General features: G+C 39.4%; 1 protein-coding gene across 1 annotated transcript; it reads right to left on the bottom strand.

Moving 5' to 3' along the window:
- Positions 1–19,069: 19,069 nt before the first annotated feature.
- Positions 19,070–64,166, bottom strand: LOC124146809 (neuronal acetylcholine receptor subunit alpha-10-like). The gene is made up of 6 exons (XM_046517274.2): positions 63,584–64,166; positions 31,800–31,951; positions 29,168–29,212; positions 27,465–27,574; positions 26,176–26,711; positions 19,070–21,030 (listed from the first exon to the last, which is right to left on the bottom strand). Exons 1-6 carry the CDS (start codon positions 63,657–63,659, stop codon positions 20,447–20,449), a joined length of 1,503 nt encoding a protein of 500 aa, XP_046373230.1. The 5' UTR covers positions 63,660–64,166; the 3' UTR covers positions 19,070–20,446.
- Between the last annotated feature and the right edge of the window lie 7,923 nt (positions 64,167–72,089).

The raw sequence follows: 72,089 nt of genomic DNA, 5'->3' as shown, positions 1-72,089 counted from the left end.
TTAAAAGCGGCGTTAATCCCGCTGTCTACCGATGTTTTCCGGCATGATTTAAAATCATCCACTACGGTGTAAAATGAATAGCTCACGTCAAATGTTCTTCAATATGGACTGTTGGAATGTGTTTTCCTGATATTGTAGGCATCAACTATTGACAAGCAACTATTGACAATAAACTGCTGTGTGAAAATAGTGGCATCATACACTATGAAATCTTACATCGCGGTCAGCAATATGCCACCGATCTTTCATCTGCCTTGTATAAATTCGCGCCAGGAAAACCAGTAGTTGATATATGAAATCAATCAGGTGACGATGCTGAATAAAACAGACACACATTGTAATTCTCCGATTCTCTTAGGAGCATCATACTCAGAATTCTCAAGCAATTTGGTATAACTGTTATTATCAGATACAGATACATGACATGATGGTGCCGAACAGCATTATGTTGATAGAAATGGCAGCTGGGTCCACATATATGACAGATATATGAGATGTAGTGATAAAATGACATTTTACTCGAAAAAAGTAATCTAAAAGCTAGACGGTACACACGCAGGGCATCAAAACTAGGAATTATCGAAGGAAGTAACATTATAGTCAGCCTCTCATATCTGTCGACAACGATAGAGTGGTACAAGTTCACCTACATCGCCCGAGTGACGACTCCAACACAGCAACTTTCTATATTTGGAAAGTAATTTTAGTGGAATTAACACTGATCTTGGTTCAAATGATATTGAGCCACCAAAGTTTGTGCTGTGGTCGTTAACAGTGGTGTGGTTTGTATTGGGGGTAGGACATAACGTTGTCATGTTTGTTTTACTTTGAATCTGTGTATGTATCATTTCATATTTATTCATATTTGTTTGTTTGCTGTTTAAAGCTGCAACCAGCAAATTCAGCTTTATTACAGCGGTCTGTCAATAAGCGAGCCCTGGCTAACCAGTATTGTGTGCAATGTCTCACGCCATCAGTGAACGATGATAATCATTCAAACAGCCAAACCATGGCGTCTGACCACCCGATTAAATTTGACGCCTTTTACGACAAGCAGAGGTTGCATTGGGCGAATTTAACCCGCTATTACCACGGGTCAGTTTTAGTTATGGATTTGTAGCAAGCAGGGATATCGTATTTTATGTCTCACACTAACTCCAAGCCTTGTAATGTTGTGGTGAGATACCCAAGGTAATATTTGCTTCGTTTTAAGAACATAGTTATATTTACTTTGTTTGTTAATGTCCAGGTCATCAACATCCCAGCTGCATAACGGCAATACAGTAAACTACGGTTATAACGAACTCAAAGGTACTACTTATTTTAGTTCGTTATAACCGTAGTTCGTTATAAGCATATATACAGCATAACTACAGCAAATAGTCGGGACCAAAAAAGTAAGTTCGTTATATCCGTCAGTTCGTTATAAGCGTGTTCATTATAACCATAGTCTACTGTATGTACATTATCAGTACTTGCCAATCAATGATATTATATGCAATGTTCCACGTCGTCGGGGTCCTATGACACGCAATCGGCAGATTCACTGAACATGAACAACTGACCCACTTAGCTGCCACGACAAACATGTTGCTCGGGACCTATTCTAACCGAACAGGGGCGGTCGGGTAGCCTAGTGGTTAAAGCGTTCGCTCGTCACGCCGAAGACCCGGGTTCGATTCCCGACATGGGTACAATGTGTGAAGCCCATTTCTGGTGTCCCCCGCCGTGATATTGCTGGAATATTGCTAAAAGCGGCGTAAAACCATACTCACTCACTCACTCACTCTAACCGAACATCCCATGGGAGAACATCGTTATTTTCAGATTACGAGAAAGAGAACAATTGCTTGGTCTGATATTTATTTTATTTCGACCTAATTATTCACACTGCAATCTACATTCGTATACTCTCCCATAATATCTGATCAGAATATTTGTGACCTTTTGCAAAAACATTTATATCGACATTTCAAATTTGACACATCTTGGACCAATATGATGTCAGATGCAATTGTCCATTTGGACTTATACCATGTTCCCGTGTTGTATTTTCAGGTGAACAATGCAACTAACTTACCTTTAATTTGCATGTGGGCAGAATACGCGAACAACTTGATTACACCAGGGTTACAACTTTCAAGGCCTCCGTAAGGGTTACAAAAAGCTTTGTGGTAGACATGTGTACCACATTTCAAAATTTGGCATGTATTGGACATTGAGTTGGCTTTGCATGTGTTTGCGACGGGTGCCGAACAATGGACGTTGCTTTTAGCAGATATTTCTTATGATGAAGGTTCCAACATTCCAGGTCTCTGTGAAGCTTTATACTTTTTTATGGTAGACATGTGGAGGACATTTCCGTATTTGACGCATTGGTGACAAAAATGATGTCCGATGCAAGCCCCTTTTTTTACTTGTACCTTATATTCCCGTGTTTTTCAGGTGAACAATTGACTTGCCTTTGCATGTATTTGTGACGGGTGCCACCGTTTGGACAGGATACGCTCATTCTTTCGCGAACACCTGGTATCATTACTATTTGACAGTGATTCATAAACACATGCTCAGATGCTCTGCTTTGTGCAGAGATTAATTGTGGATATGAATAGGGTTTTGCCGCTTTACTATTATGATTATGGAAAGTATTATGTCACTTTTATCTATGTTTATGAAGCGAATCTAGGTATCTCGAAAGTTTCCGTTTTGCTCGGACAATTTCAATGAGAGACTGATATTAGGTGTCAAGTATCCCTAATGATTATTGATTTAGGAGATAAACCTACTGTCTCGTATATTTAAAATCTAAGTACAACGCTGAATACTTTCTCCACCATGATTAATTAATATCGGCAGGGATTGTTGATACAATACAATTATTCTTCTTGGCAATAAAAATATAATATATTTAGAGCGTATTCAGCGATGTGTTGTGATCTACATGTTAAATATATTGGACTGTACACTTGAATTGTAAGTACTTATAAATAATGTCCATTTTTCTTTGATGAGCACGTAATAAATAGAAAAAATAACTAGATGTCAAAATAATCAGCTTTCTTTGTATGCGATGTACATTCTCTGCTTCGGTTCATCAGCGCATAGCTGTTTCAATGTAGTGTATAGTCGAAGTTACTTAACAATATATGTGATGGAATAATTTGAACTTTGAAATATATATATATTATAATACTATAGATATCATATATGCTTCATGTGATATAGTAAGCGTATAGGGTTCGCCTCTTAAAACTTTGTGCAAATTGTTTGGAGTGATTCGATTGGGAATTGTTTAATTAGGCGGCACATGCCATAAACGTTAACCAGCCATTGCGGATGTGTTCCAGCAGTGTCCATCACAGCTCTCTTGTATGTAACACATGATAACAGTTTCATTAACGACTATAGTCCCAGTGGACGACTTCCGTGATAGTTTACTTAGAAGCTACTGTACCGTCTATGAATTCATCGTATAGCAATTATTACAACCAGTAGATGGTTCATAGCTATGTCTCCATTGTATGATATAGTCTGACCTTTGATGTAATTACTGTCGTATCAAAATTTATGAATACAGATTTCGAAGTAGCTCATCAAAGGGAAATTATAAAGCAAGTACGATAAACGCCTCTACGTTCCCTTCTCTGTGTTATAAAGTACCCTATAAAAAGGTCGGGTGAACTTGTTCTGCGAGATAACAAAATAATATTTGGTGATTTGCCTGATTTATTACATTAATCGAACGGCCCGCATCATAAACTCGTTCATAATCTGTAGCAGGCTGTCAAATTTGAGGACGAAGTGAAATTGAATGTGTCTTTGGCACTGGTTCAATTAAAAGCTGAAGACCATCGGGGAAATAAATTACAGAGATGGAGAAGAAATTCAAACGATTAACTTCCCCGTTCATTATACTTCAGTTCTGTACGGAAGGAAGGGGGGGAGTCATAGGGAGGGACCGGCGACGGGCGAGTTTAAATCGATAGAATGTAGCAGCGTAGTAATTTCTCTTAACACATTGCAAATGGGTGCACATTTGGAATTCGGTAGTTTTTGTCCCATTCCTTAAGAGTTCATTCCCTTGATGTCTCTTCAGCGTTGGAGATAAAATCACAACACAACAGAGAGGGACCCGGATGTTGTTATGGTCGGCCATTATGGGATTAGAAGAGGAAAATCAATGGCGAAATTTTATCTCGGAATTTCCATAACACAAAACTGAATATGTTGTAAGAAATAGCATAATGAAGAAAATAGAATGTTGCAACAAGTCGTTAGATAAATGGCAACACTGAAAAGGTCAATTACTGTTGAGGAAAACCATTTACACCTTATAACCATGGGAAAGAGTTATTATTTATACTTTCATCACAGTGCTTGCAGTTATTAGGGAAGCAAATAGCATGCCAGTTGCATAAACACGCTTTTCAAAGCACGACTGTCACCTATAAATGTGTCGGGGCAAAGAAAAAGCAAACTATTTTTCAGCTTGTCTTGCACTTTGGAAATGTTGAGTTTAAATGATAAATTGCACTGCTAAACATAAGTGGCATTCCAGCGTTTCAATGTGCATGTGCTTTAACGGAATTGTGAGTGACATTTTTTATTAGTATCTAATCCCTAAAACTGAGGCACAGACTGAAATAATGTTGTAAGTTGTAGAGTTGTAGATTCTAATGATATTTCAATAAATAGAACTGATGTCTCCCCAGGTTGTTTTTGACAGTAATTGTCGCATCGTCGGACTGATCGACAGGGCTTTGTCCAATCGTTCAAATGATGTGATATAAGCTCAGATCATACTGGGGAAAATGAATTTTGTTTCCCGTTTTGCAACCATTTCTTATCTATGATTTGTGTCTCCAAAAGAACTTTTCTTAAAGCAATGACAGAAAAAGCCAACAGCAAAATACATGAAAGCTTAAATGAAAAGGCATTAGAGCACTAACAACCATTCCAAAGCCGCATATTTGTGGGGATAAAATGTTTTTTGTGATATGTGTCATCTATCAAAGCTTATGTAAGGTACCCACTTGGGTACGTGTGAAGCCCGTTTCTGATGTCTCCCGCCGTGATATGGAATATGGATAAAAGCGGCGAAAACACACATTCTTTCTCACCTATATCTATTCATATAGTGTTAAATGGTGGTACTTAAAAGTGAGACTTATTTCAGATCAAGGATGTTTGCCTCTACAATAAAGGCATGCATTTCAATGAGTTTGTCCACTGAAACCGTCCACATAATTCCGATTCCGTGTACGTTGAAACCCGTTGAGGGTATTTCTTAATGAACACGCTATATGGATCTGCTGGTGAACCAACTTGTGTTTCTTGAATGATGCGCCGTAACGTAATGTGCACACGGCTCAGGGCGTTTTCAAATGGCCCTCCCATCAAACTTCCGTGTTCCGGGTTCTCTAGTTTTAGAGTACAAGCTTCAGTGATGTAGGTATATTTACAGACATTCAACAACTCTACCTCCACTGTGATTTATCTTTTCAAAGAGGAAGAAGACACTTACCAATCCTGGTGGACTATTTCAATGATAATCCATCTACAAAGTCCCGCAGGACTAGCCCTAGCGGTGAAAGTAATTGACGAATGAAGTGACAAAATAGGGTTTGAATGAAGCAATTGGCGATGGTTAGTTGCAACCCCTTTCAAGGAAATCACACTTGTGGCGGCCTCTATTGTTAAAGGACTTGGCAAGACTTATTCAATGCGCTGTTTGAAGCGATGCAGGGTCTGTTGTTGGGCGAGTCTGGACCTATGCCAGTTGGACTGATTGATCCGATCTGTCATTAATATTCTCCCAAGAGAAGGCACCATTGGTGTACGTAACGACTTCTTTATAACACGCATTGTGTCATTCGCGGCTGTCTAAACACCTGCTAACGGGTCTTGATGAGCTATTCAATCGAGAAATTGAGAATTGAGTCTTTCATTATGGTCCTTGTGTGCGATGGACACACGGCGGCCAGCTAATGACCGTATGAAATAAACGGCCGTATGAAGTAGATGTGTCAACAGCCGGACAAGTAGGCTCAATTGACTGACAATGTGGCCTATGTAATATTATGACGTTTACAGATAGAGAAGTGCTTAAGAGGCACTTTATGTGACTCTAAATGATTATTACTGGAGAGAATTACCTTTCTGTTTCATGGAGAAACATCTTGGCTGCTTACAAGTCCATGGTCGAAAGATGATGTTCATCTCTTTTATTTTGGATAATGTATTTGCAGTTGTCTTGCGAAAGATTTTCAAACTTGTACAGTCATATAACTGCAAGACAACGAGCCTGTGAGGTAACGCTGTTTAAGTAAATGTATACATAAACGCCCGTCAATTATTTTGAAACTGCTTGAACTGAAGCAAGTCATAATTGTAATCTTAATTTGATTATGATGATCCTGTGTTTGTTAGGATCTACCCGTGCTCGTTGATTTAACAAAAGTGGTAATCGTCCAATAGTTGCACCTCTGCAGTCACGTCGTGTTACAATTAGAGATTCTGTTCAAAGGGGCGTACCCAACAACCCACTCGTTTAATTGTTATTAATAATGTACTTTTAGTCTAAAATAATGTTCAATGCAGGATTAAATTGAACTCATCCAATTAATCATTTTATCTAGAACTTGGATTCCCTCGGAACTATTTGCTAATCACGACCATTCTAATAAATATTCATCTACTTCAAAAATAAATTATGTATATGCCTGTATTACTTCATCTGTATCTTTGTTTTGGGAATACAAACATTTACAAGAAATTATCGCCCAAGTTCACAACTATTTTGAACAATAACTTTACATGCCGCTGAATTTTAGTATTCATGTGAATCAAAGTGACACGGTACAACCCGGAGTCGACTTTCATATTATGCTTTGTAAATTGTTTTTGTCAATGCATCTTTAAATAGTGTGTCCTCTCTTACACCAGCTAGAGCCATTTGGTAACAATTATTCACCAGCTGTTAATCACCCACTGGCCTGTTCCGGACAGTGGATTGCCCTACTGGTGAGTTCAAACAAAACCGACCTGCTCACTTTTGAGCTATTGTTTTCCCTGTTCCCCATAGAAATTATTCAAATCATGTCGCCTGGACAATAAGTTTCTGTCAACGTATCTCCAGGAAAATATTACCACATTGGATATTTTTATTATAATAAATATTTTACATATTCGTGAAATGTGCACAATGTTATTATTGCTGTGTTAACAGCAAACTACTTGTCAGTACAGAACATGGTGGTATGGTGTCCTTTTTATGGAAGAGAAATGCGGTCATGAATTTCAAAATTACTCGGTTCTGATTGATTAATCAAGTATCAAATCAAAATAACCACCTCTGATTGACACAGGCGAATTGACGGCTGCATCACCGCCAACTGTGTGTTAGCTTCCGAAGTAGTTATGCTACACACCTTTACTGACTGTTATAAATGTGAGTAAAGTAGAATGATCCAAGACAACAATGTTTGAGCATATACAGCACCATACTTTGTTAATAGGCCAGAGAAATTGTCTCCTTACTTCAGCGCGAAAACACACGCGAAACACTGAACTCAGCCGAACACTGAACACCACACAGTTCGAGTTTAATTTTGTCATGGTAGAATGGAGGTAAACATACCGTGTTTCTCTAAATTTAATATTTGAAACATCACGCTGAGCGTTCGGTTCAAAATTCAATTTAGCGCGGTTAAATCTACAAATAACCTAGCTCCATATTGAAAACACAGTATGTCCATCTCCTAACTCAAACCTCAAACTGTCACAATCACGATCTCTAGTTTAGCACTAATGGGATATGAAATTAACCAGACGTTTCAACATAACCTGTGTAACAGACGCAAACAGAATTTGACACAGAAAATGTGGAAATTTGGATTTAAAGACTGAAACATGTTTGGAGAGCATACGGGTTCCATCCACAGCCCCAAACAAACATCTGCTTCAGATCATTAAGCACAAATAGAGAATGTTTTTTTAGCCATGCGCTACTAAATCTCGCCATATCATAAATTAGAGCACGATCATAGTTATGTTTACCTATGTATATACAGTCATATCAGTTTGACAAGCATATGTTATCTAACCTGTATCCAATTAAAGCTGAATACTGAAATGTAAGCCTCATTATTTCGTTAAGCTACTATATGTGGACGTAAAAAGTCTCAATTAGTGGGGGGCACGGGTGACCTTGTCTTTCAGAAACCTATGATTGTGGGTTCGAATCCCTGTTTGCCACGATTATATTTGTCCGTGCTCATGGGTTTTAACAAAGTGTAAACGTCAAAGACTTGTATCACGTCGGGCTTTCCTCCAACGTCGAGCTGACATGACGTGATATAAATGAAATACTAACTAACTCACAAAACGGAGACGCGGATGATCCATGAGTGCTCTAAGAAGCCGCGTGTGGTTGTCTTCCTTGTAGTTGCCAGGGTACGCCCAGATCCACCCCAATCAGGATTGTCAGCGCCTGGATCCTTGAGCAGCTCGTGCTTTTTACTCAACTCACTCACTCACTCTCAGTTATTAATATTTGGATCTTGTTCATTATAATTCACATCATCAGACCTATAATGACGATGTTAATACATATCTATGATTCGTGTTTTCAAGAGACGATGGAGTAGCATATTGTTGAAGCTAGGGTTTGAACGTCATGCGAAACGTCTCGGGTTCGTTTCCTTGATAGGTGCAATGTGTGAGGGAACACTGTCCTACTGCTAAAGGTGGCTTTGGTGAGGCTCTGTTCTATGGATGATCGCGTGACGTGGTAAACCGAATGGCGTGGAACGTTGCTAAAACTTCCCGGCCCTGTCGTGTGTGGCCGAGGACGATGGGCTGATGTTAAGTTAACCACATTATTTAGTCACATCATGACGTGTCCGCTTGATATGGGAGGAAGGACAAACCGCAGAGGTCGTTGACGTTTGCCATGATGATGAAAACAACGTGAACTGGTGCTAACTTCCTAACCTGCAGGGAAAAAGAAAGTATACGCTTGGAAATTAGATTTGACCAAAAAAGTGAAAACGTTATCAAAACGTTACTAGGATGAAAACAGTCGCCGAAACATTGTAAACCTAAGGTCCAAAACGCAACTCTAATACCCATATCAAATACATCACCATAGAATAACCATTTCTTGGTTTTTATTCATATTTAGCCCATTCAAACATACACGTATACTGTCTTTTGTCAGGGCTAACACTCACAGTACCTTAAACCATAGTCCTGCACCATGACCGTGGAATATATTTATTTTATGAAAAAATAATAATCTAGAAATGCATACAAAAGCAAGTCTAGCCAGTTCATGCTAGCTCTATTGAAATCAGCATAGGGAATTTATTTTATTTTTAGAGTCAAGAAGGATATTGTGTAATATAAGATTTCAGAGACTAAATGTTAGTCTACTTAAACCACTGTGGCAGTCGTTCTATCCTATAGGAAAGACAAACTGAATGTCTGATAGTAAAATGCGGTGGGGTCTCACTTGCCAGGATTTTCTGTGATTCGGACTCTCAATACGGTCAATGGTATAACGTGACTCCAGTCAGGATGACTTCAATCCAATTCAAATAGCAATTTCTCTCACTCCGCGCCACTATTGACACGGACAAATGTATATCTGAGTCCCTTTTCCTCCGAAACGAAGAATATATTTTGATAAAATTCAGAATATATGATGACTACCTCTCTGTAACTAAATGCAATTAATTTTGAACAAAACACAACTGTTTACATTCACGTGTACCATCGCCCATATCATACCGTGAATATCGTATATTGTGAATCTGTAACTAAAGTCATGGAACCCCTTGACTTAAAAACAGAATAAACAAAGCGAAATGAAATAGCTGGGGCTTGTGTGTACCTATCGCCTTTCTCTTGGGACCAGACAAAACGTTCTAAGATGATTGCATCAAGATATCAAAACCAGGATTCGAGCGCTTTCATTTCCTCCCAAGAATACTATTTCTCTCACATACACAGAATTGAGGGTCGTCAAAAGCAAACGGAGGTCTCTAAGAAAACTCCGCGTGATCAGCGAGCGCGTGCCTGTAGACTAACTGGGGGCTTTGCCCCGGATGTCATCGCAAAATGGCTGCTAGGGAACGTAAAGAATACACACAGTACCACCGACAATTCCGAGCGGTGGACCTGGATCGATGGGATCACTCACTCAGAGACTATCAAATATAAGTCCTGTGACAGGGAAAACCAATGTTGAAATGATGAGCTGAGCGATGATAGGCATTCTATAGAAATATCGAATGCCAACTCTATGAATAACTTTAGTAAATGATATTGGAGGGTCGCGTTTGTTGAAGGGACACAGTAATTTGTGGCGTCTCAAATTGGCAGGGACCTTATGTTATAGAAATTTGTTTTGGTCACTAGACGTGCTCCAGCCAATCCCAATAAAAGAGTGAAAATTAAATTTTTTCGCAAAGTATATCAATAAAAAGTATCTTGGAACAATGGTACACTTTGATCCTTCCCGTCATTGATCTGGGAAACCGCCGTGCCAAGATGGCAAGGGTTACCCCCCTTGATACAGTCTTCAAGTTACCAGGAATAGCGGCACTGTGCTAAATGTCGATGCATACATATTACTGTGGAAATTTCAAGGACAAATGTTGAACAGCCATGTTTCACAACTCTTGAAGCTCTAATCTAAACTGCAACAGGTTTCACTAGAAAGAGAGGTACCGACGTGACTTCATCTGCAGTGCATTAAGCTGGTTAAGTTGTATAGTCCCAGAATATTCAACCCAAGGTGTGAAAGAGGCATTTTAACCATTGGGTTGCACATGTGTTTAACTACACAAGAACAAATTAGACTCTGTCCCCGTTAATGTGTATTTACTCCCTATATATGCCATTCTACTAATACTGCGTCTGGCAAAGATACGGTGTCAAAGTTGTCAGGTTTGGCAACCAATAGAAAATGGGCCCTCCCGACAAGACAATGCCCATTGTAAGAAGATATGCTGGTGTTAATTGCTGGTAATTTGCAAGAAGCCTTTCCTTAACAAGTACGAAATGTCCCATCCCTACTGATAGGCTGTAATTTACTTCCAGCCAGGGAAAAGGGTGAAATTTCACATTGACACAATCGATTTGTAGATTGCTTTAATCGATGATTCAGCTGTGTTTTACGCTTCGAGTCTTTTATAGCCATGACTGCTGAAATGAAAAAGGATGCTGTAATCCCATCTGAATCAGAGATATAACAGAAATTCGATCACAGAATTTAATGGATTAGAGAGTCCCAAGAGCAGGAAGACCCCTTGTGATGGCTGTCGAAATGTGAGGACTTCAATACGTGGACTGGGTATTGGTACCGTATTTTATGACACATTTGCCCTGAACATACCGGCATCGTGAGGGATCCATTTCAAGAGTAATTGCTGATATATATATATTAAAACCACAAAGTTCCACGGCGTTGTTGTATCATACCCTCTAAAGGATGAGTATTTATATTTGCTTAATGAGATTTCTCTATGTGATCCTTGATGAATTCATAAAACGTAGGGTGTGGTGGAGGTAATCTGGTGGTTGAAGCGTTCCCTCGACTCACCGAAGGCTCGTGTTCGATACCAGTGTAGCCCATTTCTGGTGTCCCCCCGCCGTGACATTGATGGAATACTGCTAAAAGCGTCGTAAAAGCATACTCACTCACATGGGTATTTGTGAAGCATGTTCCTGGTGTCAGTGATATTGCTTAAATATTGCGTGAAGCGGCATAAAACATAACCAAACCACTCACTCATAGTACTTATCGAATGTTTGATCTGAAGAATAACCTAAAGGATGGAAGTTTGCGCGACGAGGGGCTGAAATCCAGCTGGGATCACAAAATTATGCAGATTCACTATGGCTTTTTTCACGGCGGCCTATGGGCCCGTGAAGATCCGGGGTAGAATAGGTCTTCAGCAACCCATGCTTGTCGTAAGAGGCGACTAACGGGTCGGGGGTCAGACTCGCTGACTTTATTGATGCATGTCGTCGTATCCTAATTGGAGGGATCGATTCCAATGATAGCAATCACTGAATAGTCTGGCCCAGACTCGATTATTTACAGACCGCCGTCATTATGGCTAGAATATTGCTGAATCCGGCGTTAAACAACAAACAAACAAACAAACACAGCGGCTTATGGGTAATTTACGGCGGGCTGTAAGTAATCGAGTCTGGAGTAGACCGACCCGTGACTAAAGCGGTTCTCATGCTCAACATGTAGTATTCATTTACTGTCATTCGCCCTTTAGAGACATACGCCTTTCATATCGACCAAAGAAGATCTTCTTAACACAGAACTGAACGGTTTGTCTGTCATACTGTGCATGTGATCAATGGATGTGTTGTGTTGTTGTCACCTGTCTCATTGCGTGTCATCAGGGTTGACCGAGAGACACTGTTCTGGTTCATCTTTTCAGATATAAACACCTGGTGTCATCACAATGCGATAGCGCTTCAAAACACGTGCGTGGCATATGGCCTTCAAACTTGTTTACTATTTCCGTGTTTTTTCATGATGAATATTTCGACCAAACCCCTGTGGACAAAGAGAACCATTTCAAAAGCTATCCATACATCTGAAGCCCCCTTTCTAACAATTCCATAAAAAACATAGCCTCTACCATGAGTTCGCCGATAAATCGCATATTCCATAAAAAATATTACACTGGATATTGGCGGTTCAAGTATTCTAAACCACACTGGTCTGGGTTGTATTTCTTTAGAGACCAAACCATAAAACTTGCCCTTGAAGGCTTCAAAGCTTCACCCAGTCACTTTACTTTGCGTCGAAGAAGGCCCTGCGACGAATATGGATATGTAGATAGCTGTCGGCACCACGCATGAAAAAACTAATCGGGAAAAGAGGATTAATTGCTGGAGGCATTACTCAATACAAGCGATTAGACCTAATCCATCAGCTGACTTTCTTCCTATTAGTGGGTCTCGTGCATCTTAGGTAAGCTCGTGTATAAATATCACATTGTTGATAAACTAATGCATCCTATGTATACATTTATGCATGTAAAAGGTCACACATGTAGCATACCCTGTCGTTGGAGTCAGTCATATGTACTATGTGTATGGAAAAATGTCAGGGATACATTGCGTCATGCCTCATGAATGAATTCTGAATGCCAATAAGAAAGTGGTCAAATGTAACAAATGCTATATTTGAGATAACACTTTCGTAGTAAAATACAGATTCTTGTACTTTTGGGGGTTGAGTCCCGTCCGGGGTTCGAACCCACCCTGCAAGAGTAAGTTACCTAATCGCCAGCACGCAAAGTCAGCGATTAACCACTCAGCCACCGAGACTTCAACAACTGGTGGCTGAGTGGGTCAGATCGCTGACTTTGAGTGCTGGCGATATCTTAGAGACACGTATACTGTGATGTGTACATGTATTGACTTGTTTTGTATTTGTTTCGGCAGGGAAATCGAGACTGACTATTCTCCGGCTTATATTTACTTAGACTAGGTGGATGTTTCTGCTGGTGGACTGACGTGCCCCAGTTTCATCATAAGCTCAGCAGTTCTTATCAATTATACCGAGTCAACTACAACAGTAATGTGAAGGCCAAACCTGGTCATCACTGTCATGCAACTAAAAGTAACAAAACTATTTCCATATTCATAAGAAATCTCTGCTAAAAGTAGTGTCGATTGCACGATTCCGACTACATCATGAGCACATAGTGATGGTGCCGGGTGATGGACAAGGTGAGATTATCCTGACCCTCCAGTGGTACCCGTCACAAACACAGTCAAAGGCAATTCAATTGTTCACCTGAAAACAAACACGGGCCATACGGTACAATTCAAAGTAGAAAATTGCATCCAACATAATGTTGTCACCGTTGCGATAACCAATGTATTTCTGAAAAGTTTCTTGACGTGTGATAAGGGTGATACTGGTTGGGCAGAACATGCTTACCCTTTTCGCGAACAAAGGGTCTCATCACTGAGTTTGAGTCATCCATTCACCGAAAATTTTACCTTTTACTATCAATGGTCGTGCTTTAGCCTTGTGGTTGAAGCGTTCGCTCGTCATGCAAAAAACCTGGTTCGATTACTTCCACAATGTGCGACGCCCTTTTCTCGTGTCCACTGCGTGATATTGCTGGAATATTGTGGGAAGCGGCGTAAAACCATACTTAAGCACTGATTATTATCCAGCGTTGACGTTGGATATTTATGTGTAAGGAAACGTAATATGTCAGGGTCACGCTGTGATAGAAGTAAGCTTGTAACTGATATATATATAAGGCTACGTCTTGTGTGTCCAATCCTGGTCATTAACTAATGCCAAAATGATTAGAGGCATACGTGTATGTTCTAGGAACCTGTAGCATTATGTCAACATACATAACATGATACACAGTACGTGTCCATGAATTAGTGAACAGTTACAGTCTCAGTTATATCAAGGTGGCACCCTAAGGTGAACCGGAAATAACACAAAATATGTGTGGTGCTGACAAACTTAGAATCATAATTGAGGACAAGCTGCGACTGAAACCATTCCGCGGATCCTGACACGACTAAGTAGCGCAACTCAGCGTTGCATTAAAACCACTGTTCAACCGTGTCCTCTCATGCATCAGCGATAGGTGAAGAATTCTCGAACGGACTGATATAATACAGCGAGTAACGAACACATCAACATATTCCCATTAAAATGACAGGACTAAGGTATCACCTACTTACAATGGCTACACCCACAGCTTTACTCTTTTTCACTCTGAAGAATTTTCAAAAACACCACCTGTGTCTAGTGTAATCTAGTTTAAGTAATTCGATGAGGGTTAAAAGGATATAGCAGTTTGAAACCTTCACCACAAGCTTTAAGGTGATCCTTACACACGGCAGGAGTAGGTCTTCCTTGGCGATCATTAGCACGGAGATAATCTCACATTAAAAAATCTCATATCATACGGATAATAAAGAAGCAGTGAAAATGTACGTCCACATAGGGTACTATGAACGTACTGATTATTGCCTTGATAATTTCCTTTGGTTCTGCTTCACTTCCTGTAATAGAAGAATGTCCACGTCCTTGCACATCACACATCTGAAAGACACCGAAATGTCTCTCTCATCTCGAATGGAATTAAACGTCTTTGGGGGAAAACAATCACCATCCATTCCAACTCTCCCTGCTGATTCCATTTGATGCTGTTTATTTCAATATATTCATTTCAATTAAACCCTGCTTAAGTCTCTAATTTCTCCTTACTGAAAGTTTGATCCCTGTATCAAAGAAAGTTGCCTCCCCGAGCGCGATCAATGATTGTGGCTGGGAAGAGAGTTCGGTCCTATTCCACACACGATTAGGCCACGTAGGCAATTTTGCAGTTCAACGGTGTTAGCCGATCTTGAAATCAATGTTCCTCATTACTCAAGAAAAAAGAAGCTTTGTAAAGGCTTGTGTATGCTTGGGTTGCCGCCTTCCCTTATCGGTGATTGCGCATCGTGGACTGGAAGATGCTGTACCATTGATAGGGGCAGCCTACTATTCTATTGGGGTGAAAACAAATTGAGATTAGTCCAAGCTTGTGAAAAAGGGTGTTGTATAAAATAGCTAGCGAGAGTAAATCAGGATTCATGTCATTTCCCATGTATCAACTTGTTTAAGCACAAACAGGTCTGTGGAGCTGGAAATGTCATCTGTTAAGTTCAGTCTAGCGGCACTTACTTAAAATGATGACTATTGACTGACCACAGCTTAGCGTGGTGCCTTAGCCTCCTCGAGTGTTAATATGTTTTCTTACAGACATATCGAACCATTGGATTTCGGGGATGTGAGAAAATCGCTACTGCTTGTTGCACATGTGAATGGACAATGTTTATTTAGTTAATGAGCAAGATTACCGAATTGTTTGCACGCGTGAAAAGATGAACATGTAACGGACATGATCAGATGATACCGCAGACATGTAGGCACCTGCGGCAGTTTGCACTGAATTGCAAGTATATGCATGTAACTGTCGTATAAAGTGCTCGTCAGAAGATTGCATTCACTTATCCTAACTCAAAACGATGACATAATTCTAGAATGTTGCATTGTTTAGCACCAGTGTTTGACATCAAACCTAACCTTGAACATATGCGTATGATTTGTTCAATGCTATGGATGTATACAGTTTGTGAGGTTGTGTGTGCGTTATGCGTGTGCGTGCGTGCGTGCGTGCGTGCGTGCGTGCGTGCAGTATCAATGTACTGTATAACTTAGCATGTGTTACTATTCTTAACTGTGCAGTGCATAAAGGACATACTTCATAAATAGTTTTATGCTCAGTCATTTGGCGTTTCCATACGCCTCATCAGGTCCATGATTGTGACGTCATAAGGACAGTACTTAACGTTGCATGATGTTAACGTCTAATCCCTATGAGCAGGCAGTGCTTACACAGTGTTGCACCACGTTAGCTTCAACCTGTATCTCGACTACAGGTTGCATACAATGTAACAGAAAGATCAATACGGCTTCTTTAAGGAAATAGCTTCACATCAGGACAGGTTTTACAATTTAGTACACATGACATAATGGCTCTTTTCCTTCCTTGTCTGAATATTTTCAAAAAAATCAATTATACTTAATAAAAGTAAAGTATCTCAAGTGCACATACCGATCTACATATGTATGAGAAAATGGAAATGAAAAACAGGCACAATTAATAAGGCCAGCATACCTTCGAGGAAACCGGCTTTGGGATAAGCGTAGTCCCAGTGCTCATAACACGGGGATTCTAAACAAATGACGAATTCCTCATTTTGATGAACTCGACGGTTCTTGTAGTGTTGCATATTGATCTGCAGATGACGCTTAAGTTTACGACCTGAATCCCGTACAACAGATAGGCGGGTTAAGGAATGATGGAATGTATTGATGTATCTTGATTGAATGTATTGATGTAGCTTGATTGAAAGCCATTTCTACCATTGGTACGCAGCGATGGCCACGTTGTTGGACCACTACCAACACGATCTGTTAACGAATAGGTAACATTATAAAATTGTACATTACCGGGTGAAATATCCGTCCCTTAATGCAAACGATTAATATTATTAATGTATTCTAGTAGGTGACTTTGGTAACTTGCGTGTAACTTTTGATGTGAATATAATGTGATTACAGCCTAAATTCCCGTCAAGTATCTGCGCCAATTAATATTTTTGTGTCCATTGAGTGGAGCGTATTTAGAGAATAAAGAACAGGCAGGCGGAACTGCTTCGGAATAATTATGGTCTTGAGATTGGTCCAGGGGAGCAAATACTTGCATGTGCCGAATGCTATTGACACCGGGAAGCGGCCTTCCAATCACTACTGGTAGGCCTGATCAACTAACGATGGATGTTAACATGTTAAGCATAGTGGTGTACATCCTTCTAGAGCATAATAAGATATTTTAACGAATAACGTGTAGCTATGATATTAAACAAGATGTTTTAGGAGCTGTCAATGTTCAAAACTTGCTAATTCTTGTGTATACAATCTGAAAAAACGTATGTATATACCACACAAAGATGTTCCAAGTAAGGTCATGATATCCCCTATTTAATCTCATATTTGTGTGATTAGCATTCAATAAACATGATCTAATGCATCAACTTATTTGAAGTGTGTACTACATTAATACTCCTTCACTCGTAATATTATTTTCAAACTTTAACGACAAAATGATACTCCAGTGTATGTTTATTCACACGTACAAATGTACCTTGAGGCTTAGGTGTCAACTCAGTACACGATCAGAGCGTTTAAGTTAAATGTATTGAGTGAGTGAGTGAGTTGGGTTTAACGCCGCTTCTAACAGTATTCCAGTTATATCGCGGCGTGTCAGCTTAATGTGGGAGGAAGGCCCAAAGTGATGCAGGTCTCAGACGTTTACCACTTCGGTGAAACCCACAAGCACGGGTATGGTGCTGACAAACCTAGAAACATAATCGGGGCGAACCGGGATTCGAACCCACGATCATAGGTTTCTGGCGTGCCCAAGGGACGCAACTCTGCACACCGAATCGCGGCGCCTTAGACGTCTGGGCCACCCGTATAATTGGGTAATTATATCTATTATAAGGTCGTGTACGTATGTACAATTGTTACATATATCTGTAAACAGATAAAACGTCAAAGCCAGGGAAACATCTATTTTTTATTCCGAAATTTACTATATTGAACTTCATGCAGAAAAGCATGATTTTGTTCTTTTGAAAAAAGTAGCTATATTAATTCCATGTTCAGGCAGAGCATGGGCAAAAATCTATTTCATCACGGTGATTTATTTGCTTTTTGTATCTATTGAGTCACGTTATATATTCGTTTTAAACGTTAGACGATTAAGGAAATAATTTAGTTCCTTTTCCGGCGTAAAAAAATCTCAGCTTTTGTTTTTTTAAAACATGGATTTGCTAAGTCGACGTCTGTACATAAGCGATAAGGCGGTATGATATATAGCCGACATAGGGCACAATGCTAATCAATGTTCTGTCTCCAGAATTCATGTTCTAATTTAGACGTCATTGTGGAATATCTATCAGTATCCCTATAATGATCAATACCAGACAGTACCATCATACCACGACAACGATTGCGTTGCAAAACATAAATTGGGATGGTGTTCTGAGAATAAAAGACAATAGTTATGGTTTAATGCTTTCGAATAGTTGTCTGAGGATTGGCAGATCTCCCGACAATTGGTTATCTCAAGCCACTTCCTAAATACAGTGTTTTCACATCCACTTGTTAAGTGGGTGCAGCTCCAGACCGATCTGAACCCGTTTGATGTACAACCATTGTATTGGCTTTTTCCAACAGATAATATGCGTCATCTATGAATGCAGCAATGGGCAAACGACTGCGTGGTTGACGACCAAGAACCACTGAACACTCAGCAATATGACAGCCCAAACAAGCACCGTCCTAGAAAGAGTGAGTGAGTTTGGTTTTACACCGCTCTTAGCAATATTCCATCACTATCACGGCAGGTCTTTGAAAGAACATTTGAACAATATACAATTATCTTTGTCAAAATATATACATTTATTTCACTTTCTATTAATGACATATCTACCCATGTGTAAATAATGAGCGTTTATATAAAACATGTGTTATGCTGAATGATTAATGCTGTTATTCATTGAAGCCTGTGTGATACAAGCAAATAGCTTTGCATGAGAAACAATGTTTTAGTACAAGACGTCATACCAGAATAATAGTACAGTCATGGATACATGATCGTGCAGATGTTATGATACCAATACCCTTGGACAAATAATACCAAGCAAAGCCATATTAACAAAACAGTTTAGTAGAATACAAAAGGTACATTTATGAACTGGTGTCCCGTCTCATCCTCCTGGTGAGAAATAAGGGACCGACTATTTGACATTCTAAACAATGAGCCTGAAATGTTTTGTTAGAAAAACAACAATGTATTTTTTGTGGCAAACAAATTTCTTTCAACAGTCTGAAATACGACTATTTCTTTCAAGAATTTTCGGGGACATTTTTTCCCCCATAAAATCCCAGAACCCCTCAGAATATCAAATGGTCGGTCTCTTGGCAAGATGAAACAAATTAAAGCACATATTGAGCACATATAAAACATACATAAATCTAAAGTGTTCACCTGATGATACCAATAATACGCCAGCACATTACATACATAATAGCCCGGACAGGTTCTAGCAGTGGTTTTGTTTGTTTCTTGTTTAACGACGCCCTCAGCAATATTCCAGCTATATGACGCCGGCTAGACGATCCAGTGATGATGAACATCGGTCTCCGCAATTGACATGCATCAACCAAGTCAGCAAGCCTCCCAATCCCATTTGTCACCTCTTACGACAAGCACGGGTGGCTGAGAACCAATTCTAACCCGGATCTTCACGGGGATCATGTGAACTAAGTTCTCTTGTATAACACACGAATAGGCAAAAGAATGAAGCTTATGAAGCAGTATTACAATTGCCTTTGCGAATTCGTGTAAAAACAATTTCCTGGCCTATTTGTTTGAGCACAAAAATTACCCTTTTTTTGCTTCAAAACGATCAACTTTCAAATATCACAGAAAGAATAATAACAAACAATAAATCAGCAAGAATATATCATATACAATGTACATGATAATAGATGTATGTGTTTTCCGTCTGTATTAGTACAATGAGTTTGTCAAAATTCTTAGTTAAGAATTAACATACCATTCCTTTCTATATTGTGTAGAATACACTAAATATAATATCTTTTCTCAACTTGATTCATCTGGTTCATGCAACAGAAATACATTCATGTCCAACCATCCTCTTTTGGTGTTTCGGCATGAATGGTCGTACATCATTCTGTTCAAAAGAGCAAGGCGACTGTCGAAATTCAGTTGATCCCACCACTCATAGATCACGGGCTGTAGTCACTAATGGCTGTCGTTTTAGTCATAGGGCTGATGATAAGAAGCACAAACGTTGACACCAAGGTTATTGTCAAGAAGATGGAGAAGAAGAACTTATCCATCACTCGAGCAATTTCTTGCCATTCATTCACTGCCACTCGTTCTGCGCGGCCCCTTTCATATGCTTCCATAAGAAGTCTCAAATATCGAACTATTTCTTTCTCCATAGTAGCTACAGGATTAGAACTTGGGACACCACCATTAGACGGTGTACCGCCTGCTCTCGGTCTTTGTCCCGACTCCACGAGGCCGTTCATGTGCAGGTCCAGCCTATGAGGATCATTCTGATAGTCTGTCCTTACATCTGCTGACGGGTCTTCGTGAACCTCTTGGAAACTTGGTCTACTGGGCCTCTCACGCCTGCCGAGATAGTTGAGTCGCATACAGAGAATCTTGCCCACAATGTTTGCTATGAACTTGATACAGACGGGAGGACGGTTGAGCAGGCCCCCCTTGTGGTGACAGTTGAGTACAAATACTGACAAGGCAACAGAAATGGCACTCATAGCCATTATGACGGTCAGGTAGATACCTGCAATGTCAAAGGGGACGATGAAAGAATTTGAATGACTATAGTCTTGGAAAATCATTTTTGACAAATTATTCATTTAGTTTAAGATACAACTTACATATACGAGGTAAGTGTGTGTGTGTGTGTTTCAGTTTGTTTGATATTTAACGCCGATTTCAGCAATGTTCCAGCTATATGACGACGGCCTGTATATAATCGAATCTGGACCAGACAATCCAGGGATTGATATTACGAACAACGTTCCAAGCCGCCAGGGTACGTTGCCACACCATCAACAAAATCACCGAGTATACCCACCAACCATTATGTCACCACGCGGGTTCTCAATTTAGTCACCCTTATGACCAGCAATGGGTGCTGGTCATATTCTGCCCTCGGTCCCCATCGGGTAACACTGGATCAACACCGATAATTAATGTTAGTTGAATATAATATTGCATTGAGGCAACAAACTGACCAGTATCCAATTACACAATTCCCACATAAGCCGGTTTTGCAGGTCAAAGACATCCGATCAAATACGATCAACCCTATACTGCCCATAATATTATTAGCCATAACCACTGTTCTTTGGAACACGGAAACCTGAACTAGGGATTACAATTCATGAACTATTTCACAAGATAACATAGAGATTTCCCTACTAGCAACAGCAAACTACTTGAAACCATCTTCGCGCTGTATGCGTGACATATTCAGCAAATATATTGATCAATTTGTCATGCTCCTGCTTAGTAGCACTTCCTTAAAAATCAATGATGAAAACGTGCCGGTTTTTGTTTGTAGAACTAAGTCTTATGAGACATAACTTGAGAGGACGCATATGTTAGGATCTGTCGCATACATGTATTCATTTGTGTTGGTCTTATTTAAATAGTCTCATTTGAATAGGATGTAAAATGAATAACAATATTTATTCATATTCTTGTAAATACGGCAAGTCATAATACAGGTTATCAAGGTAAGCTCAGCATTGTCATATTGTTTCACCCTCCGCAGCCTTAACGATGGCACGAAATCGCCATTGTCATCAAATCTGTAAATATCGTTATACGCAACTCACTTACCCATTGTAAAGTTAAACCCTTAACACTACCCATCATTACATTCCATTCTAAATTCAATCCTAATAGACCCTTCCATCGTCTAGGAAAGATTCATCCAGACACGGACATCTTTGATAATACCATCTGAGGACACCAATTTCACCCTGCTATAATTGGTCCGTATTTCAGGCTGTTACTTCATAACATGGGAATGTCTATTCAAGCAGCAACCATGATAACCCAGTTATCAATAGCCCTCATGTCGATGTTTCGATACCTTTTGAAAAAGCGACCCTATCAACCCTGGCTACCATTCGTTAAGTACATTCATTAGTCCTGGTGCTGAAACCACAAGGGGGCATTCTATGAGTGAGGACTAATAGAATTGCGACTGATCTATACTGTGGCACTTCAGCAGAAGACAGGACAATAAATCTCAAGAGGAGACTCGATGCAGCTGACTTTGAAGCCACTACGACAATCTCCTTATGAGACATTACAAGATTAAGACATCTTGAGAAGAAAGTGCCACCACACTTCATCCTTTACTAATAACTGACACTTTTGGAGGTAACAAGATGTAATTTTGAAACACTTTGATAAAATGTAACCCTCCCATTTGACAATTTCTCTAGCATCGCCTTTGATTCAATTGAATCTTCCGCGGTAGTTTGTTTAACGAATGGCCAATATGAACCTTGAGGTCACAATAAAGCTTTTTCGGTTGTCCATGTTCGACACCAATTACATTACGTGAAAAATTTAATTTATGTTTAACATCGATATGTTTGATCCCGAAACGTACATTATGTTGATGGACCGAAATATCCTGGCAACAATTCCTGAAAAAATTACCGACAAAGACATCTAAATGGCATCTCCTACTCTGCAAGGCTCCGATATCTTATAGTGTTTGTATAAAACAACGTATACGCTGTCATGAGATCCGCCGGACGGTAGCATTTGTCTGCGGCAAAATTGTCTGATCTAAGATTCAATCGGAGACGATGCAGTATAACTTGATCAGTGTTTCCCCGATTACGCACGATTTATAAGTTTTTTTTAGTATCATAAAATCGTATATACGTTGTGTGGCAAAGGCTGCCAATCGATACGCGTGTCATTAGCAGGAGCATGGTAGGAAGCATGACTTGCCATGTCGTGGGGGCCATGATCGGAACATTGTAGACACCATGGTTACCACTGAACAGACACTTTCATATTCTTATCAAAATACATTTTGTGACAATTGCCACTGTTACTTTAACTGTATGTTTCACAAGCCTACAGTGCATGTATAAAGAAACATTCTATACATCTATCTGTATTTTATATTTAGAACCTCCTCTATCTATATTTTCCATTTTATATTCTAGAATATATAGTTTTTAAACTTTATTCAATATTAACATTGGTACTATATTCAGGTTGGTCATACGCCATTGATTTATACACAATTTTACCATTAATGCATAAATATATTTTTTTAAATAACGTCGATATTGCAAGTACTCAAAAACACAGCTGAACTGAAGAGCCATTTCAAAGGTTAGATAAGGTGTTTTAAGTGTATCCCGCGTGCACTGACATTTAAGAGACGGATTCTTCCAGGTTAAAGGGATAGTCACAAAGTCTGTCTGTAATTACCAGTAACTAGCAATCAGGATCGCTGATAGAATCTCTAAAACTACAGTGAATAGACTCGATGGTTCGTTTACCATTTCCGACAAAGACTGCTTAAAGGGGCCAGTTTCAATTACATGTTAAATTACACGTGTCGTAATGATACTAAAGATAAAGGGGGATAAATGTCATCTGGACGCGTCCTCATTCTAGAAGTGTATCTGATCTGTTCAAAATATCTTATTCTAAATGTGGCAATTGTTAATGAGTTTAATTCTGTGTAAATGTAATGCACAAAAAGTCTGATACCGGAAGGAAGAATGATTAGATTTTCAAGACGAGTTTGATCAATGGCATTTTGATGCAATCGTTCGTGCCTAAGGTGTTTTACAAAGAAGCCTCTTACGCTACCCACAGTATATGCAAGATTCTTTGTCCCTGTAACCTTTCGCAACCGTTCTCTGTAGCGTAATTGCGATGCAATTTTTGGAAGTGGTGTAAGGAGTTTCTGTTCCAAAAGCTCCGCGTGCCTTCAAGAATGCAATAAAAGTGCTTTATTGAAGCATATGCGCTATTATATTCTAGAATTCAGAAGTTTGAAGAGGTAATATAGAAATCGATGGATCTCGTAATGTTTGTTTGGAAGATTTTGTAAGATAATATTCATCTGTTGGACTGGAATCCTATTTTCAAATATATTATAACTGTCGATTTGTGCGAAATATAGTTAGCTTGAATTCTTGTCATTATCAGGAAACATGTCCCAATGAAATAGTTATTACCCATACAAACTAAAACTCCTTTAGTTTCAAGACAGCGACTGAGTGGGTGTATATGTACTGTTGTCCGTCGCTTTAGGCACTATTTCAACAATATTACACTGTGGGACAACACAAATGTGGGCTGCACACCGTCTACCGTTGTTGGGAATGTCTTCGACTATTAGCTAACACGCTAACCACAGAGCTACCATCCTGTCTAAAGTGGTAACGAGTGTCATAAATGTTAATATAGGTCTCAGCAATATAAACACACATATATAATATTAATCAATAAATGTACAATTGAAATACCAATGAAATCAGCATCACCATAGTGCAACTGCAACACTACAATTGAAGCGTAATTTCCCTACAACTTATTTAGTCTTGAGTTTTTATTTTAGAAAATAATTAACTGATCCTACGTGTAAAATATAGTCCAGAATCACTCGTTGCCAAACATGCCATGTGAAGTCAGAAACCACCCTTGGTCTCTCAAATACTGTTTTCTTAAGTCAATTGACAAAAGGGATTATAAGCATACGCTCGAGGATATACGGAGTAACAGCAAATATTGGTGGTATTCACCGTACGATATGTACTCGCAAGAGCCACTTACGCCCTCCTTTGTTGCCAATAATGTCCGCTATATGAACAGACCAATGTGGTAACATAGAGGACGTCTAGACTTAGTCAATGGCGATGATGAAAGTTTCCCGAAGACGTGTTCCAGCTTTGAAAGGTGACATGTAGAACCGGTTGTCGTTCAATGAACATCATGATTCCATCAGTGGTGATGTTGGCAAATGTCTAATGGTGGGTGTACTCTGACGGGGTAGCAGTCATAGTTCCCCTATTCAAGTCTTGGATGAATCACTTCAACCTCTGAGTAACAAGACAGTTTTGGGACAGTTCCAGTTTCGTGTTTGGCTAAGATTAAGCTAAGTGGTACTTTTACTGCGACGCGACAAACCTGACATCTAAGACTGATCTAAATCATTAGATGGAAAGACTAACAATATGGTCCTGAATAAGTGTTTGTAGGAAGTTATTGCCAGGTGAATCCTACAATTTCGGAAAACGTATTACAACATGTATCACGCAATGCTGTCCCCTACCCCAACCCGATCTCTAACCCGCCATCCAAGTTTCTTATGTTTATACTCCTCATCATCACACATTGCATCGCTACCATAGCTACGTTCGTTTCTAACGTTCTCCTACATATTCTGGTATAAATGGTGTATCGCTTCGTCGAGTGACAGGAACTAACAGCAAATGTACTAGTCCAGATGAAATACAATTTACATGTCTGCTGACCTTTTCATATGCCAATAACAGTGTGATTTCAGATAGTGCACTCTCAGTTACCATCGTTTTGTTTGAATGCCTTCAGTTGTGAATGGTAAAGATTACAAATTTGATCTTGGAAGTGGTATCACATGCGGGCGAGACAGGTTAAACTAAGATATCATTGCATACATTTTTTAAACGTCGTGACTCAGGTTACAGGTCTGACGCAGTTGCGTTTACAGTATTAAACAAGGGGTATCAATAACCAGAAAGACGGTTATTTCAACACGTTCACACCCTAAGTGTGCCATGTTGAATAACCCTCACCTAATATGCTTCTATACACACACATTTATACAAATTCAGAAGCCGATTTCGGTCATACATGTTTCAGAGGATTCTTCATGGGTCTGTTTACTCACCTATAAGGGGTATATATTCCGATGTTGGTGGCATATTTTCCGCCACCAGCAGCATAAACACTGAAAACGCTAGGAGTACTGTGAGCCCGAGTGTGACCTTCTCCCCAGAATCCGGGGGCAGGAGGAAACCCGTTAGAGAAAGGCTGGACAGTAACATACACGGTATTATCACGTTGAAAAAATAGTACAACACTCTCCTCCTTAAATGGATATAGAACGTCACATCCGGAAAAGGTTCATCGCAACAGGGGTAAAATATAACGTTTCGAACAACCTTGGTATCCACTAGAGTCCATTCTCCATTGTCCACAAAGTTGGACAGATCGACCTCCGATGTTCTGTTGAGCACGTCCACCTGGAATCCATCGTACGCCCAAGACCCCATCTTCAGACGGCACACCTGGTCATCGAAAGGGAAGTAGGTGATGTCCATCTTACATGATGACCGAAAACGTACGATGGGTGGCCAAAACACGTTGCCGTCATTGCCAACCATTGCCAGACTGCGCATGTACCTCTTGTTATGGTTGTCCACGCTGGAAGGGTGACCAGGATAAGGTTTATTTCTATAGACACAAATCATGGATGCAATACAGAGTACAGTGCCATGAAACTACAAGAGTTATTAGCTATAATTTGACTCTTTTACTCTGCATCAGACAAATACACAATTCAATTTTGCCCTGGAACAAGTACGTTCTTACGCATTCAATGATAGCAAAGTATTTTAGTAATCTGTGCATAGATTACATTATACTTACTGTATTTTAAAATGAACAGAAATGCAAAACAATGAATACAAATACTGTTGTTTTCTGGCGTTTTCAATATTTTGTGTACGCGTATTATTCAATATTTATATAAGATCACTTGCATTAGAACGCTACCGAATGTAGTAAAAATAGAGAATTTCACCAAAGTGTCTTTTGATATCAAATATATCAACGAGTGTTGATATTTTTCATATCAAAAGACAAGAGGTTAGATTTTATTTATCCTCCAACATCGACGGTAATAATCCATATCATAAATGTAAAAAATACTGCAATAGCTTCAGTAGCAGAGCCATTAGTGATGTCATTTGATTGAGACGTTATGGTAACCAATGACGTCACAGTGGTCTGCAAAGCATTGTGATCGAATTTCATTGCAGCGATATCTACAATGTAGATATCGCTTGATCTCACCCAAGCGAAATCTCCTGTGGGAGCCAGTTTTGGATGATAAATACCAATTACATTCAATGAAGCTATTAACCAGAATATGTTAACATATACAAATACCGGTACCTGTTGTACAGTACAATGTCTGGCAGCCATATGAGATCACATGGAACTCTCAGTACTGTAATGTTGGCATAATCCGTTGTGTTCCATGTAAGCTTCTCGTCTCGCCACTCCTGAAGGAATATCAGAACAATTAATGTCCATGGACAATGTTAAACTTGTGTCATACTCTTGGCACAAACTATCATACTCTTACATAAATATCATAGAATATAACGATGTTTCGCTGTGTGCATTAACACTAGAGGGTTTTGTAATTATGTATCATCGAGCTTTTTGTGTGGCGATGATATTTTCAATCAGGTTTCGTCGTTTAGAGGATGTAATGTGAACTGCATGGGACGACATTTTATAAATTTGCATTTCAGAAAACGGACAAAATCGTCATTGCATTAATCGATAGTGTTTCTCCCTCCATAAATCGCTCGTGAATGTCCATTTAGAAAAGTCTCATCTTTAAGCCAAAGTTACTGTAGATACACCCCTCGAAAACACAGCCTGTAGACAAAGACCTTATCAACATTTAATTGTGGACATTGTTTGTAGTATGTATGTCTCCATTCGGATATTATACGTCTTTCGTCTTCTTCCGGTAGATCCACATGATACAGCTATCGCTTGAGCAACTTTTAGAGGTTTCAGGTCACTGGATAGCGTCTTCTCTTTCAGCAACAGTTCAATTATTCCCGATTAAAGCTACCAGCGACCAAGGAGAAAGTATTTGTTTTATTAAGGCATCAATCACTACAATTGGAAAGCAAATATTTGCCTTTTAAGTAGATGTTTGTTCGTAGATTTCGATAAAGTGGTTGATCGCTTCCTTCTGAAAGTTCTCCTTGGCTGTGCGACTCTACAACTGATAACAACGGAGGGCAATTTCGGGTATAGTTTTTTCCGCTCTGGACGACGGCCTGTATGGTCATTGCTGATAGTGATGCACATTTGATACTGATTTATATAGGCTAGGGAGCGCTAGATTGATCACTGGTTAACGGTGATGAAATGGTTTCGTTGAACATATCAGCAGGGTAACCATTTATCACTGACGTCAACGTCGATAAGAATTTGATTTTGCTGTGTTCATGATTTAGAGACTTCATGGTATGGACGTCTAGGATATTTCTTAAGCTCATAAGTTAAACATTTCTCAAGGTTTCGTTCACCAATATCATTCCATATATGAAATATAATCCATGTACTGATGCAGTTTCAAGATAGGTAATTGCATTAGTTTTCAAACTGTTACAGTAAATGCAATTATATTACCATCTGGTGGTGATCTGTGGAGTTGAAATTGCAGCAATAATACAATTCAGTATGAAGTGAAGTTATATTCTGTCTTAGACATGCATTATTCATTCTCGGCAGTAATGTCGCACTGATTTGATACAAAAGAGGCTTAATGAAATCACCATATCTTGTCACATTATTGTCGTCGTCGGTGTCAACACTACAACGTCTTAGAAAATCATTAAAAGTTTCAAGTACCAAACCAAAATCATATCGTTAACTGCAACGATGAACATATTTATTCCACACGTTTTAAAGACGTATGTTTGTTTGTTTGTTGTTGAACGCCGTACTCGGCAATATTACAGCTATATGACGGCTAAAGACGTATGATAAATACAATTTGAACTTAAAACAAACGCTTACATTCAAATAGTCAGAACGAGCAGTTAACCAATGCATATAAAATATTTTACCTGATCCAACCATACATTGATTGACAGCACTTGATTCTTCTCGTCCTGAAATGAAGCAAACATATATCAAACACTGTCATGCAAATTCACAGAAAAATATCAGCTAACGCTGAGGACCCCCTCCCCACTTTCATCCTTACATCTTCATCTGCAAAAGGTTTGCTTCATGAAAACGTCATCAATGATCAGAATTTGACCTTCTGCACTACAATTGCTACCAGATAAGACTATTAAGGTATATCAACTGCGATCACATCGTGTCATCACTGATTTTCAGTGATCCATTCATGTAATTGTCACCCGTTATTTTACCCGTTACGCCCAACTGAATCTGTTTCAGAGGATGGACAGGACGGATTATTTCTGACGTTGATCATTTGTCTTTATGCCACTATACATTTATAGATTTACTGAAATATTGTATGCATGTTCCCATCAATATTGTGGCTAATATAAAATGTCAACGCCAGAAAAAAACTAGTCTCGATTATTCGCCGAAACAGATTCTTTTGGGCGTAAAAGGCAAAATAGAGGCTGAAATTATATGATTGGATAGAACTAATCACATAATGCAAAACTGCTTCTTGGAGCTCTTAGTTTAAATCTGTCACACCTAACTTGGTTGTAGAGGACTATGATTCTACGATTTCGTCAAAATATGACATCTCGTCCCATTGAGAAGCTACCACTACTCTGGACCAATACATTTAGCGCCATTACCTTGATTGCACTCCTTGCAAATATGTCTTATTCCTACAAATCCATATATTGTATGCGTCCGTGTTCGGGGCACAACCGGTTGATTACTTTGAAGCATTACAATCAGACCAACTGGGCACAGGTGCAAATCTACGCCATCGACAGATTGGCTGTTGAAGAGTTGAGAGTAATTCTAACGCATTGCTTCTCTTTGTGAATGAATACGGTGTCAACTTCACGCTTGCTTTTGTACCTTTTGCACCTGCTTTGTTGTTTCTGTAACAGTTTAACAACTTGGAAAAGATCAATTAATGCTCCCCTGATATGTTTCTTTTTTTCTGTCAGTGGCGTTGTTAGATCTACGTGTGACATTACTGTAAGGCGACTTTGCTTGTCGTAAGAGGCGACTAACGGGATCGGGTGGTCAGACTCGCTGACTTGGTTGATGAATGTCATCGTATCCCAAACGCGTGGAACGATGATCATGATATCAATCAATGGATTGTTTGGTCCCGACTCGATTATTTACAAACCGCAGTCATATAGTTGGAATATTGCTAAGTGCGGAGTTAAACAACAAACAAACAAATCTTACTGTAGCATAACCAAAAGTGTTTCGTGTTATCCTAATGTCACCTAAACGTATATATGATTCATAACGCTCATGAAAATAGGTACTGATGTCTCATACTATTGTATTTCAAGAACATCTCGCTCTCCATCTAATTTGCACATGTGAAAAACAGTTATTAAGATCATGATCACCAGGCGTATGTCTACTAAATCTGTTTTCGGAGAACTAGCACACTCCTATTAAATATGAACTATCGAATGTCTTTCAGAAACTCTGACAGAAATATTTGTGTCCCGCTAAGAACCATGGCTGATAAAAGAGTACCCACAGCCCAGCGAATTTCAAAGCTGCACGTGATCCTTAAAATTGACATCGCGGTATAAAGAACCCCCTCCCCTCTTTCATCAGTTTGGGAATTCATCTCAGTACTTTGTAAACATGTTTTAGCTGTTAAAAGACCCCAATGTACACATCACGATGTTAGCGGCATGTCACCACAACATCTTGTCAGGTCCACAAATGCTTGCCACACGAAATGAAATAAATTTAATGGATCGACCCTACATGTTCGATCATGGTAACTTTGTTCTGCTATCAGTTCACTGCAAACTTAAGGTTTCTTTATGATTATAAAAGTTCAGTGACTTTCAGTATTAGAGTAGTCCTATCTTGAAGCAAACCATTTCCTCTTCGTACATGTTCCATTGTGTGAAAGGTTTTGCATCTTTGGTGATTTTATACACTTCGTCAATATACATTGATTTCAGTTTGTTCTTTCGGCAATCTCCCAAATTAACTCATGCAGACGCTGTTTGACTTTGAGACAAGTTTGTAATCAATCAGGATGGGAAAAATAGGCTCCTTCTTACGCGAATATTTTCTTCAAAGGTTGGTATTACGTGACTTACATGTATGGCGTTTTTCAAGATAATGGCGTGATTTGTCTGGCATATATAATGAGGTGATCATGTACAGCATTATTTCCATTAGTTCCATTAGTGTCCCATTGATAAATTAGATTTTCTGCACAGCAAAGTGAATTATTAGTTGAATAATTTGTTACATCATGTCAGTGATATGGCGTGATATTCCGCAGAAAAATACATTTTGTATCAATTGCAGCTGGCATTGAGAACAAATAGTGATATACTGCTAACGATTAGTCTCTGAAAATACATAATTTTTATAAGAACAAACAACTACTTTTATATTGGAAAAGAGGCCCAGTGATTAGGACAATCAGAACTTGTGGAAAATGTAGACTTGCTTCTTTTGGGACTATATAACTACAGTAAAGGTCATGCGGAAGAGAAAATATCATGGTCGAAGGACTGTGAGACAGACTAGTGATACACTTACGACATCCAGAACTTGCGTTAGCGTTATTCCAAGCTGAATTTTGACAGGGTGGGTAGCATCAAACACTGGCCGGACCGAAGAATCGTAGTTTTCACGTAATTTCTTCAACAGTCTCTGTTCGTCTGTAAGTCGGCCCCTTCCAGTTGTGGCCACTGTAACATAGAATTGTCATAGAGTATAATTGCACTGCTGGTACCTCGTGAAATAGTCGCATCAATATTCATGTAAATATTCCATAAATAAAAGCGAAAAATAATGTCCATTATTATATGACATCTCTCCCGAAAGCAGAGACAACTGTACAATTCCGACTATATCATGAGCATGTGTGTATGAATCACTATCAAACTGTGATGATAACAGGTGTTTGGGAAATGGTTAGTGTATCCTGCCCCACAAGTAACACGCGTCACAAAAACATCCAAAGGCAAGTCAAGTGTTCACCTAAAAAAACCCGGTAACATATAACAGAAGTGAAACTAAGAAACTGCATCAGACATTATTTTTGTCAATGATCCGTCAACTTGGAAATGCCCTCCCTATATCTACAATAAAACGATTTGAAACCTTTACTGGGGCCTTGAATGTTGTAAGAAACTTCGGGATCAACTCGTAACATGTATATGCGGATTGTTTGACGGGCTGCCGTTCAACTATCTCTGGAAGCATTGTGTACTTTTACTCACTTGTAAATGTTTGTAAACATAGATTTAACACATAGCGCTTTCTTTACAGTTGGTCTTAACCATGAGAGGCTTCCGGCACACGTACTGTAAGGTAAACACTTCAAGATAATGCACGAGACCGATATTTACTTCAGAAACTAAGGTACGACATAAACAACATTTGCATACATTCATATACATTAAACTACGGTTATAACGAACTCAAAGGGACTAATAATTTTAGTTCGTTATAACTGTAGTTCGTTATAAGCATATATACAGCATAACTACAGCAACGAGTCGGGACCAAAAAGTAAGTTCGTTATATCCGTCAGTTCGTTATAATCGTGTTCGTTATAACCGTAGTTTACTGTATATACAACATATTTGTAATCACAATGTTCCTGAATAAGTTCTAGTATTTCGATGAATATTACATTTCAAAACATCAGATGGTGTCATCGCTTTACACAAAATGTATCAACCATCCCCCTCTACGATACGCAATATATCAAATGAATAGGTCCCATCATTGTCATCGTACCATATACATGTATATAAACTTATCGACACATTTGCTTTAGTTTGGTTTGGTTTGTTTGTTGTTTAACGCCCCACTCAGCAATATTCCAGCTATATGACGGCAGTCTGTAAATAATCAAGTCTAGACCAGACAATCCAGTGATTGATATCATGAGCATAGGTTGCTGAAGACCTATTCTGTCCCGGATCTTCATGGGTATCGGTTCCTTTGAATGGGGTTGACTTATAAATAAAATAGGGGGCACGGGTGGCCAAGTCGTCTAAGGCGCCGCGATTCGCTGTGCAGAGTTGCGTCTCTTGGGCATGCCAGAAACCTATGATTGTGGGTTCGAATCCCGGTTCGCCCCGATTATGTTTCTAGGTTTGTCAGCACCATACCCGTGCTCGTGGGTTTCACCGTAGTGGTAAACGTCTGAGACATGCATCACTTCGGGATTTCCTCCCACATTAAGCTCACACGCCGCGATATAACTGGAATACTGCTGAAAGCGGCGTTAAACCCAACTCACTCACTATAAATAAAATAATGAAACAGGAGTATGGGGAACAGTTTAAATGGCTCCATAACGCCTCTTTAATCGTCAACATCTATATTATATTGGAACATGAAACGTTTATACAACAGACACCGGCATACACCACACAGGCACATACTCCTTAAAATAACTGCCCGTTTATGAAATCTAACGTTCGAGTAAGTTCAAAGTTTGTTTATTTGTTGCTCTACGCAATTAGGATACGCTGATATACATTATCCACGTCAGCGACCCAAACTACTCGACCCCGATAGCCGCGTCTTACGACAAGCTGAAGACCAATCTTCATGGACCCTCATTCAAGAACAGACCTGTGAAGATCCGGGGTAGAATAGGTCTTCAGCAACCCATGCCTGCCGTAAAAGGCGACCATGCTTGTTTGTGAGAGGCGACCAACAGGATCGCGTGGTCAGAATCGCTGACTTGGTTGATGTATTTCATCGTATACTAATTGCGTAAATCGATGCTCATGATGTCAATCACTGGGTTATCTGGTTCAGACTCAATTATTTACAGACCGCCGTCATATAGCTCGAATATTGCTGAATGCGGCGTTAAACAACAAACAAACAAACAAATCATTCCAAAAAAACACACACTAACAACGGTGACTTATTCTCATTAATACACAACTATGCCATTGCTCTTTGCACAAACACTGTGATGCTGTGACACCATAATTAATATCAATATATTTGAAATGTAAAATCTCTAATATTTAATGGATCTGCAAGATGGAAAACCAATGTTCGTTTTACCGCACGAGCTGTTTTCAAGACCAGGATGGAACGTGATCAATATTCGTGTTGAGATTGGTCCCCTTAATTTGACTAACGACATGGGCATGAGGTTATGTGTGTGTGTCAAATGAGGGGTGATAGTTGGTGGGCTTTCTGAATAGCAAATCATGTTTACGACCTTTGGGCTTCAGGATTACAGTCTGTTAACCGGCTTCAAAGTAGGCTGGAGTGATCACGTCACCGTCGTGAAATTATTCACACAATGTACTCAACAAAATTAACTCCTGCTGTCCATAGATGCCACATTGTATTTTATGATTGTCCTGTGGATGTTTCCCATCTTACAAATAAAGACTAATCTTTAAGACTGGCTGATTACGTTGTCTAAGCGAATCTCACGGAGTTTAGAACCCCAGTCATTTGGCTTCGTATTCACTGGCATACATCCTCCGGCAGAATTTCACAACGCATAAGACAACTGGTGCCAAAGGAAATCTTGCCATGAATGTCGATATATAAAGGATGGCCCTCGAAGCAAAGGAAACCATCGTCATAAATATTAAGAAAGAGGAGAGATGGATTTTGGAAGAAGCTAATGAAGTATACACCTACACGCAGGGGAAATGTTTTTGTTATAATTGTTTCTAATGAAATCTAAAGACGTGTTTGTATATCCCATTGTTTATTTTGGCAAGGTGGCGTTTGGGACATTGAATGCAGGAATGTGTTCCTGGCACTTCTGGCTTTTGATCTTTACAAATAGTCTTTAACTACACACGACGGAATGCTCTATTGACCACGTAAACATGACGGACGGGTATGGGGAGCGTGGGCCGTGTTAGAACTGTAGGATCCCGGCTGGGAGTTTGACTGATGTGCATAGCGACTTTCGTATAATCTCATAATAGAATTCATTGCTGGAGCACGTTTGCTGATTTGCGTACTTTCAGCTTCCCAAACTTTGATGATTTGTCTTTATCACAAGACTGTGACGTAAAATGTCTAATGTAAACATGAACGACGTAAAATGAAACAACATAATTTCTTTACCTTTGACGGTAGGTCATCTGGTTGTATTTTTTAAACTTTACTCTTTTCCAAGTTTGTTCACCAGATTAATCAGTCATATGAACAATTCAGGTCTCTTTGTCGTCATTATTTCAAACACCAAGACCAACGTCAAGTCGAACAACGAAAATTAATGAACCGAAATTAATTAACCGCCTGTGGTTTCAAATTGGAAGTATAATAGTCAAACCCACTTCATGGAGGGATTACAAGCAAAACTAACAATTACATAATAACACATCGGGGGAAATGAGTAGGACATCTGTTTTGTTTATGGGTCTTTAGGTCGATTCAAGAGGACAAGCCTAAACGTGTTGAGTGCGTGACACCTCAGGACTGGCTATATCGATGCAAGTGTTGTGAAGAGACTTAATGGTCTCTCGGTGTGAAGGTAAAGTGTCCTGGCCCCCACCTGCTGTCATCTGTAGTGTACACTAGACAGTCGATTTCTGGCATAAATCCTCCGTGTGGTCATTAAGGAGACACAAGCGGCTATTAAACCTATCTTGGTAAATGTGAATCCAATGTCGGGATACCGGGCTGCTGAGAACATTGTCACAACTAATGAGCTACTTTTGGTTCTTCTCGTGGTATGGACCATCTGCTTGAAGGCAATAGGTTTGGCGGGTTAATATTTGCGTGAGTAAGTTATGTGTGGTAAATAAAACTTCGTACAAAAAGAGATGCATTGCACGGTCCAGCAAATGTACCACCTAATTCCTGTAACAAAGATTAACCACAATTATTATTTCAATTGGGGAAGGATTTTTTTAAAATTCACAAAATGTATTTGAGACATGTGGAATTAATACTGTGTGGTTTCCCAAAACTTTGCTTGCCTTTTTGCCATCTCAGAAACGTTCACCAAGTTCCATTCTGTCAAAACATTTGATTTCAACTTTGTACACCACAGTGACTATCCCACGTGACAAACATAAGGAAGAACGTCACTCCTTGATCAATGGGGATTTTGTTACAAAACCATATGACCACAGATACAGTTAGCAGGTTGACGGCAATTTTTCAAAAATGAAAGCAAATTGCCGTTCTATCTAACACCTAAAGACATGTCCATTTCTCTTGTGTACCTCTTCCAAAGCTCAATAAAAAATCCGTACAAATTCGCATTATGCGATGTGTCACTAAAACCAAGTTCTTTGATCAAACAATTATGTAGTGATGCTTACAAATAATGGTAATGTTATTTGATGCCTTGTTTGGATGGCAGCTGGATGGGACAGAATGGGTTTATGCCAATTCTGTTTCCTCTTTTTCAGATTGTGAATTCTTCCAATGACAACATCACGCACTGACTTAACGCACTCTGAAAGCCATTCAACATGTTCCTCTTTTCTTTTTCACCCATTTTTGGGAACATATGCTTCCGCAGCATCTATAATGATATTAAAAAGTTGTGATCCCAATTGGTAGTAGACCGCTCACGATATTTTGGTCAATATTTGAAAAACTGATGACGGTTGTTATATTGAACACTAGAGAAGTCACCTATGATTATAAGACCAACAAGAAACAGGATGATGAGTCTTGGCAGCCACGAGAAGTGGAATTTACGTCATGAGTGCTACGTGCACGTTCTGCAACACTTTCCTATAATTGAACAACCAGTTCAATGGTGTTCGTATAGAAAACTTAAATTGGTGGTTCCCGAAATATGAAATAATGTGGAACATTTGGGTGATTTTTGTCTGAAAACTTTACTCAAATTTAAGGCATCAGTCCACTTGTTGTCAAATTTCAATTTAAAAAAGATGCGGTCTCTGTCTGATTAAGAGGAATCTGTTTCTGGTTTGGCCAAACGTTTCAACGCAATATCAAGAACTCTACTCTATAGTCTATACTCTACCCATCAGCAACAGTTGCTGAAGTTGTTAAATCATGGCACCTAGTATACATAGCCTTGTTCCTACTTCTTTATGATCCAGTTGACATCGTTAACGGACTCTGCTATATCATTTATCTGATTAACCCGTGAAGATACGGGGTAGAATAGGTCTTCAGCAACCCATGCTTGCCATAAAAGGCGACAAAACGTGTCGTAAGAGTAACTAACGGGATCGGGTGGTCAGGCACGCTGACTTGGTTGATGCATGTCATCGTATCCCAATTGCGTGGATCGATGCTCATGATGTCAATCAGACTCGATTATTTACAGACCGCCTTCAAATAGATGGAATATTGCTGAGTGCGGCGTTAAACAACAAACAAACAAAACACACTTTTTTCTTATCATTCTGTGACAAATCACGCTTACATAGCAAGCTGAAGAAAATCGGGAATATTTATTTAACCCTTTGTGTCATGTCTTGAACTTTTGTCCTGTATATAGTAATAAAGCTCCCTGTGAACTCAAATGCGTCTTCTTGCCAAACACCAATCCGCTTTCTGACGAACAATGTTATTTTGGCCATACGAAACATTACACGTTTCATCAGTGCTCAACAAAGACCATGAAACAATACGCTTCTTTTCTTCATCATCACAAGCATTCATTATTGGCCAAAGTGTACCGTAAGGAATATTTAAGTAGGATCTTAACTAAAAGCCACATTCTAGGGACGGATCCGTTCTCAGATGACCTTCCTATCTGACTTCTTGTAAAATTGATTTTTTTGAAATTTTTGTGCTACTTAATAGCCCACACGAAGAACATCTCAGACATCAAAGACTAGTTTGAAGCTCGGAGTAGCGGAACAGATGGTCTTCTAGTGCTTTTCTGGTACTTTTTAGCTTCTGTTCCACACACGGAATTTAAAGCGACAATGAGAAACAACATATGACGGATCGTTCAGAGGAACACACTTTCATATATACGAAGGTTAAGAAATGTCAGAAACTTCATCTTTCCAATTCCATATTACAAAAACGTTTTTCGACGACCCTGAAGTAAAATCAGTAAGAAGAGGAGCGTAAAGTCAGTCCAAAACGTATACTGTATACACTTGTACTTAGGATTTAAGCAGCTCTCACACTTTGCCGAGGTGGTTGCCGAGCTCTCCCGAGCCTAACTCGGTTAGGACTCGGGAAGAGACAACATATATCCGAGTATCATACGAGTACGCTACGAGTGTGTTATGACTTGCATAGGCGTCCAATTTGAGTCTAATAGGAGTCTATTAAGAGTTGCCTACAAGCACAACGATCTCGATACGAGTTTGGTACGAGATTGGTACGACTTTGGTACGAGGTGGCTACGAGCTGCTAAATAATTCGGCGGGAATTACACTCGTACAGTATGTCAACTCGGCAATACATTTTGCAGACGATCCTCATACGAGTTCCGTACGAGCACCACGAGGTCGCCACGAGGGTACTACGCGTAGGACGAGTGTCTTACGAGTTTGTTACGAGTTTGCTAGGAGTTGGCTGGCGGCCCGACTGATTTGAGCAGTTCCAAAACTCTCGTAGATCAGTACGAGGTATCCCGAGTTACCCCGAGTTTAGTACGACCTCGCAACGAACTTCATACGAGTACCCCCGAGTCAGCTCGGGTTCATACTCGGGACGCAACTCGGCAAAGTACGAGAGCTGCTTTAATTAACGGTTACAGCTGAATACGGAAAATATTTTGATGCATACAGAAACGTTATGATGAATAAACATGACAGATTGTTGTATAAGTGGAGATCAACCCTGATTTATTCACAGAATATCCAAATTGTGGCAGTCTAATTGAATTCTCATTGACACAGACATCAACGTAGTGACTGCATTTACCAAGAGAGCAGAGATCCATCGCCACTCTAATTCACTGTAGACAAAGGAAATCATTCAACATTAGTCAAATCTTATGCGTTCCAAATCTATCATCGTCTAGATAGTGTGCATATCTTAAATTATAATACCATTTCTCTTCCTGATTAAAGCAAAAGCTCACATATGTCTGCATACAAATGTAGACATGGGTTAATGTTGAGCCCCATTTTGTGATCTAACGCATATGATGTAATTTGTGTTCATTTTTTTCAATATGATTTCATTTTCCTGCTTTTCACATCATATTATTTCTCTTTTTTCTCTTCCACATTTTATATGTCGAAAACCATTTCATAGAAAATCGAATGGTGTGAAAGCACGACCCGTAACCATGAACGAGTGAGTTTGGTATTAACAGCACTTTGAAAATTGTTTTTTACGGAGCGTCAGCTTCATGGAGGTAGGTCCACACTGATTGTAGACGTTTACGATATAAGGAAACTCATGTGATCGCTCGGTTCTGACGAACTGCATCTTCCTGAGGCAAGAGAGTAAACTGACTTTAAAAGTCCAATCCCCACCCTTGCCGAACTAGGCTGGTATTATGGAGTTACATTTTGGCTGGGCTAACGAGTCTATGCATACTCCAATCAAAATCGCGCACCGAAATCGAAATCCGGTTCGTAAACTGTCGTGCAGATTTCGGCCGATTGCGAGATGTGCAAAGCATGTGCACCGCCAACTCGTTGTCAGCAGATTTTTTCCAAATCTTTTCATGTTTTTAATCAAGGTGCTCACGTGAATTGATGCATTTCGCGATGAATGACCTGTTTTATCACAATATAGATATTGATTATCGATCAGATCGCCCTGACTGGGCGCCACCATTTTGTGTGAAGCAAACACAAGTGATACGAGAAGTGGAATCTGATTGGTCAATAGGAGAGGCATAGAAGGGACATAACTGGTAATAGCCACTGGTGGCGCTACGATCGAGCCCAGTAATTCCAGCCAAGTTCGGCAAGGGTGGAAACTGGACTTTTAAAGTCTGTTAACTCTTTTGCCTCGGGAAGATGGACGAACTGAGGACATTGTCCATACATATATGTTATCTTTGATAGGCGTTTAGAAGTTCGATGTTTCAGAGCTACTTCCTACCCCTTTATCAGGTGAATACAGAGTTAGTTGATATTCATGGCAGACTTGTTTTTATGATGCCAGGTATTTGATGACATCATTTATTATCCGGTTCGATATATTTCAAAACTATTGAACATTGCCAGTTTACAATGTATTATACTGAGCACGTTTGGATCAGTCTATACCGGGTTTGATTTCCATTTAATAATGTAATAATGAAACGTGTGTAGAAAAAGATTATACCCCTTTTACGTCCTAACACAAATAATTGATCAACTGCAAAAGAATTTCGTATTCACTGAGGGACATAAGGATGTAATACCTTCCACCTGAATCTTTACTGTTGGAGGTGTGTACACAATGCCACAAACATACACGTACATGTTCAACAACCACGTGTTATCATGACGAGCAAAATAAACTCTACCAAAAGCAGAGTTATTACGAATTGGATTTGTACCCAAATCATGCGATTACAATCGCAGAAATTCAGCAGACAAAGATGCAAGTTCAAATCTTGCTTTAGTTCGCTGAATTCCTAGTAAAATTACTTTATTCACAAACTTAGAAATCAACGTGAAGCATGATCATGGAATACATATGAAAATAACACTATTCGTCAGTGCATATGGCGTCCAGTAATGAACAGTAACGTGCCACATTTATAGACAGAACAGAGATGAAGGACCATTGGTATGCTTCAGTTGGGAATCATCCATAGCACCGTCTCTGGATACTTTGGTTGTCCTCGTTAAACAATCACAGAGTTGGGGTTGCTGTCAGGATATCGGCAGATATGGCAGACAGTGGGCGGACCCAGGACAGGCGGACCAGGTGTCACCACAGCCAAAGAAGATCATTATTTGTGTAATTGAGGTTCCGCTACTTGACTGTGACGAAACAAGCATCATGTGCGCTTGGACAATTTGTCAGCCGCTTCACTGAATCCAGACGACTGCGTAATCATGTTATGTGGGCCGATAGACCTTCCCGGGGGATCACGTTGACACGTCAACACCTACGTGAAATACTTATGTAGGCACACTCTGAACGATTGCAGAAGAGGCGATTTCTGGGGAGAGCAGGTTCTAGTTGTTCAGAGCAGAATTACGTTGGGAAGTACGTTGGGAAGAACACGTTTGGTTGTGTCAGGACGACTGTACCATCTAGAGGTGGCAGAGTAATGATTTGTGTCGGAGCTGGTGGTCGTTAAAAGACGACACTTGCCGTGATGAAGGCTAATCTCACAACACAACGTTACATCGACGAAGTATTGCGTCCAGTTGTGCTTACCATCCTGCAACAGAACACACAGTATACAATACGTCACTTCCGTCATCTTCTGCAGGTCAATAACGTCATCGTTTTCCTTGCCCATCTCGCTGTTCTGACATGTCGCCAAGCAGGAGCTCTGGGACCACACTTATCGTCGGGTTACAACACGCAGCAGATGTGACTTAGGAACGAATGGCGCCGAATACCGAATGACGTAATCGGACGTCAAGCGACCTCTCCAATACGTCGTGTGTTGGTGTCTCGAAGACAAGGACGACACACGCGATATTAACTGTGTTTATTCCAATTCAATTCATAATTTCTTTTCTCAACCATTACAGGAACTGCAAACTGCGGGTTCTGTTTTTTTGTTACCAGTGCAGTACAACTCTCTATCATTGCTGTCTGTTTATTCCACGATTACAAATGCTTCATTTGGGAAAACTTCTTGTCTCCTTTGTCAATCCTGGTGTATAGTTAGTGTATATAATATGTTCTGCTTGTCAGTATATAATCATTACCCCTTTCTCAGTTGATTTCTTCGACGCGAATAGTTGCAAGATTGACGATGTGAGATAAGCAATAACCACTCACTTTCTCACGCACTTCACTCGTTTCTGTTCCAGTCGAAATAAATCATGGATGTATCATACCCTTCCACCTCGTAAACTTTTCCCCGGCTGTTTGACTGCTTAGTCACTATGATAACACCTATCCTCCTCGGCCTCGTTCCACAAGACGATCGAACTCCCATACTTTAACCTATAGCAAGACTTACGATCATCTTAGCGATAAGATTACTTTGTGAAACGGGCTACGAAAAAAACAGCGTTCAGTGTTCATGTGTGTTCAGCGCACAGGTCACATCGCAGTCGAAGTGAAGCAACGTTGGTTTCAAGAGATGGATGGTCGACAACGTTCGGCAGCTTGATTCCTGAGAGTTTATAGGACGGACTTTCTCAACACATGCCGGTGTCTCCTTGAGCAAGAGACTTTGTTCGAAATGCCTCGGCTCACCCAGCAGTGTTTGCCTCGGATGAAAAGCCTCACAGGCATATTCCCCAGGGAGCTGATAATGAAATTCGAGATCACACTGATCCACTGACTAGGGTGATAATGGTTTAGCGCAATGAGAATTGATCTAGGTCAATGCAACCTGGTCCATTATAAATTAAGGGTTTGGGTGATCCTGGCCGGTCAGGCTGGTTAGGCACATCATCAGGTCCGGGCTTTTGCCCCCTCTACACCCAGAGAGCGAATGGGATTTCTCCCAGGAAGTGCTGCCTTGTCGAACCCACCCAGAACTTTTCGGGGAATGTGAAGACACTGTAGCCTTCTGCATTACCCAGATTGTCTGAAGGGATGTATTCCTGGCAGCAAACCCGGGTACCCTCCCAATGTCAGTCAACAGATTGGGAGGTACCAAACCTAAGGCACCGAGAACAACTTGGCACTTATGATCTAAGCTTGACATTTCGAAAATGAGTTCCGCATATTTGCCATGCCTTTTTTCTGAATCTTGTAAATCAAATAAGTGTCAAAAGGGGAAGAAAATTCGATGATATAAATGATTTCATTGAGTTTATCACAAAGGACAAGATCAGGTTTATTGGCCTGGATAGGTCTGAGGCTGTGTACGCGCCTGTTCCAAAGTCGTCTGTATTTATCATTTCCCATGACTCCATCTACTTACGTGTATTCTTGATCGTTCCATGGATGGACCTGTGTCAAAACCACAAGCATGACGAAGGCGGTAATAAAAGTATCGAGCCACTCCATCATGTCGCTTTAGATACTGTGTTTGTTCCAAAGCTTCGCATCCACTGACAATGTGTTGGACAGTCTCATTAAAGTCATTGCAAAATCTACGATTTCATATTTACATACTGATGCAAAATCACACATTGCCGGTTACGAATGGGAAGCTTTCTGTTTCACTTTTCAGGCAAGCAGACTTCATCAAAGCGAAGGCGTCTGCAGGGTTATTGGTCATCTCAACACACTGCAGATAAGCAGTGGTCGTTCAGAGAGTCTTCCCTTGAAAACCCGAGTATGTGCCGATTTGATATGGCACTTCGCTCAGTTGACAATGAAACAATCCGCCACAAATGAGACCCGTCGTGAGTATCGTCCCCACATACATATCAATCAAATAAAGCATGTAGTAGTGGCTTTCAATGAACAACTGTAGAAGAAAGTTATAAAACTAGCTCAACGTACATCTGGCCTTCGTAGACCTGATGGGTTAGTTCAATATAAAGTGCAATTTGTTTCAGAGTACATCATTGAAAAAGCAAATTATTCAAAACTATGCGCAAATTCGAGAGCACGTTCAAAGCGTAAGTATGAAATAACGATCGAAATTCAAAGTGCAGCCAGACATAAAGTAACATTTCCATAACCATAAGAATTCTGTATCCATTGTATGATTCCGACTATGTCGTAAGCATTTGAGTTCATAAATCACTATCAAAGAGTGGCATCCATCACTAACACGTGCAAATGCAAGCCAATTGTTCAACTTGAAAATATATTACCTTAACGCCAGGAAATATTCAGTCTCGACTTTTTGCAGAAACTGATTACATTGGGGGCAAAATCAGTTTTAATTTGTTTGTTTGTTGTTTAACGCCGCGCTCAGCAACATTCCAGCTATATTACGGAGGTCTGAATATAATCGAGTCTGGACCAGACAATCCAGTGATTGACATCATGAGCATCGATCCACGCAATTGGGATCGATGACATGCATAAACCAAGTCAGCGAGCCTGGCCACTTGATCCCGTTTGTCGCTTCTTACGACAAGCATAGTCGCTTTTTACTGCAAGCATACACAACTCAGTGATAACCCTTGGTGACGACACATATGGTACAAATCAAAAAGGAAATAATTTCCAATCATTTTAGTAACTGATGCGTTCACATGTCTGCCATAACACATTGTGAAAGATAGTAACACATGTACATGTGGGATGTACATATATATCATTTATGATGAATTGAACTACTACACGCATTTGCATCGAGAATTTACTTTCTTCAAAAAGACATTTTTGTGTTTGCACCAACAGTTAAAATGAATGCTCATCTTGATTCCCAGGTCTTATTTGATTTTACACTTTGTCATTCACACAAAACAGATACATAAGAAGATTTAATTGAAATGTATGCATGGCTTGTTTCAGCCTAAGTGCATTGATTCAATGAAGACTACAATGCCGTGAAGATCCGGGTTAGAATAGGTCTTCAGCAACCCATGCTTGCCATAAAAGGCGACTATGCTTGTCGTAAGAGGCGACTGACGGGATCGGGTGGTCAGACTAGCTGACTCGGTTGATGCATGTTATCGATCCCAATTGCATAGATCGATGCTCATGATATTAATCTCTGGATTGTCTGGTCCACACTCGAGCTCGATTATTTACAGACCGCCGTCATAAAGCTGGAATATTGCTGAGTGCAGTGTGAAACAACAAACCAATCAACATTTACTAACTACAAGTTTATGCTTGCCTGGAAAACAAGGCAATCTCATATTGAGTGTTCAAATTAAACAATCACCAAGGGATGAACAAAATCAAATTTCTTGTATATCGAACATTGTTGAGACAATGAATTCCGTCTCTGAGGAGCGAGTCCCTACATGACCAATCTGGAGAGTTATATAAACACACAAAAAGCAACACACTTGGAATAAGTCTTGTCACGCGATGTGACTACCTCATGCAGGGGACACAATCAGACTGTCAATATTTCGTGAAGGAGTCTGGTTCAGCATTTCAAAGATAACAATGTAATATGGACAATATTTCTCATTAAGCCTCCCATTCCCAGAACATTGGTCACTCTGGCGGAATATCAAACCTGTCCCTTGATTTGTGTTGCGAAAGTCATCATTATGTATTCATCATCATATTCCTGTCGCAGGTGATGACAGTTTTATTCTATGTCCCGAGAGATGTACTTGTTGTGAAGAAAACTATTGGCACTTAAATCAGGATGAATCAGATGAATACACTACCACTCCTCCAATACATCCTCGTGGCAACATCTTATATATTACGTGCATGTATGTCACACTGACCACAATCGTCTAATAATTGTATGTGGGAGAACATACACCAAGATTAGTCGGTTCCACAGCAAATGAAATCAGGAACAAATTCAATAAAAGAAGTTACAGGATAATTGTCTCCTCGATGATGGCATGTTTTTCTCCTAAACCAACTTTGGTATGACATTTTAAAAGAATTTATTGGTTTTTTTAATCAAAGATGGACGCGGGAGGTTATCTGTGCTGTATATGTATTGAATGTATGAAGACATTCAATTATTTACGCCTCATCATTTGATATTTATTGATGCAATGTGTTGTTGATGGTGAAAGGGATATTGCTACATGCTGAACTATCCACATGTAATGCATACATTTGTCAGGATAAAGCATCCAGTCGGATATATGAATTTATGAATTGTAAGGCAGGGAAAAACACGACTGTCTGTTGTTTTCATAAGGTGTGACTTATTTGTCGTCTTTGACATTGAGTCGTGTGAATGTTGCATGGTTTTTCAATTTGACAGAAATTGCTTTTAGAAGAAAAGGCTTGTCGACTTTAAATCATGATTTTCTATCGTAATTTTCTATTGTCACACCGTTCGTCTACTGATGACATTCAGTTAGACAGAGTGTTCGTTGCTAAACAGGACAGTAAGACCATCAAGAGTGACAGTCCAATAAACAGCCAGTCAAGCCACAATTGTTCAAAGCATCATGGGGCACCAGTGGTGTTGATGATGTCTACAAACTAGACAACCTAACTGATCATGAACAAAACATGTAAAACATGACGTGGCATGTATGATTATAAGGCGGTTAGACTTAATACATGAAATATCTATGTTTCTCTATTCCTGTATATGGTTTGACCTAAACTTACTGTGAATGAGAGTATTGTAAATAATAGATTTAGTCATTGACATAGAGATAAATTTGGCCAAAAACACTGCTTACCTAAAGCTACAAAACAGTAATCTGTTCAATATTTTGTCAGAACAGCTCTTTTCCTAATACATACTTCAATGCGAAAGTTAGAAAATTGTAACTCATATTGTCCCAATATCTCACCACTTCTGCTTTCATATCCAATAATCACAACAATTGCTGAGATTACTTTGATTAATATTGACATGTATGATTCCCCACATATTTTCAAATGGGTTTTAGGTCTGGACTATGGCTGGGCCATTTCAGGAGTGTTACATTTTGCTCCTTAAATCATTCCTGAGAATGCTTCGCTCAAGGTTGTGGATCATTGTCTTGCTCAAATACCTATCATCACCATACAAAACATGTGCTGTTGGAAGGGAGTCCCTGTAGAATATCAGTGTGAACTGCACTGGTCATGTTACCTTCAAATACACATAATGGTGTGGTACCTGCCGCAGACGTCCCACCCGACATATGAAATTTAGGACTATAGTTTGGATGCATGAACATTTTTTTCTGTGCCCTTGATCCTCATTTTTATGCAGTTTGGATATAGCCACACAGAACTTACTTTGATCTGAGGACATTACATTGTCCCAAATGTAATTATGCTCCAAACAGCAGTTCAAACGTCATTCTTGCTGTTTAAGGCTTTAGGAGTAGTGATCGAATTCCCCGTTATTTCTAACAATCCATTACATGCAAATACATTCTTATTGTCTCCTAAGAAACATGAACAGTTCCTCTATTAATCATTTCATTCCTAATATTATCTCTGCTCAAGCTGCCATTTCCTCAGCGGTCATGTTGGCCGTCTTCCAGCTTGTTTACCAAGGCATACATCTCTGGCCATACTTGAATCAAAGTCAGAAAAAGTTCTACATACACCTTTGATACGTTAAATGACCAAAATCGTCCGAAAAATTTTCAATAAGTTCTGCTCAATCTTCAGCTCTGCTAATAAATAAATAAATGATGACATCCATGCTTATCTAACACGGAGAAAGTGGCATGTATCTTCCCAGATACCTCTTTCCTGACTAAGAATCATGTTTTTCACATGTAAATAGATAGAGGGTGACTATGCAAGTTGTTGTATTAAATAGAAAACAGCTGAAAAAAGGAAAGCGAATGTGTGATGCAATCTGATTCTTTGCAAACATTGTTAAAAAGACCGAAACTTTGGAAATCATGTGGACATCTTTTAATACTCATGCATATTATTCCCACATATGTGTCAATACTTACCAGAATAACTTCATAATGATTACTCTCTGCACTCTATAGCCATGTTGGTTGAGTCAGACGTCATTCATTGTAATACTATCAATGACCTCATATATCCACAGAGAGAACGTAAGTGTTCACGTAAAAAGAGTGTGCTACGGAACTTACTGACAATTTACACATTCTCGTTTTGTACTAAGGTTCCCATGTGTCAAAACGATTGTAGAGGTTTTCGGTAAGCATTAGTTTATAGATTTCAGTCCGTAACCGAAGACTAGAGGATTTTTTTACGATATGTTGGAACTGTCTTTATCTACGAGAAGTTGTTTGCCGCACTCAGCAATATTCCAGCTATATGACGGCGATCTGTAAACAATCGAATCTGGACCAGACAATCCAGTGACTGGCATCATTAGCATTGATCTACGCTGTTGGGATAGGATGACATGCATCAACCAAGTCAGCGAGCCTGACCACCCGATCCCGTTAGTCGCCTTTTACGGCAAGCATGGGTTGCTGAAGATCTATTCTACCCCGTCATTTCCTAAGAAAATCATCGGTCTTGCTCATAGCTAAATTGTCTCCTGAACTTGGAAAGAGCATTTGTTCTCGCTGACTTCTGATGGCAGAGTTGCAAAAGGCTTCTTATGAACTATTTGCACTGGAAATGTTTGGAACAATTGTGAGTGGTGACCTTCAAATAATCAGTTTCATCTATGAATCTATCATCCTACATGTATGACTACAAGGTAACTAATGAAGTGGGCGTCATCCTACATGTATGACCACAAGGTAACTAATGAAGTGGGCGTCATCCTACATGTATGGATACAAGGTAACTAATGAAGTGGGCGTCATCCTACATGTATGAATACATGGTAACTGATGAAGTGGGCGTCATCCTACATGTATGAATACAAGGTAACTAATGAAGTGGGCGTCATCCTACATGTATGAATACAAGGTAACTAATGAAGTGGGCGTCATCCTACATGTATGACTACAAGGTAACTGATGAAGTGGGCGTCATCCTACATGTATGACTACAAGGTAACTAATGAAGTGGGCGTCATCCTACATGTATGACTACAAGGTAACTAATGAAGTGGGCGTCATCCAACATGTATGACTACATGGTAACTGATGAAGTGGGCGTCATCCTACATGTATGACTACAAGGTAACTAATGACGTGGGCGTCATCCTACATGTATGACTACAAGGTAACTAATGGAGTGGGCGTCATCCAACATGTATGAATACAAGGTAACTAATGAAGTGGGCGTCATCCTACATGTATGAATACATGGTAACTGATGAAGTGGGCGTCACCCTACATGTATGAATACATGGTAACTGATGAAGTGGGCGTCATCCTACATGTATGAATACAAGGTAACTAATGAAGTGGGCGTCATCCTACATGTATGAATACAAGGTAACTAATGAAGTGGGCGTCATCCTACATGTATGAATACAAGGTAACTAATGAAGTGGGCGTCATCCTACATGTATGACTACAAGGTAACTAATGAAGTGGGCGTCATCCTACATGTATGAATACAAGGTAACTAATGAAGTGGGCGTCATCCTACATGTATGACTACAAGGTAACTAATGAAGTGGGCGTCATCCTACATGTATGAATACAAGGTAACTAATGACGTGGGCGTCATCCTACATGTATGAATACAAGGTAACTAATGAAGTGGGCGTCATCCTACATGTATGACTACAAGGTAACTAATGAAGTGGGCGTCATCCTACATGTATGACTACAAGGTAACTAATGAAGTGGGCGTCATCCAGTGAGACACTTGGTCCTATTTTTAATTCTATGCAATACATATGATCACATAGAAGGAATTGCTTCATAGTGAAATTTTGTTCTTAAATTTACATGATGCTGTAGAAGGTATATCCACAAAAACTTGAGTCAGTTGAGAAAACGTACAGTGATCAAGTACTTGCTGAAATGTAGCTTCCATGTTATACAATTTATTTTATGTGAGGCCCAGAACTTATCAATCGACTCTCGTAGCTAGCACCTTTGAACGTCAACCTGTACATGTAACGCAGAATCTTCTCTTAGCAGAATCATCTCAGCAATATTTGGTATTTTGTCATTCAATAAACACGTTAGGCCCTTCCAGGAACATATGATCGCCGGCTTGAGTCCCAAATTCGCTCAGGTTATGATCATTGCTTTGTCAGCACCATACCCGTGTTCGTGGGTTTCATAAAAGGGCGAAATGTTCGGCGTTATGATCAACTTACTTCGTAACGCATACAATAACACCTTTATTATAGCATTAAGATTATACCTAAACATGTAGATCATATACTCTGCATACCTTCGAAAATGCGTAATGAGCCATAGTTGAATATTAAGTGTCCGACCTTTGAGGGTTTCAACACAAAGTGGTGGTACATACCATCCGTTTATTAATCCTGCAGCTCAAGTCCTTGGTGTCTACATTTCACAACGTCTGAGGTATACTCGGGCATGTTCTTTCTACTAAGGTTTCAAAGAGCGTCCTAAAACTCTTGCTGTTGTAACTCAGACGTTTGACAAAGGTTACAACATTTAAGGCTTCAGTAAAGCTTTCACAAAGTTTTGTGATAGACAACTGGAGGACATTTCCAAATTTGACAAATCAGTGACAAATATGATGTCCGATGGAGTTCCCTATTTTGCCTTGTACCATATATTCCTGTGTTTTTAGGTGAACAATTGACTTGCCTTTGCATGTGTTCGTGACGGGTGCCACCGGTCGGGACGGATACGTTCATCTTTTCACACCTGGTATCATCATTCTTTTATAGTGATTCACAAACTCATCCTCATGATATAGTCAGATTCGTACAATCGATGGCAGACATTTCGTATAGAAAGGTTTTTGTTGCTTTAATTCAACTTTGATACTTTTCTGAAACGAAATATAACAGTATTTATCCCTAGATATTTTCTTTTTCCAAGCTCTAGCGATTGAACGCTGTCCTTACATAACAGCTGTCGCAGGCAGAGATATCCTCGCACTGTACTTGGGTTACCCTTGGTAAGGGCCATCACCTATTTGAATCTATCTTGGAGGAACTGAGTGCATGGCAAAGATGACCTGGTGTCATCGGGTACACTAGACACTTCTTGATTAACTGGTCTCCCTGAAACGCTGGCACCAGTCCGTAACCTTATAGTCTACATTCCAAGCCTCTGTCATTTTGATATGTTCCATTATGACAATGGGGAAAACAATCGGTACAGTCGTATATGCATGCATATGTTGATCTACTCTTTGTGTTTAAAAAAAAAGTTGCATTGAAACAGACATCGACTTCACGAGCCAGGTAAAGACTATCATCGTCTAAATTATCCGTAACATGTCTAGAAAGTTTCCGTCGTTCCTTTAATTTCGAATAATAGAATCCTTTTCTATCCTTCCCAAAATTTGTTTGATTTTTCAGAAAACGTCTTCTCGGTTTAGTAACATGGCGGATGTAGATATCGAAAGATCACAATTTGCACACATCTTGTTCATTATTCTGTTTCCATACAGTGGCTTCGCTTCCTCTCCTGTGCATAAACATGGTGGTTACTTAACTGCATACAAATTTACAATCTAACAAAATCCATGAATACCTCTAGTTTATCACTTTTGTTGTATCGATTCTTTAGCAACGACGTTAAACCGACGTAAAACTGCCTCATAGCGTTTTTTTTTCAAACTTCATCCATCATTATCACAATGGGTTTATTTCAAACGATATATGCATCGATCTAGCATCATGGCATGGATGGTGTGAGCAGCCATGAATACAGATGAACAGGGTCTATATTATTAGCATATGTAGGGCTATAATACCATCAATCTTAAACCCATCGACCGTTAGATGTACACTGTATGCAGATGGGAAGGGAAATCCACAAGGCAAGCTGTGTTATCGACATGTATGTATGTTTATACATTGAGAATTAGATGTGTTTTCACAGCTAGGATTTTCAGATATCACAAACGTTTCTGGGATTGGACAGTGTAAAGTACCACTATAAGCCAATATGCGGTACAAGCGACACTTATCACAATCAAAAGGAACAGTTGCACTTCATCTTGTTCTTCCAGAAACGATTTTGAAAGGTGGCAATAATTGTTTTTTTCTGAATTTGAATTTGAAATTTTCAAAACATATATGTATGAAAATATGTACACACTAATATTTCGAAATATGATCGTACGCATGTGTCTCGTTATATAGTACGCATAATGTTTAAATATCTATATGACCTTAGGTAGACTAACTGTTACTAAAAGAATGAAACAAACCCTGAGAATCTTATCATCTTAAATTGCTAAAAAAGCACCGAGAACTAAACAGACCTTACCCCTGCGATTCAAAGGCTGGTGACGTGTTTGCTGTTAATGAACCCCTCAATCCCTGTCTCAAAGATTAACCATAATCCTTAACACATTCAGTGTAAGACTTGCTTTACATTCACAGAAAGTACATGTATTTGAGGCTAGTGAGAGTAACCCCTTGTGGACTCGCAGACCGTCAAAGGATTTGCTCGAATGTTTCAATCTCAGAAAGTTCATTTATGTCAAAACACTCAATCTTTCAACTTTGTACACAACTATCCCACACCAGCTTAAGGACAAGCTTCATTCCTGGGTCCATGGAACATTTGCTTTAAATGTGGTATATCTATGAATATCTAAGATGTTTCATGACAATTTGTCAGAAATTGAAACTAGTATGTTCTGAAGCTTACTGAGAAAACAATATGTTAAATGCTGGACTCCCTCATTTATAACATCCAGGTGAAATTTGGGGCACGACGTTTCGGCAAAGAGTAGGCATTCTAATATGCACTACATGTGCCCCATTGTTTCCTCATGTGTTACATTAAGCAGATGAATCGGCAAAATAACAAGAAAATTTGACCAAGCTGCAAAAGCTTTAAAAAGTTTTATGGTGGAGGACATTTACAAATATGACGCATCAGTTACACACATGATGTGCGAGGCATTTCCCTCTTTTCTCTTGTACCATATGACATGTCCTCGTGTTTCATTTTCAGATGAACAAATGACATTGATACCTTTGTATATATGTTTAGACGGTTGCCACCGGTGGGGCAGAATACGCTTACCTCGCAAACACATGGTATCATCGCTATGTGATAGTGATTCATATGTTTGTTTGTTGTTTTTTAATGGCGCACTCATTCCAATATTCCAGCTATATGACGGCGGTCTGTAAATAATCGAGTATGGACCAGACAATCTAGTGATTGACATCATGAGCATCGATCCACCCAATTGGATACGAAGACATTCAATATACAAGCGTGTGATATAGTCGAAATCGAGACATATTTGATATTGTACAGACAATTATGCGAAAAAAACTCTTGAATTGAATGAATAAATAATCATTTGTCACCAGGGATGAATCTGAATACACCTATTTGCCGACAGAAAACCCCTTGTATTGACTATACGTCTGAAGTAATCACATGCTTTTAAGACTTTCGCCTATAGTGCAATGTGTCCTCCACTGAGACTCATTGCCTGAAATAGTTTCTAACATGCATTTAAATGGCAGTCAATAGTGGTCAATAATGTTCATTTTTGGTTGAGTGGTGAACGTTGAAAATACCTAGTGTTAGTTCGTATGGAATTTAATGTCGAGTAGTAAAGCTTTTGATGTTTACGGGCTCGCTGCATCAAATACCGCATCAAAGAAGCAGGCTTCCTTGTGGCAGGACATGCCATAGGGGTGATTACTGATCAAAAGACGAACAAACTGCTGCATTTTTAAACATGGATTTTACCACCCTGCCATAACCAATTATTTTAAATTCGTTTTAACGCTTGCTCTGCACTTCATAACAGAATTTATCAAAAGCCCTACAGAGTTATTTAGATATAAAAAATAGGACCATTGCAAAGGCATTAGAGATCCAATAGTTGCGTTGTAGACAACTAGTTCAAACAACAGACGATGCAAGATCGTGTTGTGTGAATGGATCCTTGACTTTAGAAGCTGTTTTTTATTGACCTTTCTTACGAATCCACGATGCCTGAGGTGTGTGTGTGTGTGTGTGTGTGTGTGTGCGTGCGATGGTAGTGGTGTGTGTGTGTGTGTGCGTGTGTGTGTGTGTTTGTGTGTGTTTGTATGTGTGTGTGTGTGTGGTTAAGTGAGTGACTGTTTTTTAAACCAAACATCAGTCTCGAATTCGTTCATGTATATGATCATAAAGGTAGCAGTGAAGTGATGTCTGCAGTTATGTGATCGTTTAAAATGTTCGTTTGAAAGAGAATGTAGTTTGCCTGCAATACACCCGCTATATGATGGCGGACTTTAAATGACGGACTCTGGACAAGGCAAACCGGTGACGTCAAAGCGAACGATTACACGCAATCAGCCAATTCATTCTGACCGCCCGATGTTCATTTGAGTTTATTCTTACAATAAACATTCTGTACAGGGATCAATTTAAACCTGGATTCTCCACAGGGTTGGGGCTGGTAACGGCACACCCTACAGTGATTACAGCCATGTTATCGTACAGAACATGGATCGCTTGTTTGTATGTTAATCATCATTAATATTCTATCCCCCACCGCGTCATAATATAGTACTTGTTGTTACCCAGCCTGGCGCTCGTCATCAGTATGTATAATGAAATGCAGTGTGTCTGCCTGGTGTTACCACAGTAAACTGCGGCATGGTATCTCAGTGGGCTGTCACTTAAAAACCTCAAAGGTTTCTTCTGAGTTTTCATTCCATCCTACAAGTGTAGCGGTATGGTTCAGATCCATAGAAACGATTGCAGAAAGGCAAACTGTGAGCGGGTTCCGCTGACCAAACATTTGCACTGAGAAATTCCGCTTTGTCAAATAATTTATTAAAGTCAATAATTCGAGATCTTCTTTCACACAATCTTTAAAATGACATTTTCTTCACCTTAATGATTTTAACCAAACCCCTGTACAATTTTCAAACAATAATAAGGATTTTGAACAGTTTTTGTTTGTAATTTGGCTATTTTCATAGATCGAAACAAGACCTATTTATATCTCATGCGTTAAAAAAAAAATTACTTGATTTATCCATGCAGTCTTGAATTTACAGAGTCCGGATTTTCAAAACTGTTCTAACTAATTCAAATCAATTGAATATGCTGTACGAGCAATACAGCTTGAATAGAAAATAATTTCCCGCTGTCGAAAAGCTGCTTATGTTTCCTCAGAAATTCGGTCTGCCAGCGATACTTTATGTGTCATTCTCAGCAATGTGCTCGCAATGTGCTCGCGGGGAACCATTAATCAATACTATACGAAAATCATCATTATAGTTATTAGGTAACATGTTACGCCGTACAGTTCAGTGGTGGTTATATAGTTGTCAGGTTAAGTAAATATAGCGCACCTCGGGAACTGTAGCTTATTTTATGCCACGTTGAACTAGTTTTGTCTTAATTATAAAAAACCGTCGGTATTACAAGACATCGATCCAGTTCTCCAGAAATAATACCTGTGAATACCACTTCCACCCTTGGAACGATGAATCGGTTAAATGAACAAACGTTTTAACTGGTGTGTCCACATATTAGCAGTGTGAAGAGAAGGCCGAACAATTGTCCAAAGACGTGATCAATTTAGTAGGGATCCTTGTATAGATCCAGCATTGATCATCGCGATCCTAAGCAACCCTCTGCTTTCATAGATTACTGTTAAACACACGAACGTGCCAACCGTCCGGTAGACAGGAATATTGTCCACACAAGGGAGACGGAAGGGTCATTGGCGTCACGGGGACGTTAGACATCTTGTCCTACTATGTCCTAGGATTAGGACAGGCGTCTATCTTCTGTGGCTATACACGTTCAAACTACGTTCCTTCCTATGTACACCCTATGAGTGCGTGCTACGTGAGGAATGTTCTCGTACGTGTGTCAGGCGCTGGTACTTAATACCTCCGGACATTATCCATGGGAGGTTTATTAGATTATTATATAAGGATGAGTTTCTTTAAGCTTTATATAAATCATATTTCACTTAGGTACGTCTGCATGTACATAAGGGCGGTCGGGTAGCCTAGTGGTTAAAGCGTTCGCTCGTCACGCCGAAGACCAGGATTCGATTCCCGACATGGGTACATTGTGTGAAGCCCATTTCTGGTGTCCCCCGCCGTGATATTGCTGGAATATTGCTAAAAGCGGCGTAAAACCAAACTCACTCACTCACTCACTGTATGCACATGCACATCTATATAGATTTCGGACACTCTGCCATCTACCTCTGTCAGTTTAGTGTAGATATATAGTCACACCAGTCTGTATTATTTAACTATCATATAATATCATGTATGCAGACATTTTATCATTACGTTCATCAACAAGAGCATCAACAGAATATATATAAAGAACATTTGTAGACCCAATAATATTACTAAATTAACTAGGAAGTAACTAGTTCACAGATGAGCGTGATCCATACAGAATAAACATTTTGATAAAAGCAGCAAAAATAATTTCTCTAACCATACGATTTCTTTGTTGTTTAACGCCACACTCAGCAGTATTCCAGCTATATGACGGCGGTCCGTAAATAATCGAGTCTGGACCAGACAATCCAGTGATTGATATCATTAGCATCAATCCACATTGACAACGTGATCAACTGTTCAGCAAGAGTCGTATATTGCTCTGTGAACTCTTGGTAGAAAGAGCATGCTCGATTGTACCTCAAAAGCTGTGAAATGCAGACACCGAAGGCTGGAGCTGCTGGAGTACTGCTGGACATAAAGGGAAAGTTGACTATGGCAAACTTAAAATCATCCCTTTTGTCACAGAGTGGATATTTGTGTCACTCTGAATCTTTATGCGTGGATCTATATGTGAAAGAGATGAGACGTTTTCACTGGTCCCCTTCATTTCTTGTTCAGGTGAGTAAATCAGTGGAAGGGACTTGGCTATTTGATGAAACACTTGATGATCATGAATAAATTCCTATTATGTGAGATAAGTAGTTTGATCAACATCTTATGGACCTGGGTCCAAGCAACATGATAATTTGCCTTAACAACGGATACACTTAATCTTTGTCGCCTTCAAGAGTAGGCTTAACGACCAGTAAGATAACCATGCGTGACTGACGCGATAAAAGCTCACCACCACTCATCTAAATGTAATGACTAGCTTTACGATGCTGCTTACAAACACACTTTTCAATGGAATGTATTTTTAAAGACATTTACGCACCCTGGTTTCCTTTTCGCCACAATGTCTAAGAGCATGTAACAGATAACATGAAGCACATATGCCTTCTGCAAAATCTAAAAGCATTACCAAGTAACTTGTTAACTGAGATAAACATGTGTCTGGGGAGACAAAATTTTGTTCCAAAAAAAGCGAAAAGGGGGCCACAACGTTTGTAACAACATTTGTCCTTTGTCTTATATTTCTCAATAATGTCATTAAAACAAGACCAAAAATCGATCTCAGCACCACGATGGTCTTAAGCCTGTGTTCAAGTATTGGAGATACGATCATCTAAGCGCTAAGATGGCTTTGTCGAACGGGCCCTGTCTCTCATTGAACGCAGGGAGCGTGATGTGAAATAACATAAGTTGAGTATCATACTGTTCGATTACCCCAAAGCATAAGTACGTGGAAGCAAAACCAACGTGTATCCAGATGGCATGTCGAAACGTCAATCATGTTATGGTTGCCATCTATATCATGAAGAGATGCAAATTCTCAAATGTGAAAGGTCAAATGTTCTTCGTTACAAGACTGAGTGGGTATGGTTTTACGCCGCTTTTAGCACTATTTCAGCAATATCACGGCGAGGGACACCAGAAATGGGCTTCACACATTGTAACCATGTCGCTGAATCGCACCCGGGTCTTCGGCGTGAGGAGCGAACGTTTAACCGTTAGGCTACCCGACCGCCCCCTTCGTTACAAGAAAACATGCATCATGGACTAACACACAAACGTCCCTACGGGTTCGTACATTGAGCTACTGTTAATGAGTAATGAAGTATATGAATAAGTGATAGTTGTTCCTGTTGAGCAAGACAAGAGATCTAGAGCTGGTGATTCAGCTTCAGATGATTGGACGATTGCCTGTTATGTGATATCGACAATGGTCTGATAACAGACACCCGATATCATGGGTAGAAGCAAATACCACTGACTAACTCTTATCAGACTAATGGCAACTATGATCGATACGATACGAAAAGCCTGTCGCCCGTGGTTTAGCGAATGGTTTCACTCTACTCTGTTCAGTAAGCGGGTCATCTTCTCTCTCTTACAAATAGTAAAATAAAACGTCACCGCCGGAAAATACATAACCAGGATCAATTATCCAACCAAACAGATTCCATTTGGCGCAAAATCAAAACAATGGTGTAAATGATATTCATGGACCATGCATGCTCAGTTGAACACACTATGTAGCTAACCTATAGTTTGATAAAGGACTGTACAGTATCTAAATGTTTAATCAGGTTCTGTATATAATAAGGTGCATATAAATTCTTTTGTGACAGATCACAATATTAATATAGTAATAAATTAGGATAGACTTGCAGATGCTCATGCTATTTCAAAACAAAACTACATGAACGAAATCGATTCCCATTTGCTGACTATATGCAATATTCGACGGTATTCCCAAGTTGAAAACGTCATGTGTTGAAAAAAACAACAACCCGTCAACACCAGATGATAATCAGTCTGGATTATCCGACGAAATAGAATCCATTGTACGTGAAAGGCAAAATACCGGTGACAATTGTGTGAATGGATCACTTGAAATCGGTGATCTCACCAGGTGTTCGCCAAAAGGTTAGGAGTGTCCTGTACTTCCGATAGCACCCGTCACTCACACAATTTGCATAGAAATACACAGTATCTGTTTGTTCCCTGACGCCTGACAGCAGTACTCCTGCGACGGCGGTCAGTAAACAAACCAGACAGTGACCTACGTTTATAACGAACACGGTTATAACGAACTGACGGATATAACGAACTATGTTTTGGTCCTGTCCATTTGATGTATATGTTCCGTACATTTGCTTATAGCGAACTACGGTTATAACGAATTAAAATAAGTGGTCCCTTTGAGTTCGTTATAACCGTAGGATAATGTACCATGTTTGACATAAGCGAAATGTTTACAGCATCCTTTTGCCAATGTGATTAATGATATGTATTTGTTTGCTTCATCTAATTGTACCCTCAAGCATGTTCAGTCGTGTACAATTGTGCAAAAGGTAGGTATAAATCAAAAACATCACCAACACTTAAATATGATAAAGTTTAATTGCTCCTTGTAACGAGATACATATCAAAAGTTTGTTGATTATTAAACGTTGAATGCAGTGAAACTTTAAAAAAGTTTCATCTCGCCTCGATAAGGGGTAAGAGTATTAACGAGGCGCAGTGTTCATGTGAACCTTCAAGCTACATGAGCTATCAACCCAAATTACTTCTTTGCACTGATCTTGGAAAACGAATGGCTGAAAATAGGAGGTCGAGATGATTATGTCAGAGCGCTTACTAGGTTTCTGTTTTGATCTATTTAGGAAATAAATCCATATGTTTAAGATTCGCTTCCCGTTTCTTTGAACTGATGGACTTAAATCAATAAATCTTGTCTGTTATAGATATATAGACGTCTATCCATGGCTTATTTCATGATCACAAACTCTCCTGATCAGGGTCTGAGAGGATTTCCGCACCACTAATATACACTTTATACACAGATATGATATCGGGACTCATCAAAAACGTTTTTGTATATGTAGTATACATTCGTATGTACAAATTACTCATTCAAAGTATAACGGTTACTTTCACTATGTATCAATCGAAATATTTTGTATCAATTAGAAACCTATTATTACATTTATGTTATAAAAAAATGATATTAGTTGTTAGATTACGCCTGAATGATCACAACCGTATCAAAACTGCAAGACATATAGGCTGATATATGAACATCAAAGCCAGAATAGTGATATACAATTGTAAACTGTCTTAACACAAAGCGGTAAAGGGCCTACTCCTGCCTTCAACGCTTACCAATAAGGTATATTCTGATATAAAGGAAAATAACAAGGAAAATATATACAATGTCAACAACGTTATAAAATAACATTGAGTCAACTATAGTATCCTTTACACAAATAATATATAGTTTGTGTCCATGCACGCACATCCACGTATATTCCGGAAATGTATGGATTAATGTTATGTATTTATGCCAACATAAAGCACTCAAATGAAAAACGTAGACACGCTTGGGATTGTACGTACATGACTACTGTAAAATATCACTAAAGTTCCATTGCCCACTATTGGATATCATATAGAATTTGCATCGCAAGTATGGGCACAGCTGCAGGTGGTCTATTCGTGAAGGGGGCACGGGTGGCCCAGTTGTCTAAGGCGCCGCGATTCGCTGTGCAGAGTTGCGTCCCTTGGGCACGCCAGAAACCTATGATTGTGGGTTCGAATCCCGGTTCGCCCCGATTATGTTTCTAGGTTTGTCAGCACCATACCCGTGCTCGTGGGTTTCACCGAAGTGGTAAACGTCCGAGGCCTGCATCACTTCGGGCTTTCCTCCCACATTAAGCTGACACGCCGTGATATAACTGGACTAATGTTAAAAGCGGCGTTAAACCCAACTCACTCACTCTATTTGTGAAAGATGCCGCAATTTCCTGTGCAGTGTTGTGTCCATTATACCTGCCTAAAACCTCTGATCGTGGTTTCGAATCCAAGTTCGCCAAAGTAGTAAACATCAGTTCGAGCTTTCCTCCCATAGTAAGTTGACAATTTCATTGAAATGCTGTTGAGGCGGTGTATAAAAACAAACTCACTCACTCACTCGTATGAATTTGTCTTGTATAAGGTACAGGGTTCTAGTTTGTAGAGGTTACACGGGTCACATTTCTAGGAACTCTTTGTTGTACCTTGATTTCCTTCCACATCAAGCTGACACACCATTATATAACTGCAATACCAGTCACAGCGGCGTTAAACCCAAATCACTCACGAACCCATTAACATATATAACGATCATAGTCTGTGCATCCTATCCAATGCATATACATCCCTTCTACCCACCCTCATCCAAGAAAACCCTTGTTTTAAACGGCACTAAACAGTTTGGGTCCTGAACTATGAACGAGTGAAGAATGAGATCATAACGAGAACATACAGCTAGAAATCAACTGCTTGCATTCATCGAGACAACGAAATGTTCCTATGGATCGTCTTAATGAAGCTTTTGAATAGCTCATCAATCACTACCTAGTGCAGGAAAACCTCTTTATTTGGACCTCTGTTTCCATTAGAGTGTCGCCCATGAACTGGTCAGATTGGACGTGTGTAATGAGTACCAGTTTAAGTATTCCTGAGAGTATGACTTGGTACACTGGTTAACATCTGTGAGTACCAACAGAATACAATTCATTATTCTAGTTTAATAAGCGTTGGATTAGATTCCATCACAATCCATGGTAATTGCGTTATCCCCGTGTGTGATATACATTGATACAACCGTAACATCATGTTCCTGCCAGGATTGCCGAGGAACCAAACATTTGAGCCTCTCGTGTCAGCAATCAGAAATAGCAGCTGGTGATAAATGATAATACTGATCTGTTTCATAAACAATCCTCATCACCATATCAGCAATATGTATAATCCTCCACGGTGTACAACATATTATCAATACTTATAGTATAGTCAGTCAGTGCTCTAAACAGAACAGGTATTAATGATATCAAATAGTAAAATGAGCTTTGATGAACATGTCGTGTTGAGAAATGTCTGAAAGAAACCCTTTAATCAATACGTGATCTGTTCCTGCTGCTTGATTGGGCAAACTGGAAAGAATGATAAATGACAACTTTCAATCTTCTTCCTTTCATGTAACTCCCACCAGAAGAATATGGCCGAAACGTTATTCATTGACTTGTAAATGGAATTGCTGTTAATGATTAATTGGGAAAACATCCGCTTGTGCCCTGTTAATCAGGAACAAGACGAACTGATGAGCTAGCAAGACATTGTTCACGCATGCATACATGCTTTGGTGGGGGTACTTACCTATAGAACCATGCATACATCGTCTGAATGATTTATGTATGTATCATTGCCCCCTTAATGAGTGTTCATCGTGTTACCAATAAATATAATATTGTGGAGACGACACTTTATCAACATTACTATTGGTATTTGACTGTCATTTGCGTTTAGATGAACCTCAGTCAAGTGGAATGTTTGATTGAGACCAGTGATAGAAGCATCATTGACCATAACGAAAACAACTGTGACATGAATAATCTTGTAACGCTGGCTGAAGTCCCTGTGTTGTAAAAGGCTTATCGTGTTATTTGATCCAAACCAGTGAGAATCACTCATAATAAAGTGTTGTTATGATGGACAATGCATTCCTAGTAAACTTAACGAACCTTGAACCGCCAAGAAGCCATGAATGCGTGTTTGGGTAGAACAGTCTTTCACAGCATTACATGTACAAAGGACGCCCACTTTATTTCATTACCTTTAATATAGTTAAGGGAACAAAAGAATTTCTGGGTCTTTCAACTGGTTTGAGAAACACAACTATCTTGTTTCTAAATACATGTCAACATGTCGCCTCTGTGAGAAGAAATAACATACATGTATTATGTACACTGTACGACTCAAAAGACGCCATGCAAACAAAAGGATTATACAAACGTCCACATGTACTCCCTCATTTATTACGTCAATATTTGGTTTCTAATGAAAGTCAAACACACACCCCTTTACTTCTATGGTCTTCTATGTTAAAATCTGAATGAAGAATCTAGACTAGCTGTATTAAGACAGGCAAATGGTGTCAGCTACGTCGTAGCAGAGATTTACATAGATACGGTTGTACATAATTTCATCAGAGACCTTTGTATTATTTATGTGAGGCGTTTTGTTATTGCCTTTGACAAGAGATGAATTTATAGCATTTGACTTTAACATGCCAAACTAGACTTGATTGTCAACAAATGACACCTATACCTGCATTTAAAACACAATATTGTAAATCGTCTATTTGTTGGAACTATTTGATCTGTTTCCAAGGTAACGTCGTCATATTGTGATAACTTATGGTAATTTAAATAATCTTACCAAACAAGTGTAGACTTTGATAATATTGGGTTGATAAACCAAAAAATGCCAATTTAATCTAAATACTCAATGGACCAAAATATGGAGAGAGCATCAGAACCGATCATGAAAGAGACCCACTCGCTGTTAGTGTGTTTATATGTATCGCATATTTCTCTTGTTCATCAACATATATTTCACCCCAAACCAAAATGTAAATAAACAGGCTTCATTTCAACAACATCAAAGAGATCATAAGACTCAGGCTGAAAATATGTCACACAAGTACGTTCTGATGGCTACACATAATGAAATACCATGTTTTATCCAGGGAACATTCCCTGGTGATGTTCAAAGCGTATTATTCACAAATCCCTGTTTCCGAAGAAACGGATACAATAAAAGAATTATTTCGATACCTATTGAAAAGCTTTTTCGCAAAGCTGATTTAGATCGATGAATGCTGCCACAGATTTCGACAGGTGGTTATTACATGGAGGACGATTGTAGCATTTAGTAGATATGATCGATATTGCCCATTAAAACAATAACAGGGCTATTTGAAATTTGTATGCTGCATCGATATTCAACCAGCCATCGCTTATTAAGCAAATTTGACAGACTGTCTCACTGTGAAATCATAGTTAGGTGGTAATATCTCGAAGAAATGGCGTATGAAAAAACGAGACTAGCAACTATTACTTTCACATACCTGATTCCTCCTGTGCTTTGATGGCAATCTGCAATATTCCAGAAAGACAGACTAAAACGGCATTGATAAAATTCATAGTCTCTACAGTCGTCGAGGTTTCCCCATTCACATGTATTTTCCATTAATTAAGCAAATCTCACGTTGAAGGGACGAATTACTACCGTCCGAACAGGCTTCCACGAAGCACACTGTTGAGACTTGCTGTAGTAGGAGGCGTGCCTGTTCATATAACGATCTCGCTAGGTATAGCAGTAGTACACTGCCTGCTTCGCTTTCGTTTGGGATGGATCACGACTTCGCGCTTGTTGCAGTTTTACTTATCATGTCGTCTGCTGTTGATGTGTTAGCAGACGACACTGTTGAGGCCGGCGTGCAGTGTGCGCATAGCTAGTTGGTGCTACCTTGTACGGACTTTGCCGTTTGTGGCCACGCTGAGCCTCGCGCTGTGCGCTGTAATCAATAGAACAGGAGAGAAAGAGCAGGAACTTTTAAACACAAAGAAGTCGGTTACTTAACTTCCTTGGTCGTGACTAGAAGGTGGGTGAAGGGTTATGCTCATTTGGAATATAGCTGCAACGATGTCGTAGGTGGAATCTAATTCTTGTGTTTTCGTTGGACTTCAGATGGATTAAATCAGGTGACGCCATGCAACTGCGCCTAACAACCATATAGAGATATTGGTGTCTTCCCGCGCTTCCTTGGATGCAGCCCAGAGGAAATAATGCATATGCATGGCGCCTTCAATTGCTTATAATGAATTGATCAACATTACGTTAGTTTACTGGATTGTGAAAGCAAATGAACAATACGAGGGGGAAATTAAGAAGTAGAACTAGGTCAATGGATTTTTTTTTTTTTTAAAATACCGGGAAAAAAATAAATCCATGCTATGATGTTGCGTGTGAATCTCAAAAATTGTGTGCAAGAATGATTATTTTGCCTCATAAATGTTTATGGATGTTAGTGGACGTGAACGGAAGGGGTCGTTAATGAGAGGATCACTCAAGTGCAATTACAAATGTGTGTAATAATATTCCCCTGACAACGTACATTTCGATCAACGGGTCAAATATGATACTATAATGTAACTCTTGTCTCCTTGTTCACACTGCAGTTTCATGGCGTGTTGCACTTAATCTGCAATTATTTTCCATTTTTATTCTAATTTCGTCTTTATCTAAAATCGATTCACGCGAATCTGTATTTGACAATAATTTTTACCACGTCACTTTGAACGGTCGATGAGTCGACTGTCCCAAGTCCTATTGGGGAAACACAAATAATTCGGTTCATTATCTCAATCTCACTCTGCGACCACTTTTAGATTCTTTATGTTCAGATGCTGAAATTTCAAATCAACAACACTTGGGAAGACCTCTCATGAGATCAAGCGGAAAATCTGTTTGTCATCAAGGAGACTCGAATTTACGATAATGTCTTCTCCCAATGTTCAGTTCAGGAAATGAATAATTCAAAGTTTAACTGTAAAGATGTGGGTCACTGGAGTGCACTTAAAACCTGCATTCATATCACCAAGTATAATGGGAAAGCTGGTAAAGAAACTCTTACTCGAAAGGTGTCCATGCCTGTATGTTTGGATCTAATCTGTCTAGAAAATTCTGTCTTTGACATGAAATCGTTGATTTCACTTAGAATTGGTCCCCATAACGTAATGGATCGTATGGGCAGACTCGGTAACAGCTGATTGTGTGTCATCATACCCCGATTGAATGGGACGGTGTTCATAATATCAACCACTGGTTTGCCTTACCTCGGCTCGATTAATTATTGGTCGTCGTGTTATTGCGTGATTGTTTTTCTGACAATAAAACAATAAACACAACGTGCACGTTCAGCTAGCTGGAGTAGTCATCGTATTTTGCAACACCGTCCTATGCCTGTTAGCGCCGACGAATGAGCTTTCGCTTTGTGATCTGACTGAGTGTGTGTCATGGTGCCCCGATAGCGTGGCTGGTTGATCACGGTATCAGCCACGTACATGTACCTACCTGTCACAGGTTAGATCAATTACACTTGAACCCTGCAGAGAGGCTGTGGCCAAAACTGTGGGCATACCACGTCGTTCAGCGTAACATCCGTTGTCGTAATGTCGTTGAAACTGATTGAAAACGGCGTCCTAATTAAAAACCTTTAAAATGATATTGAACGATTTCCATCACTGTCTACAGTATCATGTTAGTGTTCTCTTCATTTAATGATTAAGCTCTTAATCCGTCTGAATCCGAGCAATTGGTGATACTATTAAACTGATGGAAACTTGAATCTACTAATTGCTGCAGAGGAAAATCATAGTCACAAATAGCAATTGCATTCTGCCCAGTGAAGACGCTTTAAGGAATGCAAAGAAGCCCAATTTTGGAGTAATCAAATTGTCTGGCGTTACCGAGCAGCTGCCCTTGTTGATATGACCCATATAGATTTATTATTATTATTACAAATAAATGTTGACCAAGAAGGATTACAGGATTTCGAATGGCTCATAGTAAATGTAGTATTTGCTTTAATGAGGACATAAATCCAATCACTACTCTGTAATGCCAGACACAATACATAAGATCCCCTGAACGTTTAATAATGAAAGGTAGCGGATGTATGTGGATTGTTTATGAAGAGCGACTGACTCAGTACCAACGTTAGCCAAAATAATGAGCCATCATTTGACATTTACGCACACTTCAATAGGACCGTATAATCTGTTTAGATTGTTATTGGCGTCTGCGCAATCTCCTTTCAGAATCTATTCCACCATTTGACCGTTTTTCACCCTGCCCAAATGCAGGGAGGAAGGGTCTCTTAACGCCCCGTTGTTTCAATTTCACTCAAAAAAACTTTGTCGACATATCAGTTATTCGGCCGAATCTCCAGCTATGTTTCTAAGCCGAGGGGAAACATTGTCGATGACGATAATGGGGAACGTTGCGAGAAAATAGATTGCTAGGAAATTATACTGAGACCTATGTACATTGGATTATCATTTGTGTCGGAGGGTAGTTTCTGTACTACTTTGTTAAGAATGTCTGTATGTAGTTATAAAAGTAGCAATTTGTTTGCGTTTTAAAACCCTTTTGTGAAAACACATAACAACAAATATAAAAAAACTTGAAATTTAAAGATTCTCAAATAACGGTATTTCAAGCTCTGATGGAGATATATATGTAACAGGGCGTTAAGGGATTATGACAAATCCACGCATCTATGGAACAGAAGGTGAAGGTCAAGATGAACTGAATGTGAACAGACAACGTTGAGGCTCGCTTGAATAAAAAAGAAACTTCTCAAGGTACTGAGCTCCTACAATCTCTGCCCATGCGAAAACGTGGAATAATTCAGTTCGGAAACTAAGGAAGGACCCTCGAGCTAACATAACATTCCTGGGCCCTGCTGGCCTACAACATACATGTATGTTTCAGTAAGATTAAACCATACATGGAAACATAAGCCAGCGTTACTCCAAAACTGTTCTACCATCTTGCAGTTCCTGATTTAAACGCTTTTTATCATAGATTGATTTAAGTCCACATTTTCTGAACTAAAATCAATATGACAAACATCGCTTTTAGCCTGCATCGTTGAGCTTAACTAAAACTGAATATATTGCGTAAAATGAGAAAATACTTCAAATCCATTCCATTATAGCCGTTGGGAACTTTTCTCTGCATGATTTTTCGAAATTGGACTTCTGTGGCATTTTATTGGCCGAATTCTCCAGGGTTATCATGCTATTAAGGATGCAATATTGACGGATCGAGGGGAGAATTATGGTGTTGGCTTAAAATAAAATCAATTAATATTGAGAGATGTTCTCTCCTCACTAATCATGACCTCGTCAACACACGAAACAGACACTTGATACTCACGGGGGTCCAGCTGAGATTAGACATTGAGAGTAAATTATGAATCTAGCAGTAATTGATCCACGTTCCAGTACACTCACACAACATGCGATTATCAGAAACCATTACGAGGTTTGTAATTGTATAAGAAATTAAAATCGTGCATGATAATCTCATTGTCTGAATATATTGCATACATGTATATGTATTTTTTTTCACCCGAGTGTCTTTTGATTTCAAATGTATAAGTAGCAGAGCCATTAGTGATGTCATTTGATTGTGACGTCATGGTAACCAATTACGTCACAATGGTTTGCAAAGGATTGTGATGCAATTTCATTGCAGAGATATCTACAATGTAGTTATCGCTTGATCCCACACAAGCGATATTTGCTGTGGGAGCCAGTTTTAGATGATAAAATATGGTCATTGTCGAGTTCGTCTTTCACGCTTGACCAAAAAGAAATAATGCGCAATGATATGACCTTAAAATCGTTTTCACATCCGTAAGGAAATATAGGTATGTTTTACCGAAAACCAACTTGTTATTTACAATTTACAAGGCTACACTACATCACATGCAAAAGCACCTTTGTATTCCGAACACATTACGCGGGGAGACATTTTGTTACAGTGGTATTACATGAAAATTAATATGCATATTGCACAGGAAAACTTAAAACATTTAAATTCGTCTTACTATCATACTAAGCGTGTTAGGACCACTTTACCACATACAGTGTCTGGTATGAATAGTCTATAAGGCGCAAATGAGGTATGAAGTTTAACTGATAGCTTTTGGGGGGTTCTTTTGTCTGGGACTTCACGAATATACATGATTTATTTAATGTGAAATGAAGACAAGACATATTGGGGCAGGTTGCACCACGGTGAATATATGCATTGAATACAAATACGATATTGCTTTATCGTAATTACCATCCTTCATGCAACATACAACAATAAACATTGAATGCCTTGAAGGAAATACCCATTGCTGAGTCAACAAGCTTATGCTTGCAAGAACTGCATGCATATAGCCGGTACTCGAGTGCACTATTATTCAGTATCGGATCATGGATCATTACAAGAGATTTATAGCACAAGGGGCACATATCTGTCAAGATAATTGACGTAGAAAGATGTAAACAAGGACCTTTCTCCATAACTATTTCTCGGTAGAGTTCACTTGATTGTTTTATTAAATGATTATTCCATAAATTGCCATGTAATTCCCTTACCGTATCCCGTTGGTAGGGCGTAAAGCAAAGTTCATTCATTTACTTATGACCTTTACGCCCACAAATCCCCCCAAAAGTCATCGATGTTATAAATCCACATTACACTACATTACAATAAAGCCATACTTCATAAACAACATAACTTTGTATCAAAGAGCGCATTAATCCTTTTGTTTACCCGACAGTTAAGGATAACATTATGTCATGCTCTATTCGTGTGCATATAACAAGTGGTATTGATTGAGAAGGTATACATTGTGACATTGCTGCTTGAAAATGAATGTATTCTCCAACTCAATCTCGGTTTCCTTTATCGATCAACCCTTTGCTTTGCACGATACAACTCATTCCTGAAGCTTTCAAAGATAATAACGTGATTAATATCATAATAATGTGATTTGTTCCCCTGATTTGAACATTTTTGGCCAAAATGGTTGCATTTGGCTAAAAGGATGGATCTGAACAACGACAGTGAGTTAAAATCATGGTGGAAGGTTGATACAGATGTCATGTTGGATGCACATCAAAAGACGTAACTTATCTATTACAGGCATTCTATTGATGAATCAGCATCTGAGTTGTTATGAGGACAGGTTGGCAATGCCTAGGCGGAAAAGGCAATGACAAGTAGCATACATCAAGTACAAAGTTACGTCTAAGTGATTGTATACACAGTGAAAAAATCTATTATTACCCCCATGGCCATAAATTTGAACCATGCGAGGTCGTCAATGAAATCAGTACTGACGCTGAACATGCCAACCGGCATTATGTCAGAGAGGCTCCTTTAGGGAAATGTCCGGGACGAAAATAAACATGCTTGTGGTCCCACGCAAAACAGTTCGTGTCCGGCGCATATCCAGCACGCAAGAGGAGCTGTAATAAGGTCTTGCGATTCACGACAAGTCTTCAATCCGCGTCAATAAAGTAATGAAGGCTAATGAGACAATCAATACGATCACGCCGTTTGTTTTCATTTCAGTCAGACTTGCATAAAATGCAAGTATGGTGACGAAATGAAAGACGAGACTTGAGGGAAAGGCTCTAGTGTGAGAGGAGAGAGCTTATTACGTTTTATGGTCAAGCTGTTCACAAAATAGATTTCATTTCGAGGTAATAGGATTGAGAAACAGCAAATGCACAAACCTTAGGAAAATCGTTTCTGAGAAAATGCAGTTCCGCAAACCAATTTACCTTTTTCACAGATAAATTGCTTTTGTTTTTTCAACTTTTTATGTGACAAGTTGACATTATCGCAATCAACTATTGACATCGTCTGATCTTACAGGTGCGTTGGGGTAGTCTAGTGGTTAAGGCGTCCGCGCGTCACGCCGAAGACCCGCGTTCGATTCCCCACATCTGAACAATATTTATAGCCAATCGGTGTAAAACCAAACTCACTCGTATCTTATATGACTGTTTCGTAATCATAGCCTATGGATGTAGAGTGGATTCGGAAGATTCGGAAATTTTATGGTGGACATGTGGGGAATATTTCCAAAGTTTACACATCAGTGACTGTCACCATGTCGAAAAACCAGACTAGTCACGGTCTAGTGACCACATCGCTCCACGCTCCTTTAATTGTGCTTCCATCACCATTCGGTATAGTCCGGCAGTCGTCGTTGTCCGGAGACTTTGCATTCCTTGTAAGAGAATTGACATGTATATATGTCAAAATCATGATATTGTGTCTTTACCTTCAGGCTTCGTTAGACCGTTTACGGGTCGTCTTCTAGTGGGTGGACCCTCGAAACTCAGGTTTCGTTCGTAAGTGATTACGTGGCAGCTTTAGTCTAGTACTGACTTACCCTGGTCCTATTGAGCTGAACTTATTAGCTAGGCTTTTTCATACTCCGTTCTTTCTAGTAATACGTTGATAACCATCCTTCCCGCGATTGTCTGGTTTAGGTCAAGTACCTGTTTCCTATTGGAAGTCAAGATAGTCTTTTGGTGAAGTACCCTTTTAATGATTATGAGTCCAGATACTCCGTAGGTCCAGTACCTTATATGTTCGGGAAGTTTAGAATTTCCTTGTCAAGTCAAAGTGTGTGAGGCAATTTCCGTCTATTTTTTTGTCCAAGAGACTTATGTGGGGGCATGTCCCCTGCGTTTATTTCCCGCTATTTAATCCAGCCGAGGTTATTCGCTCATTAGAGTTAATATACTCTGGTGTTAATTGGCCGCAGCCGACTTAATTGCCTCTCTATGCATTTTAAAGTGTTGTTGAAACTACTCTCATTTTATTACTGTTATACAGATGCTTAGCTAATAAACCTGTGAACATATTACCACGTTTTCATTATTACTTTATTCTTGTTTTATCTATCTATCTATCTATCTATCTATCTATCTATCTATCTATCTATCTATCTATCTATCTATCTATCTATCTATCTGTCTGTCTGTCTGTCTGTCTGTCTGTCTGTCTGTCTGTCTGTGGTTTGTTTCACAAAATGCACATGTACACAACATGTCCTGACCATCAAACTGACACGCTGAGATGTAACTGCAATGCCATTGAGAGCCAACAGCATTTACTCGCTCATTGCAATTGATGAAGATACAATTTAGGATGTTGTTATAAGTAACTATGCTTTGGAATATCATATGTGTCCATACTACGTCTATATTGACCCGGGTTAGCATAGATCGTCACCACTCTATTGCTTGTGGAAAGAGGCGAGGGATGGTGAAAATCGGCAGCGATGTCATCATATCCCGACAGCGTTGAATGTTATCATAATATCAACCGTTGGTTTGTCTTGTCCAGACATCGTTTATTTATAGTCCGCCATGGTATATCTATGATATTGCTGGATTTGTGACGTACAACAAAACAATGTTGCACTGTGTTGCACTCACTGTATGTATATGGTCAATGCAATCGCATCTTAACTTATCATCTTGTAAGACTTCATGATATGGAGGTCTGGAATGAAAACTTGATCGTCCCGGCATATCCTCGAATTTATTCTACTTTACAAGATATTTTCACAAAGATAATGTGTTCGTGGGATCTATGAATGACATGCTCTTATATCTTATAGTGATGTCTACATACACTAACGTACTAATATTCTCATATCACAATATCTTTAGATCCTATAATTCCGCTTCAAAGTAAGACCGGAAAGCACCGAAACGAACCAAATCAAAAGAGACATCTCTGGAGAGTTTTTTGGTTTCTGTCCATTGTTATTCATCAAGTATGATGTCGAGAATAGGACCCGATTAACGAAGATACTTCTCTTGCATCCATCGTAAGTGTCACGCATTGGCTCTCAATATAACTGATACCCTATCATCTAATCTCACACAACACGATATCTGCTTATAATTGCGTTTGATCTATATTACATCATTTCTTCAACCTACCAGTACCTTGTGTTTAGGAGTGTTTGCTTATTT

This window comes from Haliotis rufescens, unplaced genomic scaffold (assembly GCF_023055435.1).
Source record: "Haliotis rufescens isolate VD_foot unplaced genomic scaffold, xgHalRufe1.0.p SCAF_1, whole genome shotgun sequence".
NCBI classification, from domain to species: domain Eukaryota; kingdom Metazoa; phylum Mollusca; class Gastropoda; order Lepetellida; family Haliotidae; genus Haliotis; species Haliotis rufescens.
The sequence above is the reverse complement of the archived record's forward strand: the minus strand, read 5'-3'. Positions and strand labels throughout refer to the sequence as shown.

What these genes read in the sequence shown, in the direction of transcription:
- LOC124146809 (XM_046517274.2), bottom strand. Translation starts at nt 63,659, where the DNA reads ATGAATTTTATCAATGCCGTTTTAGTCTGTCTTTCTGGAATATTGCAG. An exon ending in CAAAGCACAGGAGGAATCAG is followed by an intron (nt 31,952 to 63,583) that starts GTATGTGAAAGT and finishes TCTATGTTACAG; the next exon opens with TGGCCACAACTGGAAGGGGC. An exon ending in TAACGCAAGTTCTGGATGTC is followed by an intron (nt 29,213 to 31,799) that starts GTAAGTGTATCA and finishes GCTTCATTTCAG; the next exon opens with GACGAGAAGAATCAAGTGCT.